The sequence below is a fragment of the Chironomus tepperi genome, unplaced genomic scaffold (genome assembly GCF_022539635.2).
Source record: "Chironomus tepperi strain 1889 unplaced genomic scaffold, CSIRO-AGI_Ctep_v1 contig_73, whole genome shotgun sequence".
Classification (NCBI taxonomy): Eukaryota; Metazoa; Arthropoda; class Insecta; order Diptera; family Chironomidae; genus Chironomus; species Chironomus tepperi.
The window spans coordinates 1,961,103-2,033,191 of NW_027226195.1; the positions used below are offsets into that span (position 1 = coordinate 1,961,103).

Below are 72,089 nucleotides of genomic sequence, written 5' to 3' on the forward strand. Positions count from 1 at the left end.
CGTGGATTTTCCAAAAATTTTAATGAATTAGGCTTTGATTAGCAATGAATATGCTGTAAATTTGGGAGTGATTTAATCAATTTTTAAAGGAAATTGCTGATCTGAATAAAAATTCAGATTAAAGAATCTCGAGTGGGATTCAAACCCAAAGCATACTCAGAGTATGCTCTTTGTCTGTTAGGGTAATGCTCAATCCGTTGATAGGACGTTAAAAAATGTCATTTCAGTAGAAACAGGGATGAAAATATGGGATTGTACAACAGATTCTATTGAAATTTGGATTTGTTTGAGCAATGCTAGAGCTCCATCACAGTATGTTTGTGCAAGAAATAGGAAATTAACTAGAATTCCTAAAATCAGAACTCAAAGTCGATATGGTTGAAGTCGACTCGACTCAAATATAGCCGACTTCAAGTCAACTCGAGTTCGAGCTCTGCCTAGAACATTGAAGCGATAAACAGACTTAACTACTCAGCTCTACCCTCAAACATCCTCCTTACTTACCCTCTTCGTCTTAAAGATCAATTGTGATCCATGACCTCCCACAGTAATCTCCTGAACTTGCCTCTATCACTGGCTTCCACTTGCAAATTTCCACTATCAAACGAACATCCTCCAACCACCCTCAATCCACCCCTAACCCTCAAAAAAAAAATGCCATCATAACTGAAACTCAATACTCTACAATGTTAATCTGAATGAGCTTTCGCGCTTGTTACTAACAACTTTTTTTTTTTCTGTGACTGCATGCGAGCTAAAAAGCCACTTGAATGCGAACTTTCGGAATCCAATGAACATTATTTTTTTGAACAATGTAATAAATCATTACTATAGGTATTAAAGCTTACCAAACGATTTGATATATGAATATACATAAATTTTCCCCTCATTTTTTTAGCTCATGAAAATCTTCAAGCACTTCCTGTACGGAAAATTTATTTTTCTTTTTTTTCTTTTTCGGGGGTTTCTTTTGTTTCTTTTGTAAAATGGAACTTACACATACAAGAATTAGTCTATTAGTTTTATTAATTGATTTCTTTTCTGATAGGAATAAGTTAGCTGGAAATAAAAGTTTGATTAAGAAGTTTCATAATTAATTTTTACATGAATTTTGATTTATATGACATTTTTTTAATGAATGGATTTTGGGTTGGTTTCATGTGAAATTGAAGTTTGTTGAGTTTACAGTTTGTCATTTTTTGGGTTTGTCAATTAAAAAGGGTAGAGGTTGGTTTCTCGATATTCACCCACACCTACCTCTGAATCTACTTTACACATATCCTACATTTACCCTTCACTTATCTCGAAACTTAACTTGCACCTACCCTATACCTGCCCCTATATCTCCTTCAACACCTACCTTTACAACTAATTATAAACCTAACTTCCTCCTACACCTACCCCTTCACCTCCCCCACACCTACAATTGGTGCAAACTCTAGCATCTAAAGTTAACCACCTAACCTTACCCGCATATCCGTATCCTTACACTTAGGTAGTTTCCACTTGGCACTAGGATTTGCACCAAGACTAAGAGTAGGGTAGGTGTATTGTATGTAATGGATGGATGTAGAGTAGGTCTAATGCAGGTGTAGGGTAAGTGTATGGTAGGTGTAGGGTAGATGTAGGGTGGGTGATGAGAAACCATTTAAACTGCAAATATCCAAAAATTAACCACAAAACATATTCAAATTAAATTCCCAAAACACAGAATATTTATCAAAAAATTCATCTACCCAAGACACAAGAAGTGAGACACATAAATATGAGCATTTCCTCAACAAAATTCCCCCAAATTAAATGTCAAAATTATAAAATTTACAAAATTACTTTTTTGATATTCTAAATTTCCTCCCTCTTTAAGCATAAAACTCTGTCATTGTAGTTTTATTAATTTCTCCTTCCAGGCGAATCCTCGCATAAAAATGTTATTTTGTAAAACATACAAATGGCTAGTGAGAAATAAATTAATTTAAAATAGTTAATTTAATTGAAGGACAGACAACTCCATACGATAATGTTAATAATTAGGAAATTTATTTGGGTTTATGTTAACATTTTGGCTGAATTGGAAGGAATTTTTGGGGTGAAAGATACATCAAGGAATGTTTGGTGAGGAATTTATATCAGTTTTGAAGTTGGTCAATTAGAAATTATGGATTTTTGAGTAGGAATAATGAATGATTCACAATAATTCTTGATACCTAGTGGAATAGGCTGCAGTTAGTCGATCGTATGGTATTTGCATGTAATGATACAAGAAATGTCAAGCTTCTAATTGTCGATTAATCGAATTTCGTTCCGTTCAAGATCAGGAATTATGCTGAAGTAAAGGAGCTCACTCAGTGAAATCCCGATCTCAAAAATGAACAATCGGTATTAAAAATGAAGCGTAGACTTTGTTATTGCTGGTACCAAATTGGCACGTGGTTCAAGAAAATCCAAAAATTTAGCCTTGCGATAGCTTCGTGTCCATTTAATTTCAAAGATACGTCAAATCCGAACAATCCCCCTGTCGGTGTCTTCAGAGCTCCATCATGTCTTGTCCAAGGTCTTGTCATTAACATGATAACAGTACGGGTTCCTAGCGACTACATAATGCTGCTAAGTGCTGACCTGAAGCCAGCTTAGTACATAATACACTCCTTTTATGAGTTCCTAGACTTTATCTAGCTCATCCTTCTCTAAATCCCACTACTTCTTACTTTTACATCTAAATAATTCCTTTATCGTTCATCAGATTGAATGAATTCATCTTAAAAGAGATAAATATAAATCATAAGAGTAATAGACGCTTGCAAATTTTCCATGAATTTGCCTTTATCCACATATACATGACAATAATAGTCGTAATATGTATGTATGTCCATAGAAAATTGCAAACGAATGATTATTTCTTCTCTTATTTTTATTATCTTTATTCCTACTAGGCTAAACTTCTTTTTTATGTATTTTTGCTCCTTTCCTTTTACATCAATAATCGCATTCGCAAATCTACTGCAATAATAATTGACTCAACATTTATTCATGTGCTTATGTATGTATGTTACTATGTCAGAATATAAAGTTGTGATTCACACCATGTTAATCGATACAATAAAAATTTTCCCACCTTAAATTGGTCGTTCTTATGCTGAATTTTGTATATGCTTATTGTTTTTTGTGAGATCATTCATATTTTCACTTGGTATTTCACTTGGTAAGTAAGTAAAGTGTTCTTTGACACTAAGTGGAGAGGGTAAGGTTCATGTTGCCGTCAGGACACTCTTGTAAGTTGGCTTATGTGTCGCGAATCCAGAAACTAAGTTGGCGTGTCTAGAACAGCGAATAAGTACTCAAATTCTACTTGGTACTTTTGAATAGGGTGTGGAATAACTGAAAACCGTTCTCTTATCGTAGCCAATGCTTTTAGCTTTAATTCAAGCGTCTGGAAAAAGCTAATCTACTTCTTACTGACGGTAGCGCAACCTAACGGATGCTACAATGCTTACTTATTTTAATTAATTTTTAAGGCTATTCCACTAACCAACAATCAATATCAAAAGCATATTAAACAACTTATGATAAAACACATACTCTTATAACCTTTAACTTTATGAATCCTTCCCATTTGATAGACTTTTAATAAAAATTCAATAATACAATTTCAAATTCAACATTTTATTTAAAACTCAGTCAATTTCACCTGTTTATTTTCATTTGATAGACTCGCTGTGACAGATATTGTGAAGGATGTTCGAAACATATGCTAAAAGATTTATCTGCTGTAAGAATTTTTTTTCAGCGTAAATTGTTGCGTTGGGAGTGAAATATTTTCCTTAAAAAATGTGTATTTCTGAACGGTGAGTTGAGGTGGATTGGTGGTGGAATCGATTTTTGTACTTTGGTACATAATTATTGTAGAATGGACAAAGCAGTAAAGGGTTTGAGACAATGCAGGAGAAATTGTGCTTTTTCAAATAATATACAATGAAAAAGTGGCCTCACATCCTAATTTTGTAGGTTTAAGGCAATAAACTGATAATTGAGTCATCAAAAGAGGGTTTATAGCCTTTTTTTATTGGCTATAGGCACTAATTTCATCAAAAAAGTGCTTCAAATCCAACTTATAAGCTTCTTTTGTAAGCTACAGGCACTAATGTCATTATAGGAGGGCTCACAGCCTCTTTTTGAAGTCTACAGGCACTAATGTCATCAAAGTATTGGTTTGATCCCAATTAAAAGCCTTTCTCAACAGTCACGTCCTTGTTATCTAATTTATCAATCCAAAAACCACTAATCATTAGCCAAAATTCCATAAATTAGCTAAACTTTATGTAAATTTAGGGTTGGGCAAATTCGTATACGTATATATACGTATACAAATATACGTATATTTTATACGTATATATACGTATATGTATACGTATACAGATTTTTCAAATTTTTTCCGTTGCATATCAAAAGTCAAATAAATTGACAATTTTTTCGATAATTTCAGCAAAAATATGAACGGTAATGAAATTAGAAGTTTCATAATGTTGTATTTCATATAAAATGTAGTTAAAAAGATTGAAATTGTCAAAAAACTGAAAATCTTTAACGGTCGAAAAAATTCAAATTTTCAACAGTTTTGTAAACAAACTAAAATTATTTTTTTGCAAAATTAATTAATTTTCACTGTAAATCATAACTGAAGGACTTTTAAATGCACAAGAATGTAATAAAACAATGTAATAATCACTTTTGACTTCTAATTTAAGCATTTCAGATCGTTTTTAGCAAAATAAACAACGTATTTTTTCCGATTTGAAAAATCTGTATACGTATACATATACGTATATATACGTATATTTTTTTGTTCTTATACGTATATATACGTATATATACGTATATTTGCCCAACCCTATGTAAATTACTTCCAAAACTAATTAAACAAAATTCAAAATCGTACCTACGAATATAAAAATTTAAATTTAAAATGGTCAAATATTTTGTTAGGCATCAGCAATCACTGCATTGCATAATTATTTGTTATGATGATGCATTTTCAGGATGTATGTTTATGTTGTATTGTGTGCCTCAATTTTTTTACGATTTTTGGCAATTATCAATAAATGCTTGGTGAAGCATATTGTGAATTGTGATGAATTAGTTATTGATAAAATAATAATAATAATTTCAACACATAAAAAAATATATAACAGCGATTTTGTGCTCCTCAAGCATAAATTACGCGAAAAATATATCTGCCTATGAATAAGTTTAAATGTATGAATAAATGAGAATGTGCATTAAAATGAAAAAGAAATCGAAATCAGGACAAATATAACATCGAGAATTGTTAGCAAATTATTCAGCTTTAGGTGGATTAAAGATACATTTTGGGACAGGCTGGGTGGCTAGCTTTCACAATTAAATAATGACAAACTGCCATTGTGTCTTCCTAGTTGATGATGATGTCCTTTTACTTCAATTTAAGTGTGAGGCTTTTCCAAAACTTTTGAATCAAACAGCATTATATGCTAAAGCCGCAAGATTATTGAGTTATATGCCTACTGAGCAAAGCTTGCATGTGGTTCGGATCCCACTATAAACCGTAGGTCTAAAGGGTGTGGTACAACAGATTTAAAATCGCAGTGCCTTTAGCTAAAACTGAGCCCTTCAGTCATTACATGCCTACTGAGCTGCTTTGTCACGTATATGTAGACGTATATGTTCACTATGTAGACAGTCCCACCAGGATTCCATGTACCCGACGCACTAAAGAAATCCTTCTTAGTAATTTAGATGATTAACTAGCTAGAATTTGGCTTAGTTTATGTAATTGAGTCTAGATTTATAGTTTGTTGCCCAATTATCTAGCTTCTTAGCCTGCTCCTAGCCCGTACGATTTCTAACTGTCTGGTTTGCCGACATACTGACTAGTAAGTCTATATGATGGTGACCATTAAGTTAGCTTAAGTTTGAGTGTCTCTATAAAGTAGTCAGAGAGATGCTTGGCTCAAATTTGGTCTTAGTTTGCGATTTTTTAGAAGTTTTAGTGCTTAATCTTTGAGATATGCTTGGGATCAATACGATGTTGAAGCTAGGAATAATAGCTAACATATTACCCAACAAATAGAATATTGACAAGACGGACATGGAAACATCATGTCATGTCAATCTAATTGATCAAGCTGATGACAGGTTTATTGACCAAATAGCTGCATCACCAGCAGATTGTTTGAATGATTAGTTGACTGATTAACTGTCTTTCAGTAGAGAATTCTGGTTTAAAGATTCATTTTCTGGATAATTTGCGGATAATTGAGAATTAGACTAGTCTGTCTACATTAATTTACTTCCATGCTCACTTCTTGTCAGCCTGACTGACTAAGTAAAATTGAGAGAATTCACAAAAAAGCGCTGTAGTTCCACAATCAACATTATTTGAACCTTTTAAGCATTCTTCTGTATATGTGATAATAAATTGTATTTTTGTGTATGAAATACCATAAAAAGCATTAAATCGTAAAGCATACAGTTCTCATTCAATACGTCGACTATTTATTTATGTGAGAGGAGTAATTGTTCGGAAAATTAAATATTACATGATTTCGCCATTTTTCCTTTAGTTTTTTTTTCTGTTCATTCTCTTCTGTCTCTTTATCTCCATTTTTCTCATCAATAAATATTTCATTAATGAAATTTTATTTCTCTCATTTTTTGTGTTGTCTGTTAAATACCCATGGGAAAAAAAATGGGGTGATATAAATTACTTTACATCATTATGAGCAAAAACACACTATGTAGGATGAATGGATATGCCATACAATATGTAAAATGATTCTTGTTGTTCCAACAAAAAATTGTGCATAATGAGGACGAAATTAATAATTTTTTTTTTGCATGCTGCAGAAATTTTTGAAATTTGATTTTAATTTTAAATTAATAAATTGTTCTTGAGTTCACGGATCAATGGGGTTTTTGAATAAATGGATAGTAATTAAATTTTTTATTTGTTTGTATATTATTCAGCTGAAATATTTGCAGACTGTATATATGCATGGAATTATCGGAATTATATTTTATAAAAAAAGGATTTTATTACAGCACGTTATGGATAATTTTTGATTGAATTTTGTGATTTTATGATCAGATTTACTCTGTTTTGTAAGGCAATAACCAGTCATAGGATTGGCTTGTGACTTATTTTGAGTCAAATTCGGTTCTTTTGTAATCCAGCATTGATCTTTAAGTCTACACAGATTATTTTACATTTTACTTACTTTACTATAGACCATGTTTCATGTGACTTACAGTCCGACTAGACCATACTAGAACTCTTTTAAAGTCCGGTCGACATCGTATTCCTTCCGGATTTCAACCAAGGATGGTGTACAAAATATGTGATTCTATCCCAGAAAAGCCATTTCTTCTGGCATTATTTTTTTTCATTTGATATTTGATATTTTATCAAAGAGCTTGAATTATTGAGTGTTAAGACCGACTAGACTTACTCACTTAATTTGCTTCTCTTACTTGTCTTACCTCTTTACTTTGCTTCTCTCATTTGGCATCTGAAGCTGATTCTTTCGCTGAATGTCTTGTAACAATTTCCAATTTCAAATTAAATACCTGAGCGACACAACTGAAAAAGACTCCACCATGAAGATTTTAAAGGCTCTGTCAAAGTTCTTTTACTAATACCAATAGAAAGCCGCCTCCGTTTGGAATTCATATGTACACCATTTAGTCTCGTCATGAAGACAGTCTCCATTTGGTATTAGTAATAGTCGTTTAACGGAGCCTTAAAAGCTCCGTTGTTTCCAACCAAGTCTTATAACAAGCTTGTGTCTCTCCCCCAGCAACAACACTATTACCAATATCCAATAATATCCTTAAAATGACTCAAACTCTCAAAAATATCAATCTCCAAAAATTAAACAACATTTTTTCAATTATTTTAAATGCTCATTCTTTATTAACAGGAACTTTCAAAACATTAAGATAAATTTCCATTGATGTAAAATTCTAGGCTTATTTTCATATTTTTTTAAAACTCTTTAAGTATTTTTAACATTTTCTTATTTCTCGTCCAAAAAAAAACAAAAACTTTTTCTCACCACAATTAACAACAAAAAAATAAAAGGCAAAAGAAGATTAAAGTCATGAGTCATGTAAAAACTAATGAATTATCTAAAGTGCTAATGTAGCTTTAAATTTTTGTGTATGTGCCTGTTTGTGTGTGGTAAGGGTTACATAAAATGGAATCTCTAACATCATATTAAATTAATTTGAATATTATTATGTACGTTCTCTTGATGACGCTTAAGGTCAACTTTCCTTTGAAAGCTCTTATCACAATGTAGGCATATAAATGGCTTGAAATCAAAATGTTTCCTTTGGTGCGTAATTCTATTTTTATAAGAAAAATCTGTTAATTTATTGTCAAAAAATTTTCCAAAAAAAAAAAAGTCAAGAAATTTTCATGCCTCATTTGCATATAAAATACTTACAAATTAGAGCTTTGCGAGAAGCATTTTAAACACTGCGTACACTGATATGGCTTCTCTCCTAAGTATTATGAGAATATAACATATATGTAAGATATTATTAGCATTCATTCAATGTAAAAAATTTAATTTTTTTTTCTTCCTTCTCCTTTTTCTTTTCTCGTTTTGTGAATTCATGATGCGGTCATTTGAGGTTGGATACTTGGGAGTCTCAAGCATTGACATTAAAACTGTGAGTATTTTGAATGATTTTGCAGTGTTGAATATTGCAATATTGAATGACATTGAGGCAAATACCACAAACTTAAGGCTGTCATAATCCAAATTTCTCATGAATTTAGAGTCAATTTGCATTAGCTGAATTTCTAGTAATCTGAAAAACAAACGGTATATAAAATAACGTTTGATACAAAATATGATTCTTTGGCCAACTTGCGTGTGTCTAAATTTTGCCAAATTCGACTCTAGACTATCGTAATGACTATTTTCCGACTAATTTTTACGCCGTGTGTGTTTCGAGCTTCTTTGATGTAAATGACAAGCTAGATCTAGCATACATAATATAGGATAGTGTAGCGTAGAAAGAAGAATTTTCAAATGCTTTGTTCTTTGCTTATTATGTTCCAAAATTTATAGTTAATGTATAAATCCTTATAGAAGCTAGGGTATCTGTTAAATTACAAATCTTGCCCCACTTTTCATTATAATCTCTACCATCATGGTCCATCATGCTTAGTGGGCTTCTATTTTAGTTGATAAATTAACTTTTTAGGGAATCATAGCCCAGAGTGGAACAGCCTTCAAATAGTCGACCTTATGACTAGTAATAAACTTGACATTTGTGGAAATTGCCATAAAATGTCAAGTTATTTAATACATATAAGGTCGACTAATCGCACTCTGTTCGAGTGGAGAGCTGCTCATACATTTTAAGCAGTTAAAAGGGTTTTAGTAGCCAGTGTTAGTAAACCGAGCCACTTTGATCGTTCCTAGCTACACATATGATATAGCTTACTAAAAAGCTAAGGTCCTAGACCATTATTTGACATCATACTAGTGTGCGTATACAGGATATCCACCAATTTCCTAGACTGATCAATTATAATCTACAAAATTTGACAATCTTCATCCAAAATCTCCCCAAAAAAACATAATCACCAACAACCCTCAAATGTCCACATCATGACTGAACATACAATATATTATAAATGTGAATATACATACCAGTATGTGTATATGTGTGCTTTTTCATATCTGACTTCTGGTGAAATCTTTTACCACAATGGTTGAAAGGACACTCGAAAGGACGAACGTTACTAAAAAATATATACATACGGACACAAACATTATTATACAAGAATGATATGATATATCTACATACATGTAAATATTTGAAGTTTGTTTGCAAAAATTCAAACAAAAGGAAAGGAAAAAAGAGAGAAATGAGGGAATGCAGTGTAAATACCTGTGAATCATCATATGTGTAGATAATGTTGATGCTCTCTTGAACTCTTTTCCACATTGGGGACACTATAAAAAAAGGGAGAAGAAAAAAAAGGATAAAAACTTATAATGATATCAGCATAAATCATCATGACATTAGCGCATTCTTTCTTTTAAAGTGTAGCTTTTTTCAGCTTACTAGACATGAACTCAAATAACTTTTTTTTGGATGCTCCGCAAACTTTTTTTTTATTTAAATATTTTAATGCTCAATTGAAGGACATGACTTCTTATATCCTCTACACGCAACAACGGAGAATTATGTAGGCTTTATTTTATTATTTAGAGGATGTTGAGCAATTCAACTGTTCATAGTTCTGATTCTGATTGGAATTATGCTTGAATATTCCGGAAGTATTTGGGACGGAAGCTTAGAAAATATATTTTTATTTTGGATTTATTTGTTTTAAATTGGCATGAAATTTGTGATTTTGTTGGTGTTGTTCTAAATTTTTGAATTCGTGAGGCTTTAAAGCAGAGCTCGAAGTCGATATGGTTGAAGTCGATTCGAGTCGACTCGACTCGACTCAAAAACACTCGAGTTCAAGTCGACTCGAGTTGATTCGGTTTTTTTTGAGGCGACTCAAGTCGGACAGAATATAATTTCGTAGTAGCTTCCCTCTACCTCTTAGCACTTGATATTGGCAATTGGCAAAGGGCAGCCAGCGATAGAGCCAGTTTTAGACACCAACTGAGAGAGGACCATGGATCTGTACTGCCAGCGATGTAAGTAAGTATATAGTTTATGGGAATTTCGACGGGATCGGGACAAGACGGAGATATAAACAGGACATGACCAAGATCAAGACTAAACTGAATAACTGACGGACAGGCAAGCATCGCTTTCATTCTTAACGCCGTTAAAGTCTATCTGCTCGTCTAGGTTGACATTCTTTAATGAAGCAAACTCTATCGTACGCAACTCGAAAATTCAGACTTCCCTGAATTCAAAATTTCTAAAAAATTGTCAATTCATGCCTCTAACTCAATTCTATCGCTGTACATCACTATTTTACCGCACATAACATCAAATTAGGCAGACAATAAGAAATAATTCAATTCATTTAAAATACATATAAGATGATTATGCAAAAAATACTTTCTCTTAACCAGCATTAGGCTCACAATGTAAATTTTACTTATAAAGAATAACTGAAGTGTCAAAACTACCTTCCAAGAAAATAAGGGTTAAGTTATTTAAGGAAATTAAATTCTGATTATCATACATGCGGAAATTCATTCATTTAAAATTTTGCTTAGACTTAGAAACTATTCAAATAATTTAAGGACATCCTATAAGAAGCATGAAAGGATATAACATTTTTGTGTGTGACACATCAAGTGAAACTGATGATTTTGGGGTGAAAATTTAGTTTAAATTAGAAATTTTTTCGAGCATGCTGTACAGACAATGTGAATTTAGGTTCTTATGAAGTTTTGCTAATTCCAGGAAGATCATGAATGAGGGAGGGGGGTAGGCAGAGAGGGGTGTTGACCCCTAATAGAGCACAGAGTCGACTTGACCTCGATATCGAGTAGAGTTAACTTTTTCATACAAAATTTAAGTCATTTTCTTGAGTCTTGTCCCATCCCTTCCTCTCCTGCCCCCTCTGAATACGTCCCAACCCGTCCTCCCTTCTCCCACGATAGAATACATCCCTGAAATGACGTGATAGGAAAAAGGAAGTGAAAAAAAATTCCTAAACACACAATTGTAAATTAATTAAATTAAAATGACATGTCATTGGTTGAAACTTCCATTTTCCTCACACCCCCGGTATGTTACTTGCGGCAATTTAATTCATTTAAGGATGATGATGATCAGAGATAAAAAAATCCATGAATCGCTATTAGCAGTCGTGTAATATGCTTTAAGAGGTTAACACAGATCGTGAATATTTAAAGAGTTCGGGATTGTCAGCCCATTGTATTGATTTTCCATAAAAGCTTTACATGTAGACATATAACAACACAGTTATTCGGTTTATATGGTAAAAGTATTATCGCATTAATTAATTAATTAATTAATTTGAGTTAGATTTAATCTGGTACGGTATCGTGCATTCCTGTTTTAATTATTAAATCACATGATTGATTTTTTTTTTCATACTTTTCTTTTTTTTCAATTAATAATATTATGTAATATGTGGTGCTGTAATTGCCATTCAATTACTGTATATGCCATTTTATTAATATCATGTGAAATTATGTTATAATTTAAGAATTAATGTCTATAAATGAAATAAATTGATTGAAATGATTAAGAAGGATATTGAGTTAAGTTGAAGTGGAAGGTAGTTTGGTGATTTTGGGTATTGGAACTTAAGATTGAGAGTTCTAGGCTTAACAGGCAAAAAGTGTAACTTCGTGGTACAGAAATACTTGTGGTCGGCACCTAAAAGCAGTATATTTGTCTGTTTGGGTAAATTTTATCAAATTTGACACGACTGTCCAAACAAAATTGAAATTTCTGCAAATTCCGAGGCAGATTCAAGCTGTGTTCTTTGATTTTGAACCAAAATTTGACTTTAAACGGACTAAAATTTACCTTCAAATTCTATTATTTACTCTAGGGTTCATCTAAAATTGCAAGTTTGCAGTCCAAGACCAACTATGAGTTACAACCGAACAATTTTAGACCAACGCATCTAAAATTCAGGAAGGTTCTTGACCGTACTCTTAGATTTTGCGATTTTTTTGGAAAATTAATGAATTATTGTCTCAAAAATTCTAGAAAATTGAAGAAATGATCATGCCTATGGAAGCTTTTAAATCCTAAAAGCCCCTCCTTTATCTACTTCCCTATTTTAAACCAGAAATGCTTGAAAACGCCTATCGATACCCTCATCTACACGTTAAAGCTGCTTTTTCAATTGCCCCCTTTTTCTAGGTTCCTATTTTGAACCTCGAACAGTCACAAATGTTCACGAATGCCGGTCGATACCCTCATCTCAACTCCAATGTTACATTGCTCAAAGAATTTCACCATCACTACAACCTAAATACGCAGTATATTCAATATCTTGCATCACAACCAAACTTAATATTAATCCAGATAATTAAATATCTGTTTTAAAAAAGAGTTTCAGATATACAAAATTGTCGATTCATTATTGATTTTGCTTCGATTTTAAAATTAAAAAAACATGTCTGAAGAAGTTTACTTCTGAATATTTTCACAGTAAGTTTCTTACTACACCCATTAAACTCTTTTATGTGTGAAAAATAAGGCAAATTTTCTTATAGTATGCGTAGCTTATGTGAGTCAGCAATGCCCCCATCTTCGCAGTAATTATAGGAAAGTTATATAAAATTAACACTTGTTAAAGCTATTAAAAATTTTTTTTATAACTTTAAAATAAATAAATTACGCACAATGAAAAGTTATAAATAGTTTATAATGAAGCAAATAATTTAATTCATAAGGAGCTCAATGTTATGAACTTAAATTGTAGGCTTTTGAGTCGTCAGTGAATGACGAAGAGTATAGCAGGAATGAGGGAATGTGAGATATTTCAGAAGATACTTTAGGCAATCTTTAACAGCACAACGTGTTCGCTGGGGCACAGGAACATCGCTATATTAATTTTAAGACACAAAATAGCCTTAATGGTTGATTTCGACGCATTTCACAACGAAAAATGCGGTTTGCCACATTCAGACGCTTAAGTATGCTATTGTAAAATCAAATAGATTTGACTTCAAATTCGGTTTCCCACTGCTATTAATTTAAGCAAATCTTATAAAACAAATTGGGCAAGTCAAGCATTGATTATAAGTGAAGTATCAATCCTTGTTTATGACAATTAACCTCAAATGGCACAAATCGGCTAATCGATCAAAAATGCGGTCTAATGTCGGTGTGACGGGCAAGATACCGGGATTAAACCGAATCTGGCACTAAATTAGAGTTGTGTCTGCTTCCCAAACAGGCAAAGACACCGCATTCAGGTAACTTAATGGTATTTCTGTATTATGAATGCATGCCCATTGTCTGTTAGCGATTATTGCCGGATTTTGGATCAATTAACAGATTCGTCCTTTTTATCAATGAATGATTTGACTTTTTCAACAATCTAGACTACTTCAACCCACCTCCAATCTTCTTTAACATTCTAGACACAACAAGCAAATGACCCCGCGTGCTGACGTAAATTACACATTGCAGATGCTAGATATATCCATATAGAAATATTTGCAGACTAAAATACTGTTTTGAGACTTGAATAAATTTTCTTAATTCCCTTCAGTAAGAAGTATCACAAACTCATATGCTAATATATCACATTAATTTTTATAGAACATTTCATTCAACCTGCACATACGACAAGTAAACAATTGACAGTGCCTGTCTTAATAGCATTTCATAATGAACAATGTACTAATGTCGAGTAAAAAAAAAATCATGGAATTTCAGACACTCATCATCATCATCTCATTTTAACATAGAGACGTGTATTGTTGAAATCTTTCTTGACATACCTTCACTTGTGTCAACAACAATTAATCAATGTTTTGTTCTCTTTTAAGTATTTATACGACGATGATGAAAAGCAAAAAAGAGAGAAAAAAAAATTGAAATCAAGAAACTGCTATTGCTACTGTATCAGTCTTTGTTATATTTTAAGTATTTTTTATGATAATTGTAACAATTGTATGCAGTTGAATGAAGTTTGCTTTTGAAAGAAAAAAAATTAAGTCACTCGAAACGGAACAATGATGATAAGTTGTGATTAAAATCTAGATCATACCTTGCGATTTCTTTTGGCAGATTTTTTGCTAGATTTTTGTTAATTTTTCTAAATTTTTTGTGAATTTTTCTTGATTTTTTAAAATTTTTCTTGAATTTTTTTTGAAAATTTTTGAAATAAATTCTGAATTAAAATCTCAATTTGGAGGTTTTATCCAGAGTTGACTGGACAATGGAAGTATGGACCTCCTTCTTGGAGTCCTGCCTACTTTGGCTTCTTAATCATCAATATTTCTGAATTAGAAAACGAAATTTAATTCAAAAAACTCAGCAAAATTTCAAAATTCTCTCAAAAATCTTCAAATTTAAAATCTGATAAAAAACAAAAATCTGATAAATCCATAAAAAATGCCACAAATCTGATCAAAAACCCAAAAAAATCTTACAAAACCCCTCAAAAATTCCACAATCTCATTTCAAAACTTACCGGAAATATTTTTGTTGGATCATTCAACTCAGCTTCCTTTTTTATTTTCTTCGCTTCTGATTGTTGCTGGAGGTTAGTGTACTTTACAATGTCATCAGCTAGTAACGCTGATTCTTGCTCGAGGCTTCTTGCCGGACTCCATATCTTTGGATCTCCACTTGAGAAGTTTATTGGGAATGTTGGGACGTTTGATGGAACTAAAAATTAAGTGGAGATATTTGAATTTTTTTTTTAATAATTCATAAAATCAAAAAAAAAAAGATTTTTCATTTTTTTTTTAAAAATTTCGATGTCCTAGTCGTTTTTCTGGACATTAAAGCTTTGTCTGTAGAAAATTTATAGTCTAATATTATATACATTTACTAGTATTTCCAATTGACAATTGACCTAGGCAGCTCTTGGTTATGGCCTTGCCAAGTACTTTAGTTATTAGTGAATTGGAGAAACCGAAGTCTGACTCTGAAGCTGACAAAATGTCAAAACCTTCTCGTAATATTCCCTGACATCACTAAATACACCACTGGCGATCGAGCTATTTGCCGGGATAAGTGCGTTAAAATATAGAATAAAAGCCTATCCGAAACACTTAATCTGAAAGCTAGGAGCCCCACAATCAGGTAAGTACTTGAATTCAATTGACATGAACGCAAATAAATTCTTAAATCATCAAGTAAGTTCATTTGTTCGTAAATTAGATTAATTTTTTTGTTTAAAAAACCTCAAATTACATAATAAAAATTCTATTATCGACAATTCCTTAATAGTTCAATATTAATAATCCCATTAAAATTCAAAATTATATTTTTAGAATTCTCATTCCATTTATAATAGTTAAAAAAGTTTTAAAAATTACTATTTTTAAATGGATCCATCAATATTTACTTAAGTCAATTCCCTTATTGAACATTTTCACTTTTTTATTGACTTATGGATATCCCTATTGAAGCAACAGATATTAATGTTATTTTTTTAAAATTTAATTAATTTAATTTTTGAATTTTTAATCAATTTAAATTCTTAAAAAAGCTCCAATTTTTCAAAAATGAATGTTTTTTTTTCACATTTTAATTAATTCAAATTTTGAATTTTTTTATAAATTGAATTTTTGAAATTTTAATCAATTAAATTCAATTCTTTAAAAAGTCCAAAATTTTCAAAAATGAATGTTATTTTTAAAATTTTTAATTTCTTTGAATTTTAAATAAAATCCATCCAAAAAGCTTCAATTCTTTAAAAATTACAATTTGCAAAATTAAATTAGAAAATTTGCAAAATTAAATTAGAAGATTTGCGATATTCTCACCTCAAAATAATAATCAAAAATTCACCACACCCAAAAAATTGCAATCAAAATCCTCACCTCCATTAATTGCTCCCACTCTCGCACCATCATCACCATTTATAGCCTGTGCTGACATGAGCGCAGACAATGTAATTAAAAATTGTGACCAAATTAGATGATTTACTTCAACCGGAGTCTGTGAATCTGCATGAAATTTAAATTTACTGATTTTAAATCTAGTTTAAGCACCAAAATTATTAACAATTTACAAAAACTTACTCATCCCACTCTCGAGAAAATTCAATAAAATCTGATAATAATGTGAAATTAAATTGTAATTCGTGTCTGATTGATTTGTTTCATCAGACGATTGATCACTTGAATTACAGATTTCAATTTCATTATCCATTGCTGCTTCTTTTGTTCCACTATTGGATAAATCAACCACAAAACTACTTGACACGAACGCAACCTGAACAGAACTGATTAAAAACTATTACGATTTTTGTTCCAAAAGATGCCACACGACGATATGGATACACAGTTTAGTGTCATTTGTGAGTGGTGAGGTAATTTTAATAATTTTTTTAATGGATATACAACTCACATATATTCGACAAAACGAATGACTTAAATCATTCAGTTATTTGTATTCCCCCAAGTGTGTTCATAGATATGAGAGCTGTTTGGATTGGTTGGATTTTTTTTTTATTTTATATTCCATTTGCTTTGTTGCTTTCCATATTACATTCTCTGTTTTTTTGTGTTCTGCGGATTCATATTTAAGTGTTGTGATGAGTGTTTTGATTAATTATCGTTGATAAAATGTTAAAAGATTGAATTATTAGTAATTATGCAAATGAAGGAGGTGGGGGAGAGTGTTTAAGATTTTTTTGAGGGATTGAGGGGAATGTGCCCCTCTTCAGAGCGTGGTGAACGTGGGTTTGTAGTTAAAAATCTGAAAATTTGGCACTCACTTTTAACTCAATTTCTAATTTACTGATGACGAACTGATCAATTGAGATACATGGTATCCCTCTGATGGCTTTTAACGCTGCTTCTATCGCTGGTTTTCATCTGAAAACTCTCGATTGAGATATTTCAGGGTTATCTTGACCTAGACCTTATCTTAAGAACCAATAAATTCAAATACTTTGACAGAAAAACACGTCTTAGTGAACGGGTCTCATTCCAAAGTTACTTACTTAAAATGGTTCCGATCAACTGTGATACATGGCCTTCCTCAGATGACACCTAAAGCTGGTTCTATCGACGGCTTTAGCCTGCCAATTGCCAATACCAAATGAAAAACTGTCTCTATTGACAGTTTCCTACAAATGAGTTAATCGATCATAAATTCGGTTCTAGGCCTACGTGACTCTAACTAGGTGCTGCATTTTATTCAAACATTTTCAATTTTTCAATTTCAACACAATCTAAGTCAATATTTGTAAACAGTCCGATTCTGACTCTATATTGGATTCTATTTAAATCCGGCATCATGTTAAAATCACCCCAGCAGTATCACAAGGGATGCTCATTGTGCCAGATTTGAATAAAATTTGGCACAAATCCAGAGACACGGCAACTTGATGCCAGATTTGTATGGAATCCAGCACCATACGAGAGTCATGACTGTCTAGTGTCATATTTGGGATCAAAAAACCGATTTGTGCTGATCGGGTTTCATTAAGGCTATGTTCATAATTAAAGGCTCAAAAAGCTAAGTAAATATTTGCAATTTGAGCTACAAAACTACAAAATTTAAATTCAAATAATCCAAGCTACACCACTAACGACTACTACCCTCCCTAACTACACCCCAGTGTAAAACCGTGTAATTTATTACAAACACTACAATTATTAATAAATGGAGAAAAAGTTTTTCGCACTCAAAAAGATTTATTATTAAATCTGATACTGATATCCAACTCAATTATACAGACACAATTGTTATTATATACACAATAATACAATTCAAAAACTCAATATTTAAAGTTTTAATTGTCTTGTAAACACAAGACATTGTAAAATAATTCCTATTCTTATATCCTATAAAACATATTTTCATTCATGAATTATTTATGAGGAAATAAGTAAAGTTGATTGCAATCTACTTGACTTGTAACTTCATTAAATAGTTAACTTTGCCTCCTATAGTTTATGCAATTGTTATAACTTGAATATGATTGGTTGAAATACAAAAAAATATAAGAGAATAAACAACTGGTGCTGGAGCAGTTGTGCAAATAGAGTTTGTTTTTAATTGAAGATTTTTGGATACAATGAATCACTTTAAATTCGGTTTAAAATTACTAATTTGAATAGTTTTTAAATGAATTAAAATTTGTATGAAAAAACCGAAAATCTGAGTACTAAATATTTATCCCGCTGATCGGGATAATAATTCGGGTATGAAAAAACCGAAAATCTGAGTACTAAATATTTATCCCGCTGGTCGGGATAATAATTCGGGTATGAAAAAACCGAAAATCTGAGTACTAAATATTTATCCCGCTGGTCGGGATAATAATTCGGGTATGAAAAAACCGAAAATCTGAGTACTAAATATTTATCCCGCTGGTCGGGATAATTATTCGGGTATGAAAAAATCGAAATTATGAGTAAATTATCAACAATTTTTCACATTTTTTAATACAAACCCATATCAATTGTCCTACATGCCGCTCATCTCTCTCAACTAACTGACGTCAATCGCCTACAACAACTCATTAAGCAAATAAAATCTGCATCTTCTCAAAATAACAAAAAACTATCATCATTAAACTGAAACTTCCATTAAAACAAGTAAAAAAAATTGAAACAAATTCTGTTAGTAGAAAAAAAAGTTACTATTTTTTTATTATTTCTTTTATATCAGTTACAGTAATCATTCATTAACTATAGATTACAAAATAATGTGAATTGTTAATGTAATTAATCAATACAGTCATTTTGAAATCAAGTCATAAAGTCATCAAGAATCAAATATTAATTTGATGAACTTTACAAAAAGTTTTCAAGGTAAAAAATTGAAATTAAAAAAATTTATTGAAAATTGATTTATTAAGTCAATAAGTAGCGATTTTGAATCGTTTAACCATCACCAAGTAGGGGAAATAAAAATACATTAAAAATGACCAGAGACGGCACATTAATATGCGCTGTGTTGAGTATTATTATTATTGTCTTACAAATTATGCTTTATTTTGTGTGTGAGGAGAAATTTCATTTATGATTATGATTTATCACAGAAAAGTTAGAAAAAAAAATACTTTAAAAGTGGATAATATTGAGAGATTTCTGTGTATTGAGACTGTCATTATTGAGGGGACTGTTCATGAATGATGTCAAATAATTAGGGTTCTACACTATACACATAATGCTTTAAGGGCTTAGTGTTATGAGCTAGAGGTACTGCCAGAGCTCGAAGTCGATACAAAACTGATCAACTCAACTCGTCTTCGAGCTCTGGGTACTGAGATTAACAATCTGTTGTACTACACCCTTTAGAACTATAGTTTATAGTGAGATCTGAATCACTTCCAAGCTCTTAACATTGCAAAAACTTTGCCCTAACGACTCACTGCGGAAAGTTTCATTTATTGCCGCCAAAATTGGACAAAAACTGCTTTCAAGAAGATGAAGACGGGTTACCATCAGGTCATCCCTACGTCTTGTCTTGTCGTCAATATGACGACGTACCCAAGTGGACAAAATACATTATAACTAGGTAATGGCAAGCTGGTAACTAGGTAATTACCTCTGCAATGTCTAGTTCTAAAGTATTTAAACACTAGGAGTATCTGTGGCTAACAAAACATCAGGAGCTTAGCCAGAAATGTTTCAAGTAGTGTGGGTTTGGATAGGAATTATAATATTGGTATCAAAATACATGGAGTACCGGTATTGAATACCGACATTTTATACAAATCAATAACCGAATTAAAAACCCTAGTTTTGAGTTATTTGAATCTATTTTGTAAAGAACGCCAAAATTTAGGGCTAGGAGAGAGTTTGGCTCTCGAAAAATCCTAGTACATTGAAGAATTTGTTCCAAAACTGGGTGAGGTTGTCGGGTTGATGCTTGGCCTCCCAAAACACCAGAGTCGATGGTCTAGAGTCGACGTGAGTCGAGTCAACATGAGTCGAGTCGCTATGAGTCGAGTCAACATGAGTTGATTCAACTTGAGTTGACTTTTCCCTACAAAATCCGATTCGACTTCGAACTCTATAAACCTTCCAAAGACAAAATTTCAAGCTCTACAACCCCTCCAAAACCCTTTGTGACATCATTAATGAACAATCCCCTTTTACTACATACTACTATTATTTCTATTATTCTCACATCGATTAGTAAGTACAATATTTATTATCATAAAATATAGTCGAATGCTTTTTTTTTTCAAAAAAATTCATAATTTTTCATTTTCATCTAAGTAAAAACTTGGCACAAAGAATTAATGTTGTTAAGCTTTAAAAATATTGTATTTATTTTATATCAAAAAAGTGTAAAAAAAAAAATTCGATGACTTGATCACTAGTTTTGCTTATACCATGAAATATTATCACCAGATTGATATTTCATTGTTCTCTGCTCGGAATATTGTGTCTCAGATGTAACAATGCGTTGAGCGCTTCCGCTTACCGTTGACGATGTCGTTTGTCGAGGTTGGAAAGTCGTCTATGATTGTGGGAAATAACATTTATGAGTTTATTGTTTACAGCGTACATTAAATGTAAATATTTGATGACGGAAACTCACCATAATTCTTTGCGAACGTTGCATTTGTGGACTGGCATCTGGTGACTCAATTGGTGCTATCCATTGCTCAATAAATTCACTTTCGGAACGTGCTAGCGATGGATGACTTACTGACCTGTGCAGTGAACGATGGTCACTGTAGCGATCATCATCGTAATATCTGAAATGGATACAGTTTGAGTATGGTGAGTATGGGATGTATGTGAATGGATGGAGATGTAAATATTTGATTGCAGGGAATGCAGATAGTGGCATTTGACTGGTTAGCATCTGTACTGTAGTCATTTGAGGTTACAGGGATGTAAAGGGATACTCTTTAGATAAAGGGCAGCTTGTGAGCCACGGTCAACTTCAGGACAGTCATTAAGACAAGCTACACACCATAATAAGCATGGACATGGACAGCAACAAGTATAGCACCCCGATTCTCAATTGATTAAGATCCAAACCCCCTAAATCCCCTGAACAAGTATAATATTTACCTAGGCTGATAAGAGCTACCCTCCGACATCTTATCAAGATACTCTGGTCGTGCAAAATCGACCGTCGTTTCAGTCATTGAACGAATATCAACAAAATCCGATCCCGATCGTGATGAGCGTGATGTACGACGAGATCTTGGCAAATATGCATGTGATGGACCAGGTTGTGGCTGTGATATGATATAATCATTTCTAATTGTACGTACAGATGAACCACCGTCTGAATCATATTCATAAAGTGTTGGTAGAGAGCTTCTACGTGATCGTGTATCCCATGGCTGTTTCGTTGTTTTTGATCCTTTTGGATGTCTCAATTTGACATCTTCCTCCAATGGCGGTGCCAAAATTCTTATAATAACATCCCATGATTGTGGCTCAAATATACGCTCATAACGTACATCACGTGATATTCTCTCAAAATCTTCTCTAACAATGGCTGTTGTCAACATTCTCCTCAATGTTGATTCAGTTGTTATAATTTCCTTCCACTTCAATTTATCTTCGTAGCTCAATTGTCGTTCCAATATATTCGTTGATGTTTCATAACGATTTGTACGTGTTACTGGCTCAATATCCGGTTCCTCTAATACTCGTATAAGTACATCCCAATTTGGTACGGCTTTGTCTTCCTCTGGCATTTCAATTGGCTTCATATTACCGACCATTTCGGGACTTCTTAAATGTTCACCTGATGGACTTATAAATGTTGTTGGTGGGACATTAATTGGTGCTCGTTCCATACGTGGACCAACACCCGATGCACTTGAGATATCGGAGAAGTCTTCCCATTGTGGACCAGTTGCGTTAAGTGGATGATTACGTATATGAACATCAAATGTTGGATCGTGTATGACTGGTCGTATTTTATATTCAGTAACCATACGCTTCTGCTTCTCAATATCCTCAATTGTTCTTTTTTCGGTAATTGTACGTAAGAAGACATCATCGACAACATGTGATGTAATTTCTGGCTTACGAACTACTTGTATTGGTGCTTCCAAACTGTCGATTTCCATTGTTGTTGTATATGTTGGATGACCTTCGTCGACAGTCTGTGTAACGGTGTGAGTTTCAATTTCTTCAATTGTTGTTATTGGTGGTCCATCAGCCAAATCGTCGGGCCAGTGAGGTTGCTATAACATTTAAGGATGAAAATTAATATAGGAACATGATATACCGTAAATGACATTTGATACTTACATATTTCTTAACATTTTTATTGAGCGTTGAATACACAGTTGGCGGTGCAATATATTTCGGTGCTGGATGCAATTCAGGCATATATGTGAACTGTGTTTGAACATTTTCATGTGGCAGTGATTCAATTGTTAAAATGCTTTCACGGTCCTCATGAGACTCCATGATTGTCGATAAATTATTTCGATCGTTTCTACTTACGGCACTTTCAGTATCAGATGATGATGAGATTGATGGTGGAGGTGGTGGAGGACGTTTGACACGAACTTGAACATCAAATTGTGGTGATGGTGCTTTAACAGCAACAGCTTGAATTTCTTGTACATAACCAAGATTTTCACTGTAGACGCTTGATGCTTCCTGTAAATAAGCATGATTTTCGTAACTACTGACGGAACTGTGTGGAAGCGAGCGTATATCAACTTCAATCTCAGAGTGTGATTCGCTGGGATAGTCAGATGGCAGTGTATCACTTGAACTTTGGGGTACAGCAACTGGCAGTATAGCACGTGGTATCTTAACGCTCTCCTCATACACAGACAAATTGCCCAAACTACTTCCGCTAAGTTTCGTAATCTCAGATCCACTTCCAGCCATGTACAATGGCAATCTTCGTACGACAGGAATTGTTCTATTCTTAAGACAATAATAGGACACTCCGAGACCCAAAAGAAGAAGAGTCAAAAACATTAAGGCACACACAATAAAGAGAATTTGGGGACCTTTAAGTGCACTTGTTATGATATCTTGCCGTGGATCAAATCTATAAAGGAACACATTTCATTGTTGAATGAAATTGTTAAAAAATGATGTTAGACATGTTAATATGGATTAGATTCATGAGATGATAAAGATTAGTAATATTTACTGTGGTGGACTTGGTGGCAGTATTGGCGGCAATGGTGCAATTGGCGGTGGATAACGGCATACAATTGTAATAATTTCATCTCCGTCCATTTCCAAATTTGGATGAAATCGTACAACAATGTTGTTTGTGAATACACGTTGAGGATCCTGTTTTGTTCCACATCCCTTCAATGGCAATTCGATGTGATAACTCATGTCACCATGACCGATGATTTGACAGGCACTGGTACGATCAAAATCTGCGTAGGCAACTCCGAAAAATTTTTCATTGAATTTTAAATCCACCTATGGTCGGTACACAAATGTAGTCGTGAATATTTCATTGTGTACGTGAGTATGGAAGAGAGATGAATAAAAAAAAGACAAGATTTCAAGCTTTAGTTATGTTTATATATTCTCAGTGCAAAAAAATAAAAAAATATAAATAAATCCGCTTAGTTGTTACACCTCCACACTACCGCTTTGTTGGTGTGTTAAAATGTAACATGACCTCGGGATTAACGAACAGCTCTAACAGATTTTTTTCTTATATTTTTTTGTCTTACTCACTTGCATAGAACCAGCGGCACAATTTAAAGCAGCTTTTGTTCGGTTGAGGAAAATTATTGGACTTATGTCGTCTAATTTCGTTACCTAAGATGTAGAAGGAAGAGAATAGTTATTGGATGTTGGATATTGGCTTTTATTGTTGCAAGGGATGGTCACTTTTTATGGGAAATATATCCTAAATGGCAAAGAGGATGGTGTCAGACTTTAACCAAAACTCGACTCCAAGTCAGAGTAATGCCTGTCTGGTGCTTGTAATTTTCGGGTCCAATAATGGTAATTGATGCAATTTTATATAAATATTCAATAAACCCTCAAAAAGTTACCATCATTTGAACTCTCCAAGGGTGAGGAACTGATGTGACAGCACAAAAATACGTTATAACTAGCTCATGGCAACTTAATACGTCTATACGATGCCTTGTTCTAAACGTATTTTTGTCCACTCGAAAATCAACCATATTCTGATAATTTCCAACAATTTCAATCAGTTCCACACCCTTGGCACTTTGCAAATAAAAAATCCAATTCCTTTAATTTCGCCACAAACAGCCCACATATGTCATATGTGAGTGTGTGTATAACATGTCGAGGAAATTGACAATTTAATATATATAAGAGAGTTCAATGTCCACAAAAACGAGAAGTCATACTTACTTTTCCATCTAGAACTGTCTCCTCGGGCAATCCCTCGCCAATGTAATTTATATTATTGGCATGTGATGCATAATTCGATTGGCCGTTTACATGATGATAGATTAATATAAGAATGGTAAGTATATGAGTGTGTAGTAACATCTTCTTGCTATCTCCTGACAATTGTCAGCAAATGTTGGTCTGTAAAATGAACAAATGAAATAAATTAGTATTTTGAAAATTAATAGAGCAATGTTGATAGTCTTTTTTGTATCAATTTCTTTCTTTTTCCAGAGCATCTAACAATAACAAATTTATTAGACTCAAGAAAATGAACAAGTAATGATGAATGAGAATGACTTCCAGTAGCGCATGTTTTTATCTATAATAAGGGATTAAGTGGCTTAATGACTCAACAGGAATTCATCGATCAATCTTAAAATTTTTGAATTAATTTTTATTGAAGTTGTTCTTATTTATTGGATTAAATTACGTGTGGATTGAGTGTTGGGGTTGTTGAATTATTGAATGTTATACTTAAGAAGCTACTAAACTTATACTTAAGAAGTCTGCAGCGATAAAATGAGAAGTATTTAGATTTGGTGATTGTCAACCATTTCTAGACATTTATGTCTATACCCTTCCGATATACAGGGTCTTTAGTAGAGTAAAGTGTCGGCTCGAAATATTTATGAAGTCGAGTAAATTGAAAAACCGTCGTAGCTTCGAGTTCTGGATTTTAATTCCTTGATTTTTCATAATTAACAGTCTTAACATTATTTAACCGATCATATAGAACCATTAAAGTATGTAAGTAGCCAGAAGAAAGGAATTAGGATTAAGACTTTTTCCCTAAGACTTGCCTAAGACGTTAAACGACCCATACATTGTCCCTTAGTTGTGGCTAGAGTTTGAAGTCAACTCGAAATTCAAAGTGAGTCGAATCGACTTCAGTCAACTTTTTTACACAAAATCTGAGTCAAATTTAAGCTCTAATTCTGGCCATTTTGACATATTATGTTGATTAGGGTGAAAAAAGTTGCAAAAATGATCCAAAAATTGACTTCAAACACTGTTCCGCTTGAAGTAATGCTCAAGTTACACTTTATTGTCATTTTTAAGTGGTATAATATTCTTTGTGATGTGGCCAGTAACAGAGTCAGATGGAAGGCCTTTGGTAATAACCTAGGCTCCAAGTCGGAGCATGGTTCCAATAAGTAAGTAAGTAAGTAAGTAATGAGAATATCTAAAGACGAAAGATATCACTGCCTTAAAATTAATAATCTCAACATCTTCCTTAATTTATTTGACATTATTGAATATTTATCCAACAAATGAAGCTGTTGGCTGCACAAACCGCATCATATGAATAACATCATCTCCTAAAAACCCAAAAAGTCACTTAATTACCACAAAAAAATATTTTTGATTCCACAATTTAATGTCTTTTTTGACATAACCACAAGAACATGTCTTAAACATCCACAAATAAGGCTTAAATTTCAGATCTTAAAAAATATTGTAAAATTTTGCATGGCTTCTACTTGTCAACACGTTATGTGCTTGTTCTAACTCTTTTTTATGCCTTAATACTCAGCTCTTCTTCTCATGCACTCAATTATACTTAAAGACAATGCAAACTTTTTGAGAACAATTTTTTTTGGGTCTCAATTACTTTTTTAAAATATTCTGGCTGTTGTGAGTTCATCAAGGTAAAGCATAAGATCGAGAATAACGGGAAATATTTTCTTCATTTCGGAATCTTGAACGTGAGTGTCAATTTACTTCACAGCTGTGGGTCGAGATGATTTTTTATTTTTTTGTATTTCTGTTGAATTTGCGAAAAAAACAAAATTTTTAATCTGGCAAAGAGAATTTCTTGAATTCTCAATATGGATAGAACATGTGAATTAAGGTCAGGGGTCTTTAATTCCATCTATTGACATTTTATGTAATTTTTTGAGAATGTGAATTTAAAGCCTATAATTGACACAAAAATTTGACGGTAATCAAAATTTGTAATTACTTGAATGATAATTCAATTTCCTCGTGACTAACTTGTTAATGGTTAACAAGAATAAGACATTTAATTTTGATATAAATGGTCACGATCATGCCTTTCAATCATGGCCATTAACTGTTTGAGTATTGAACAGTTTTGAGTTATCTGATGTCATGTTATTTTGGATATTTGGATGTGATTATCGAGGCTTTTTGTGTAGAATTTGTTTTTGTGTTGTTTTTGGGTTATTTCTGTGAATTTTAATTGGTTTTGTAGTGTTTACTAGGAAGTCTGGCTGAGAATTTTGCAGATTTTGTGGTGAATTTTAGATAATTTTGGAGAGAATTCCTGAATAGCTCACCACAGTAGCGCTGGGCATGGGATTTGTCGTAAAAATGAGTCAAAATCAGCCGTCAGGGCAACATCACGTCTTACCATTAGTATGACGACTTAACGATGCCCTACCAAGCACATTATGCTCTTCATAAAGTTTTAATCATAATTTTAGAATAAATTCCATTCAGCCACAAACTCATCGCTCCAAACTGCTCTATTTTCATTAAATATTCCCACCATATTTACAAACAAAAACAATAACTTTGTCTTATGATCTACATTGATGCTACCCAACATGACACAAAATCCCTGATTACAAGCTCCCTTGAATTCTCATTGTTATATTTATCAGAAGCGACATTTCATTACAAATATATACATTAAATGATGCTTTTGTTTTGCTTACACATGTGCTGTGGTACATTAAATACGATTTCATAATTTTTTGAGGTTACCGATGCATGACTGAAGTTTTTTGAGGTTTTCTTCTTGTGAGTATGCAAGGAAGTATTGTTTCGTAATTTGATATTAAAATTTATGGAGAACTTGAATTGTACTTGAAATTTTAAAGGTTTTTTAGATGGTCCAACTGTTTTATATGAGCTTATTGTCTGTATGGAGATTTGAATAGATTGATAAATTGAAGTCTGGCTTGTTGTGTTTCTAATTTCAGATTATTAATACCTCTAAATGCGGCATTTATCGATATTTTGACTATCCGACATTTTGGCAGTGCATTTTGACTTTTGCAAAACTTGATTTTTGGGTATCAAAGTGAAAGGAGATTCTGCCGAAATGGCTAATGATCGTAAATATTTTTATTTTACCATTTAAGGCTTAACTTTTTTCAAATTCAGACTTCAAAGAGAATCTAAAATTTCACTTCTTATCGCAATCAAAATTGATGTTTTTTCATGAAATGCAAATTTATGCAAATTCCTTAAAAATGTTTATATTCTGTCTATGGTTAAAGCTTGTTTGAGAAGAAATGATTTTTAATGCGAGATAAACTTAAAAAGCAAAACAAATTTCTTGATTGAAGAAATTTCAGGTTGTTTCAATTTTATCGGATTTATGGATGATTATGGGGTAAAGGGCATGATTTTGAAAATTGATCTAAATTTATGCAGATTTTTGCTCGATCAGCACAAATTTGAGAATCTCAAAATTGGATAAAATTTCCATTTTTTTTACTCAAAATCAGAGCTTGAAGTCGTTATGGTTGTAGTCGACTTCAAAAAATGAACTCGACTTTAGTCGACTCGAGTTCTCTGGTCGACTCGACTCGGCTGGACTTCGAGCTCTTTCTTTCGATAACTTCAGATTTAGATAAATCCGTCTTATCCCTTCCTACAGCCGCACTTACATCGACCTGGACTGGACTTCTTGACTTACTGTTCAAGTGTCTTCTGATCACCGATCGAAATCACCAATTTTCATGCATTTTTCCCTTTTTCCCGTGCTTTATTTCCTCATTCTTAATTATGTAACTAATTTGCCTTTTTTGCTTCTTTTAAATACCAAACTGCAAATCACAAATTCCCAATAATTTACCAATAATCTCCCCAGCATAAGTGTCTTTACTGTGAGAAAATATCACACTTATATTTTGAAGACTTATGCATTATCTCATTACTTGGAATTAGCTATGATTATTTACCAGCTTTATTTCATTCCAGCAACAATCCCTAACAGGCAATGAGCATGATCAGATGCGATATTTGTGATGATGAAACGGAGATTTGATCATGATAAATTTTCATCATCACTCCATACATTATTTGATGACGGTACGGTACCGACGCGATCGCGCTTTTGTGATTATGATCACTGATCATGATCATTATTGCGTCTGATTACGATCATAACTTGTATGCAAGTGCAAACTTGCATGCAATTTTTTCACTTTCATAGTCACTGATCGTAATCAGACGCAATAATGATCATGATCAGTGATCACAATCACTGAGCGTGATCAGTGATTGTGATCACTGAGCGTGATCAGTGATCATGATCACTTCGGATTAGTGATCATGAAAAAACAAAAAAATTAATTAAGTTAACCAATTTTTTTTTTGGTGTTAGTGGAATTTTTTTAAGTATTTTTTTGTATGTGTGTTAGTAGAAATCATTAATTTTTTTTTCTGAAAATTTTAAACTTAGAATTTTTTTTTCGGTCACCCATCCTTTTGCTGCGTTGCTTAACTTTCGAGATCTCACGTTTTTCCTTGAAGCCACCATCTGTAAATATATAATAAAAAAAATATGGCAAAAGACATATTTAAATTATTATATTTTTAATGATGCAAATTTAAGGAAGGAATGATGCTTTATCACTTCAGATACCATTCGGGTTTTATTAGTTAACTTAATTAACTTTTTTTCATACTCACTGATCATGATCAGTGAACATAATCATGTGATTATGAAAAAAAAATTAATAATAATAAAAAAAAAAAAAATATGTGTATAAATTTATCAATCAAAAATTACTGCTCTTTTATGGTATTAGATTTTTTAAGAGCAGAAACATCATTATATGCATTTAACTTCACTTTTAAAAATTCTGTAACTCCAAATAGATTTAATAACAGAAAAATTATTTAGCGGTATACATATTAGATTGTTATGCTAATGAAATTGTGCTATGCGATTGTGATGATCAATGATGATTGAATGTTTAAATGAATGTTTTTTTCAACTTTATTAAATAGAAAATATACTGTTTCACTCCGTGTAAATTATAGCCTTAAAAAAAAAATAATTATTCCCTTTTTACATATCCTGAAATTTTATTTTTTGTTACTTTTTAAATTACGATTCATAAAGTTATTTTCGAGTTGTCTATGCACCCTTTTCCAATTTCACTCTCTTAATTTTGTTATTAAAAAGGTTCTTGAATATTTCTCCAACTGTTTTATTCGTTTCTTTCAAGAGTGGAATTCCCAGAACTTCTTTAACTATGTCATTGAATTCATCCTGAGTCTTCAAATAAAGCGTGTGGACATTATCGTCCTGATTTTCCGAACCACTTGCATTAATTTCAGCTTTTTTTGTCATTTTTCCCCATTTGACATTGCTAAACAAGAAGTTGATTTCGAACAAGTTCAAAAGGATCGCGTAAGCTTTTGCATTATTGTCTTTTTGTTTACCAGCAGTTTTTAAATTTTTCCAGGACTTAATCTAAAGCATAAAAAGAATAGGTAATAACCTCAGAACAATCTTTAATTTTGATGTAAGCATTACCAATTCTTTTTTCTTGTCCTTGTCTTCAACAATATTACTCATGAAACTTTGAAACTCGTCAATAGTAGCAACCTTTTTTAACATTTCATTATGTTCGTGCTTGACTGTCATGCGGGTATTGACAATTTTATCTTCCCTAAAGATATCTTCCGCATGATTAATCTTGTTGTTGAAGTATTTTAATATCTTCTTTACTCCATTAATATCTACGATTTGATCTATTTCTTCATTTGTGATATTCGATTGGTTTTTGCCTTCATTTCTTTGTGTAATTTCTATTACATCGTTAACGAGTGATGGTTCTGGTGATTTTAAATGCGGATTGTCCTTTTTAATTTTAATCTCGGAATGTTTTGATTTAGATGACAATCGAGCATCCTTAATGTAAAAAATCAAATATTAAATTAATCAATAAAAAAATTAGAGAATCTATAACAATACTTCTTCTAAATCACGAAGTTCTTCTTCGGAATCATTTGTGTCAACTGATGAACTAGTTTCTTGATCTTTCTTACTATCTAAAACCTTTTTCAAATGATTTTTTGCTTCTATGATTGTATCTTTAATAAAAAATAATATTAAAATATTTAAGGAAAAAAAAATTGCATGGATTTATTACCGTGAGTACAAGCTATTTCTGCAATTGCATGTTTCCATTTTGCAATTTCATGCTTGCTTTGTGATTCATAAATTGCGTTTGGTATATTCTCCGCTGGATAATAAACATCGAAGGAGTTTTCACTGCATTTTTTTACTATCCATGTTGCATTAATGACTCTTATACCAAAGCTAAAAATAGCGCAATGATATTTATCTATTGCTTTTTTTACTTCAACGTTTTTTTTAACTCTTTTTTTGTACATTATTATTACTCTTTCAACGTTTGTAATGAAATGATCTTTCAATAGAAAGCGGGCCCTTTATATAGTGATTTGATCTGACATTCGTCAGACATCTGACATTCACCTGACATTAGACATCTGACATTCATCTGACATCAGACATCTGATATTCATCTGACATTCACCTTACATCAGACATCTGACATTCACCTGACATTAGACATCTGACATTCACCTGACATTAGACATCTGACATTCACCTGACATTAGACATCTGACATTCACCTGACATCAGACATCTGATATTCATCTGACATTCACCTTACATCAGACATCTGACATTCATCTGACATTCACCTGACATTAGACATCTGACATTCACCTGACATTAGACATCTGACATTCACCTGACATCAGACATCTGACATTCACCTGACATTAGATATCTGACATTCACCTGACATCAGACATTCAAATTGCTCACATGAGTATAAAAGCTGTAGAAGCTAAATTTTTTATCATTTCTAATTAGGATGTCACAAAGGAAAGTTGATAAAAGAATTGGGGAAAAGTATCTATCAAAACAGGGTAAAAGTTTTCGAAATAAAAGGGTACTCGCATCTGAGACAAGACAATCAGAATCGGAAGAAGCTATACGGCACCAAAGTGTAGACACAACTACTAATCAACAGGATCAAGATACGACTATCAACAAATTTACAGAAATTTCAGAGAAGCAACAAAATGATGATTATTGTACACCAGAAACAAATAATTTATTTGAAGACAGTGCTTGTAGCGATTATGAATTAGAATCTTCTGATGACGATTTAGAAACAGAAGACAATTTTTTCAAAACAAATTCGTTATCATTTAGAGATGAGATTAAGCAATGGTATCTTTCAAACTTTTCAGTGTGTAAAGCCTCTTGTGACTCTCTGTTAAAAATATTAAACAAACACATCGATCCAAGTCATAATATTCCAATGGACATAAGAACCCTTGTTGGAAGTACTAAGAATTATCATACTTCTAAACAATCTGGAGGAGAAAGTGTTTATTTTGGTATGAAAAGAATATTAGAATATTTTGACAAAAATAATATTTTATTTCCATCAACTATTGAATTTGATATTAACGTTGATGGTGCGCAAATATTTGATAATCCATATTGTAGTATGACAATCTGGCCCATATTGATGGTTTTCAAAAACATTAAAGGATTTGAAACATCTGTATATCCAATCTCTGTATTTTGTGGGAATAAAAAACCAAACTCATTGGACTTTCTCAACAATTTTATTGATGAATATGAGAACATACGTGATGGTTACACAATGAGAGGAAAAATAGTCAAATTAAGCTTAAAGCTTATTAGAATGGACATTCCAGCACATACTTTTCTGTGCAGTACAAAGTCTCATACTGGATATTATTCTTGCTTTAAATGTACTATAAAGGGTGAATATTATGCAAACAAAGTGGTGTTTCCTTACAATGAGCAAACAGTTGATATCAGAACTGACGAAACTTTTCGTAACAAAATACATATATCACACCACACTGGAAGTACTATTTTATTAAAACTTCTTAATTTTGATATGATAAAGCAAATTCCAATCGATTCAATGCATTGCGTATATTTAGGAGTCGTTAAAAGACTTTTAAAAATATGGTTTATTGGCTACCGAAATGATCCTTTAATCAGTAAAGATGTTTATGAGGAAGTATCATCATTAATACGTCAAATTAAAGGGTTATTACCTGCAGAATTTCATCGAAATATGAGGAGCTTGGAAAGTATAAATAAATATAAAGCTAAAGAACTGCGAATGTTTTTATTATACATTGGAATGTTCGTCCTGAAAAATAAATTATCCATGGAAAGATACAATCATTTTCTGAAGCTTCATTGCGGAATCAAAATACTTTCTGATGAAGAATTCTCACGAAATCCAAAAATGATAAAACTTGCCAAATACCTGATTGAAAATTATATCAAACAACTAGAAGTTTTGTACGGAAAACAACATGCGACGTTCAACCTTCATTTATTGTCTCATCTATGTGAAGAAGTAGAACTTCATGGACCACTTGATGAATTTTCAAACTTTGTTTTTGAAAACTTTCTGGGAAAATTCAAAAAACTCATAAAGTCGCCTAATTTGCCACTACAACAACTTGCAAACAGATATGATGAAATTTTTGAACATTTCTTGCTTTCTGATCAAGAACACATAATTTTCTTTAGCAATGTGAAACAAAACCTAGTGATTGATGGCGTATTATTATCTTGCAAATTTCCAAACTCTATTGTTTTAGTTCATCCAGAAATAGTTTTAGAAATAGTCAAAATAGAAGAGGCAAATAGTTCTTTTTTAATCACAGGAAAAGTAATGGAGTTGGCTGATTTTTTCAGAAAGCCAATTTTATCCAGCACAATAAATTGCTTCCTTGCCTCAAGCGGATCTAACATCAAAAAAATCAATGTTTCCTGTATTCGTCGTAAGATGGTCCCGTTCAAGATCAATAATTCTCAGTACTTAATAACACCAATGACTCATAACATAAGGTAAAATAAAAATATGATACTAATTAAATTTAGTCAAAAAACGATTAAGAACTTCGCTGCATCCTTCCAACTTTCATTTGACTTTTACAAAGCAACGGACTCTCCGTTCCTTAAATAAATACGAAATAATTAACGACTTCTTATATAAAATATAGAATAATTTTTTCTTATATTTATTTTAGAGTATCCTGTGCTCAATAATTTGCTGTTCATAGTAATTTGCTTCTACAAACATTTTTTTGTTAAAATACAAGTCAAAAATGAATAAAATACAAACAAATCTTTGGAATAATTGGTGTAACGTTAAAAAAATAAAAAAAAAAAATATGAATCTTAAACATTATAATTATTGGTAGAACTTTTTCTTGTATTTCAGCATTTTCTGTGACTTTGAGTCCATTATCTAACAAAAAAAAAATATGAAAAAAAATTTAAGGTTTCGAACCATTTTCGGCTTAGCCTACGCAATAGTATTACTTAATCTCTTAAGTTCCTCTTAAACCATCAACGCACCGATGCTAATATTTGGAATTCTGCGTTTTTATCAAATAGTGTTTCAAGATTTGTAGGCATCTAATATACTTCACAATAACTTTCAGAAATGACCAATTTAAAAACCCTAAATTTTTGTAACACTGTCTTTACCAATCAATATATATTTTATCAAAATGAACTTATCTGAAATTCGTGAACTTGCCAGCGGTGAAATCGGCCGTGGAAGCTTTGGTTCCGTTAGAATTGCGCACGGACGTTATTCTGGGTCATCATCTGGCGACTTTTTAGCCGTAAAAACTTTCGAAAATCGTGCGTGTTTTGAGAGCGAAAAATTAATCAATAAAACGATTACTGATGGTATATTAAAATATAAAATCGATAACATCGTGCAAATGTTAGGATACGATAACAAAAAAATGAAAATTTACATGGAATTAATTCATGGAACAAGTTTATTTGATTTTGTCGACTGTTTTATAAGCAAACGTAAGCGCCATTCCTTGAGTTTTTTGTGTTACATTACAAATGGAATTTTAAAAGCAGTGAATAGTTTTCATAAACTCAAGTTTATCCATTATGACATAAAAACTGACAACTTAATGATGAATTCTAACATGGATATTGTCCTAATAGACTTTAGTCTATCGCAAAAGGAGGGTAAACTGGTTCGTGGATTTTCCGAACGTCCATCATACATGGCTCCGGAAACGGGTTCCGAACATCGAGCTTCTAAAAAATTAGACATTTATTCAATAGGAATTTTGCTAGTGGACCTTATTCGATTGGATCATGCGTGCTTTACAAAATCAGACGGATCAGTTGAAGAAACTATTTTGAAATCGATTATTCAAAGAAATATTCCAGCAAAATCTCCTAATGAGTTAGAGATATTGACAAAAATGCAAGAATTTATCAGTAATTGCCTAAAAGTTAACCCTAAGGTTCGTCCTGATATAGAACATATAGATTTTAAATTTAAAAGTGCTATATCGGAATACACTCAGGCACCTTTTAGGTACATGTCAACCTTTAAGAATGTGATATTAGAAGAGCTTATTGTATTGAATAATGAAAAGGATATAATATCAAAAGAGTTGCAGAATACGAATAATGTGAAGAATCATTTCGAAGAAAAATCACAACACAATCAGTTACGGATTGAAGAACTTGAGATTGAAAACAGGAAGCTGAAAAAAATTATAACTGAATTAAGACATAAACTCCGAATGAAAAGACCAACCTCTTCAGTTGGAGTTAATACAATTGAACAATTATTCTTAGATGCGGAAACAAATACTGAAAATTCTTATGAAAATAGAGATTTAGTGATGTCAAAAATGGATGAACATGCAAATACTGAAAATAGAGATTTAATGATGTCAACAATCGATGAACATGCAAATACTGAAAATAGAGATATAGTGATGGCAACAATGGATGAACAAATAATTACGGAAAATACCAATGAATTGGTTGAAGAAGAAGAAATTGAAGTTCCTGTTCCATTGAATGAAAGGTGAGGAAAGTAATTTTTAAGTTTATTTTGTTTTAAATTGTTTTCTGTTTCCAAAATAAACTAATCAAGTTTTGAAAATGCTGTTCCATCAAAAAATGCAATACAAGTGATTGACCATCAACCCAACGACCTTCCAAATCCAATAGCTGGACATAAAGGGTAAGCATTTATTTTTTTTTTCCTTTTTTTTTTTATTTTCCTGTCTTTCAACAGTATTCTCGAGTGGGTTTTCACAAGGAAAAATGCTCTGGGCCTTAAATATAAAGAATGCATATTGTCGATGAGATATGATCATGTTTGCAAACAGACAAAGGAAACTAAAATTATATACACTTGCCGAAAAAAAAATCATTGCAAAAAAAAGGTGGTGATAATGTTGAAAAATGACATTTACAATGTAACGAGCATCACTGAAATTTGAACAGTGGATTAAAAGATTGAATAAAAACAATAATACCTACAGAATTGAAAAAAAAAAAAACGATATATTTATTTCATGCATAAAATAAATTTCAAGTGCCTAATTGAAGAAAGCGACTTCAGACGAATGTCAGATGACTGACAAGGGTTGAATGTCAGACGAATGTCAGAAGAATGTCAAATGTCTGACAAGAATTGAATGTCACACGAATGTCAGAAGAATGTCAAATGTCTGACAAGAATTGAATGTCACACGAATGTCAGAAGAATGTCAAATGTCTGACAAGAATTGAATGTCAGACGAATGTCAGAAGAATGTCAAATGTCTGACAAGAATTGAATGTCAGACGAATGTCAGAAGAATGTCAAATGTCTGACAAGAATTGAATGTCAGACGAATGTCAGAAGAATGTCAAATGTCTGACAAGACGTCTGGCTAAAATTGAATGATGATTACTTTTAGTTACGTTTTGATTATATTTCGATCACGTTTAGTGATTGTAATTTGATATTGCAATCAGTGAACATGATCAAATATCACGCTCATTGATTACGATCAGTGATTATGATAATTTGAAAATGAAAATTTCCAGTAGTGATTATGATAAGGTCGCATCTGATTGCGCTCATTGATCGCGATCAGTGAACATGATCAAATATTTTTGGAGTGATCATACTCAGATGACTTCTGATTACGCTCAGTGATTATGTTCAGTGATTATGATACGGTGATGATGAAATTTTTTCAGAGTGATCATGATCAGATACGATAATGATTGTGGTCACAAGATGTGATCATGAAAAAACACTTTGTGATTGTAATGTGATTGTAATCACAAACTAGTGATCATGATCATTGTCTGTTAGGGAATACTTACAATGACATCACTTTTATGAAAAATTGTGTCATTCAATAAATGTTTTCTTCTGGATATTGCCTACATATTGCTTTTAGTTGTTGATTTGAAGTGGGATTTTTTGAGGAATTTCAGTTTATGTTTAAAATTGATTTTTTTGTGTTTATTGACCTCAAAATTTTAAAAGCAAAATTAATTAAGCTTGAAATTTGATGAGAAGAATTGATGTTTAGTTCAGAAGAGTAAGTGAATGTTGCTGGATTCATCAAATACTCAACATTTCTGTACTACACTACTGATTACTCGGAAGGAACATGAAAAGTAAGTAGTCAAGAAATCCAGTCCAGGTCGATGTTAGTGTAGGGCTGCATATACAGCAGATTGTATTTTTACCGGAACGCTGCTGTACTTTTCAGCTTTGCTGCTGTGTCCCGACAAAGCCTCAAAATGTGTCGATTTTTCAAGAAGTCTAAAATTCCATTCAAATTTTGGAATTTTTGCCAAATTTCGAACATTGACTGTAGGAAGGTATAAGATAAAGCTGCCTACAGACGTTTTTTAAACGCGGCAATGAACCCCCGTGCGCCCCAGCCAAGGAATTTAAACGAAAGAAAACAACACCCTGAATCTGACAACTGTCCATAGCCTCATTGACCTTATGCTGGTTTTCTTTTGGTATATTTTTGGCATGTGCCTTATTGGCTATCTTTTCTTTTTGATACATTCGATAAGAATGTCACAAATTCTCATTTAGTGCCTATAAGCTCCCAATGTCTTTGCTTCGACAATTTATCGAGATTGAGAGACACATAGAGGTGTTAAATGTTTGATTTGACTAGAATTTTAGCTAATTTAAAATCGATAGGCATTAATATTGCAAAAATCAATTCTCAGAGGCATTATTGCACACTTGATATTGGAAAAAAATTAGTAAAAGCCAACGACAGCTCCATATAAGTAACATCAAGGATCACAAATGATCTGTATGGTCAGCAAACTAAGTGAAATAAGCTTATGACATAAAAATTCCAAAATACGTCCATAACATTCTCATTTTAAAGCATCAATAACATCACTTCTTTCACCAGAATTTCCTGACGTCAACTTCTGCATTAAAAACCAAGGTAAAATTCACAGCATCTTAAAATTTATCTTCTCCATTAAAACAAATACATTCAACAGTTCTTTAACTTATATCCTACGTAGTTTGGTCATTCCACTAATAAATGAGAATTATAAATTTTTTTTCAAGTCTTTCCAATTCAAATCCTGACGACTTTTTTAAGAGCTTTCAATAACCAGTATTTTTTTACTCTCTTGTCTTACTTTGTGTTGAAACAGATGATATCATCGTGCAGTATAAGAAAAAAAAGTTTTTTAATTCCACTTCATTTAATTTAATTTAATTTTTTTATTTTGCCTAGCATAATAAAACTAGTTTCAGCACATATGTGTAACCGTGAATTGTCAGTTCAAAAAATGTGCAATAATGAGAACATTATTCGATACAAATGGAAATCTTTTTTTGCAATTTAAAATAAGAAGAAGAATGAGAGGCCACAGATGATTGAGTTTAAGTTCAGTAAATTGAGAGCCATCAACAAATAGGTTGATGGAGCAATATTGATGCCAGAAAATAGAAAATTTCTTCAAAATTATCAGTAAGGGGTCGTTGATTTGTTACGTGACGCATTGTTTGAGGCTTAGTAAGATCTTGAACCCCTCTCCCTTTAAGAGCGTTAGGTATTAAGAGAATAATCTCTAAGGGAACGTTCGGAAGCTACATACCGCTTCAAATTGCATTTTAGATTCCTCCTCCCCAACCGTTATGTCTTGTAGCAAAATCATGAACCAGAAAAAAAGGTTCTCCATCACTGCCCTAAGCGCTACATAATTCTCAAACATTCCCCAAGCTATCTGCTATCCAGATGGCAAGCAAATATTATTACTGGATATTTCAACTTTGCGGTTTTTTTGGTGTAAGAAACACACCTAATTCAATAGAGAGAGTAGATCACGCAACATCAATATTCGTGCTACTTTTTTGTTTATTTTTGTCACATTTTTTTTGTCGGTTAAACACAAAATTTTTAATGTGTTTCAAAAGAATTTTAGAATATTTTTTGGTTAAACAAATAATATTTTTGTGTGCATGTACTGGGTATGGCTTTTATGGGTTTGTCGGGTAAATGTTATTAAGATTTTAATTTTTCTTTTTTTTTGGCGTCAAAAATTGCATGAAAGTGAATTAATTTATAATCTTGATCTAAAGTGCGACCGAAAATGATTAATTTGGCTGTAAACTATTTTTAATAAGGCATAACATATCAAAGCAGTTGACATTCAAAATTCCCAAAAAATTGTTTGCTGAAATTTTGCGAATTTAATCGATTTTTGTGATCAGATTCCAATTAAGGGGTTTAATATGTGGATAAGAAGGTGTTGAGTTGATGGTTAAAGTTGTTCCGAATAGCACAAGTCCATTAATTGATAGAAAAATCCAATCCCAGGCTGGTGTGGGTCTGACTTGGTCCCGGATTCGTTTAAAATTCTAATCCATGCCAGATTCACTCCAGTTAGATTTAAATGCAACTCCATACCAGAATCACATCGGCCTGGAGTCGGATTTTGATTATATTAACTGATTGATGCTATTTTGGTATCTAATTAGTCTTTTATCCAGCACAACGTCAGAGCAACGTTGGCCTGGGGTTGAATTTTGGAACGATTAACTAATTTGTGCTGGTTTAGTGCCTTATTTGCCTTAATTCTCCTGATTTTTCGGTTTTTGTGAGTATAATGTACATTATTGAGACTAGTCCTAGTCTGTGCTCAACAATTGAATATAATCTTAATTAACACATCCAACACAAGGCTACATACAAGGAATTTAACTTCATCTGCTTTTTTGACTCATTTTTCAGTCCAAATTGATGTAAATTCATATAAATTCTAATAAGATTCTTCATTAAATCAAACCAGAACTGCTTTATTAAAATGACAAATTCTTTCATCCATGACAATTTTTAACATCCCATGAAATTCCACATCCAACACCTCAACAACTCAAAATAGCATGACATCAACTGAATACTAAAAATACTCAATCTGCAGCCTTCCAGCACACAATTTCTTCTTGAAAAAAAAAAAAAATTCACATAAAATCCAGTGACTCATTTTAATGTTCTTCCGCTTAAATACATGCAAAAATAATTCATTTTAAATTTTTTTTCATATGTGACTGGAGGAAGAACATTAAAAATAAAATTTAATGAGCTTAATTAAGCTGCATCATCAAGGCTTTTTAAAAAGTCATTTTGTAGGATAAATAAGTTAACAGTCTCGATATCTTGGACATATTTCCATACCTAGACAATCTTATCTCACAGTCAAGACATGTTCATGCCTTCAGGTCGATGAGTTTTCTGTTTAAATAAAGTGAACAACAGCAACAAATTCTTGTGTATAAAGCATTTGCCATTGACTTATTGGCGATATTTGAAACGAAAGAAAAATTCACATTCGCCTTCAACAGTCCATATTTGTAGTTGTACGTCTCTCTCTCTCACGAATTGTATAATTTTTATTTCATATATCACTTATGTGTATTATTAATGGTGTGTATAGTCCCGCATTTGCTTCTTCTTTTCATTTCTTTTATAATTTTTGCGTCTTGAAATTATAAGTAAGATATTTTTAATAATAGATTGAATATGATGATAAATACAGTATGTATATGCAAAAAAATTTGAGTCTTTTATTTTGAGGAGAATGTAAACAAAAAAGAAAAGGCAATAAGTCGAATGTGAATACTAATAGAGGCCAGTAAGAGCATTAAGTTGATGGAGATGAGGTTGAGATGGTGTTTGAGGCGCTTTACATTATCATGTGAATTTTTGAGTATTTTTGAACTATTTTGGATGGATAAATTTTATAATTGATTGTTGATTTATTAAGGTATGTAAGAAATGGGACTAGATCCCACCTTCTTCGTTACAAAATTTCTATACTTTTACAAAATTACATGACATTACAATTTTGAATGAAATGCAAAAATTTATTCTGGTTTTTGATAACGAAAAACTCTAGTAAGTTGACCAAATAAGAGAATTTTGATACGACTGAATCAGATATCGAAGTCGCTTAAGTCGGTGGCTAAAAACAACTTAGCCAAGCCGATTTTCTTGGCTAAGTCCTTTTTAGCCGACTATACTTTTCAGCATAGCTAAGCCGATTTTTAGCCGCCGCCGACTAAAAAATCAACGGCTTCGATCTCTGCTGAACACCTTCATTGAAGATTTTCATTTCAAATGCAAGGGTAAGGCAAAAAAAAAGGTTTTTCAGAATTTTTACAGTTTTTGATGCACATAAGGTTAACTAATAGGCAAAGAGCATGCTCTTAAAAGTTTGATCTACACAAAATATACTTGATGAGCATGATTTTGAGCGCCTTAACCTGCTCGGCTTTTAAATACTCGTTCTTTGCCTGCTCGACTATTTAAAGGTCACTCTTTATCTGATAAAAATGCAATTTCGAAGATTTCTGGGTAACCCTAATAAAAACTCACAATTTTGACTGAAGATCAGTAAGTGTCTCTCAGGAGCAACGAGAGAATGTGTTCTGAAGCTTAACTAATATACGCCTCTCAGATAAAGTCTCAAATAAAGTCCAAGAATTACAATTCTAATAACTAAAGTGCACAAGATTCTAACCCCTATCTTTAGATGCATTTCAGAGTATATAAGTGCAAATGAGACCTCAAATCGTTCAGACATGCATTTTATTAATTTTATCTTACATAAACCGAACTTTAGATACTCAAGCTTACTCAAGTTTATTTTGCGATAATCTTTCAAGCTATAATTAACAGTTGTCCAACAGGACAGACACAAAAGCCATAATATTCATCAAATGTCATTTAATTATTCACAAACACCCACCTATTCCGTAAAACTATCCAGCCATTAAAACAAAATAAATTTACAAAAACATTTCCTTCATAAAAACTCGCTTGAATGTAAAAAGCAACTGCGAGAGAAGTGTGAAGCGAGAAGTATAAATAAGAAGTATGACTGTATTAGTGTTAAACAATTTTCAATGCACATGAAACAAAAATCAAAGATTTTCTGCCTTCATGTTAATTTTTTTCGGACATAAACCAAAATATCTTATTTCAAATATGATGAAATATTTCAGAATATTCAGTTCTTATGCAGCTCTTTTCATCTTTCGTCGCAATTCTAAATTGCCTTCAGCAACAATTGAAGAATAAAAAAGGGAGGTGAATGACGAACAGGAATGCATGGCCATAAAAGAATTACGTTGTGGTTTGAAAATTTTAATAAAAAGACTTTTTTTTGTTTAATATTTTTATCGCACATTTGCCACAAAACAACGACAGCATGTTGAAAAGTAAGGAACAAAAAAAAGTTTAAAAATGGCTGTCAAGTTTTACACTTAAAATTGCATAAAAAAACAGTCTTGCATGTAGAAAAAATATATTATGAATTTTTCATACACAAGAAATGATTCATGCATGCTGTGTGTAAACAATTTACCATATGCAGTTTTACGGTTGATGCCTTAACGCAAAAGTTCACATTTAATTAACTTTTTAGCACAGCTTGGGCAGGGTTGTTGACTAGATAATTGGTATTGAGTGGTTTTGGTGGATTTGGTGGGGTTGTAAATTGGGTAAAGGGGTGATTTGATGCATAGACTGTAAGGTTCACTTAGATTTTGTAGGATAGTGCTTGAATCGACCTATACCGGCGTGACTCTGACTTGATACTGTATTCCATTTAATTTTGACTCCATGATTGATATACGTCGACCTGGGGTCGAATTTTGGATTGATTGACCGACTTAAGCTATCTAAAATGCCTGTATCGACACAAAGCTCGATAAGGAAGCAATTTGAAGACACAAATGCATCAAAATTCAATTGAAATCCGTAAAAATTCATTACACCTGCTTTTACTATATGACACCCTACTAAATCCCAAGTCACACACAAACACCATCCCTGCCCCTCAGAGAATGATGATGAACATCCACAAAAATATTGATAAATTTAAAACATAATTCTAATATGCGATGAGAAAATTGAATAAAAGCTCATTTAATATATTTCTCATAGAGTTAACAACCTGCAATTGTATTCGCATTAAAACTATTTTTCGTGTATAACACAACAATAGAATTGAAAAATATACGTACATTCATTGAGGAAGTAAAAAATTTAAGCGTAAATTCAGATAGACGGAAAAACTTAATTTGAGGCTGCAGCTTTTGCTTTTAACAATATTTTAAATGATGCTTAATATTTTATATGAAGAAGTACTGAAGATGATTATTAAATATCGTGATTTTCTGAGGGATTTTTGAAATTCTTCTGCTAATGGATTTGATTTGCAAAACGTGCAGAATACTTTTTTGGGAGAAAATAACTTTACGGTACAAGCACTTTTCTTTTATGTCTAAATTATAACCTTTAAAACTTCTATTAAGTCCGCTAAAATCTCATTAGTGTAATCTGATTGTAGAATCTGAACTCATTCTTGAGTAGGATCTGAGATTATTCTAAACTATTTCCATTAATGGTAATATGTTGTTTCTACTCTTAAGTCTGTGCAATTGGCTATGTCTGGTCAAACTTCAAATTTGCTATACTTCCAATTTCCTACATTTAAAAGTCAATAGACATAAATCAAGGTCAGATATTGATGCAGTCACCACTTTAAAATGCAGTTAATGTCCAGTTGCTATCTAATTTTAACGTATTTTTGTCCATTTTGGATCAAATTACGATCAAAACTAATTGTAAATGATCAAATCTTATCAAAAGGTGACAATACAGGAATGCATACAGCTGCGTCAGCGGGTTCAACAATATAGTGTATGTTTGAGGTTCTATATTTTGTAGATTCCTCATTTGATTCATATAAAATAGCACAAGTCGGTTAATTGATCCAAAATTTGACACCAGACTGGTGTGACTCTGACATTGTGTCGGATTTAAGACGATTCTGGAATCAAATAAGAATCATTCCGACCTGGGACTACTTTTTTGATCAATTAACCGATTTGTGCTATTCGGGATAGTCAAACATGATCATCAACAAATTCCAAATATTTAATATATCAAGGTTCATAAATATTGCACTTTAAAACTCTTAAAACACTCATTTACCATGCTTTTCGCTTTATTTCAGACTCTAGCTCCACTGAAATTCATACTTTATCCTACAACTATGCAGTAATCCGATCAACCAACTTCACACTCTCTTAGATATAATGTTCATTCTACATGCTATGTATATTATTCAACGATCTATAAATAATATTGTGATCACAACAAGGAATTCCAGTAATTTGAATAATCAATATTTAAATAGACTTTTGTGTCATTTTTTCAGTCGATTTTGTGTTAAAAAGTTCTGATTAAGATGTAGAGTTTGTAAAAAACTTGAATGATTTGTGAATATTTTCTGAGAATTATTAAAATGACATTTGCAAATAACACATTGTTGTTTACAGTATTGATGGGTATGGTTGAGAATCTGATGAAAACTTGTGAATGACGTAAGGTGGGCAATGGTTTAGTTGCACGTTTTAAGGTTAAATTTTTAGACAAATGGCCTGTAAAACGGTCGAAAAGAGGCTAACAGAGGATCCTAAAAGGCAACGAACATCATTTCATGTTACAGAAATGCCAAAAGTGTTCCTAAAAGTGGTCTCTTTAGGAGAACAGCAAAATAGACTAACAGAAGTGACTATAAGAGTCGGGAACCTGTTAAGTCATTTTATTGCAGCTCAAACATTCACAATTGATCAAATAGAACAGATCATCATCAATAATATGCCATAAATGCAGAGAATATCTAAGAAACTCCCGGGAATTCCCAATTCCTAAGAAAATTCATATTCATAACAGAATATGCAGCCATAGTTTTTAATTCAAGGGCTTTCATTATAGAGCATGTAAAATGCTTTTAAAATACAATGAAGGCTTTAGCAGGTGAAAATTGGCAATTAATGAAGAGTTATAAAATCAAGTCTTCAACCTGTAATTTTTGAAGTAGTATTACAATCTTGTACATGAAGTGTGTATTTAAGTACTTGAACACATGGCAAGTGCTTTAAATTTTGCTTGGAAAAAATTCACACCAATCGAACACATCGTCACGCAAAAAGTTTATTTTTGTTGAAGTGATGTAGCCTTGTAGCTTGATCTATTTTGCAATAACTTTAAATGGTGTAAATTATTCAAAATTTTTTTGGTCTATAATTTATTTGTGTCCAATTTTTGTGAGTCTATTTTTACGGATGGATCATTTCATAATGTGATGATAATGTCATAAATGCATTTAGATGTTTGTCAATTTAAGTTTGTGGCATTATTTGAGGTTTTATGGATGTCATTTCTAGCATTTTCAGCAGAAATTTGACAGAAATCAGCATATCTCAATGTCAGTTAAGTGTTCATTCAACTCGAGTGTCACAACATGTTGCTAAGACACCGTCACATTCATGGGTTAACGACAAAATATGACAAAACGATGATGAGACGCCTTAGAGGCATCTACCGGCACCATTACAGGAATTTTTGTCATATTTTGATGACAAATTGTTGAATTTGTCAAAGAGTGCAACTTGAAATTTTAATGGAACTAGATATTCATGAAAAGGGCTATTCTGGACCTCTAAAGACCTAAATTCGCTCAAGAATAGTAAGTTCATGTTGAGTACAAAATTGATCATACGATGGACATACCACGCAGTCGTCCATACTTCTCGTTTAAAGATCAGGGGTTCAGAGCCTGTATGACACTCTAATGATCAACATTTAATACAATTGCAGAGATTAGAGTCAAAAACCTAATTTATACATTCTCATAATCACCAAATGACCCCCAATAAAGCCTCATATCTATATTTAGAACCACATTCACCTTTCGAAATCATAAAAATTCTCAGAATTTCCGTTAAAAAAACACTTAATGACAATCTCATAAAAATAAAATGCAAAACATCGCACACACATTTAAATAAAAATTATGTAAATTTCGTATCTGATTCTCCTCATCAATACATTAAGCTTAAATTCTTATGGCAAATATTGAAAAAAATCTCTGATTAAATATGTATAAAAAATGTCAAACAATAAAGCAGAATTTGTTTTTCGTTATGAACAGATCTAACGTAATAAAGATGGCAGACATGCCATATTTGCTGTGTTGAATCGACAGATTTAAAACAATTATTACCGAGCATTTCATAATAGATGTGGAAAATATACATGACAAATCATTTTAGAATTTTTTTAATTATTGTATGATTTATTTCTAATAAGCCCGAGTGACATAAGGCAGTTGTTTGGGCATCCCTATGGTTCATATTGTGGGGAAAACGTCAAAATGACTAAGAGGTGCTTTAAAGGTCATCTTGAAGACAGTTTGGAATCTTGAAATTCCTCTCATTGTGCCACTCGCCCGAAAAAGCAAAGAACATGTTCATAAGAGCTTGCCCACCTCAAATATATCAGATGAGCATGCTCACGAGCAAAAAAAGAGCTCCTGGAAGGAAGCTGCCGATAGAGACAGCATTGCGTTTGCTATTGACAGTTGGCAAACGGAATCCCGTGATAGAACCAGCTTTAGACGACATCTGAGGGAGACCATCGATCAAAGTTGATCTGTACGGCCATCGAAATGAGTATGCTCATGAGCTTTGCTTTCACCTTACTCTGTTCTTAAGAGTACTGCACTCTTTACCTGCTCGGGTCGGGCAGGAAGCTAGCCATCAAAATTCTCGTCATACATAGACAACCGATTATCTTATTTATTTACGTTCACGACAACTGTCAATGGAAAAACTCAGATGATAATTTTTATAAGGTATTGTTGAATGTTACATAATAATTAGCAAATCAATTCATATTTAAATATGTCTGCTTTAAAAATTGACTGTGCGGGCGACAGTATGTTAATTTCAAGATGCAAAAAAATTGGGTTTGAAGGGGGGTCATGCATGGGTGATGTCAATGGAAGTCTGATTTGAATCAAGAGTTGTGGTTTGCAGGTAAAACTGTTGGTTTTGAGTTTTTTTAGGAAAAACCAGATAAAATTGAAGAATTTTTCCGAAAATGAGAAGATGGAAAGTTGACCTCCAAACCCCCTTACCCCCTGAATATGCCCCTCATACTTCCTGTTTCGACAAAAAGTTGGGTTTGTTTTGCAAAAGTCACAAGCCTCAATCTATGCTCAATTCAAAAAGACTCGACTTTTCCCCGGTACTGATACCGAGATTCAATGTCCCCCAGATACCATCCATCCCTAAATATCGCACATTCTCCACGAACTACCCCCATTCCATTCACAGATCGCTAAATGAACAAAACAAATACTACCATTTTTATTATCTTCCTATAAATTTCAAGAGACATTTCCAATTCACAATTTATTGGAAATTATTTATGGCATATGACATTACGTTCAATGATACTTAACAGACTTTGTTCCTTAATAATCACACTTAATTAATTTGCCATAAAAATTTCCTGAAATTTAACTAAGTAAACGTACTTAATTCTCTTCTTGGAATTCTATTCATTATTCATTTTAGATTATTGGATATTTGAATGTGACTCACGTAGACGAAGAATGAAAACATGTGTGCGCGTGGAAGTTGTGAGTCATTTTTTTTGGATTTGTTGTTCATAAGAATTTTAAATAGTAAGAAATTCGGCGGAACAATGGAATCTTCTTTTTTTGGATGGCACTATTTTCGGTGAGATTTGATGAGAAATGGCTTTTATGGTTTAATGAGAAAACTAGTGTTTGTGGTGTGGTGAGTATGACTGGGTTAGTTTGTGTGAAATAAGTTTGTTTGGGTTTTGATGTAATTAACAAGTAGGGTAAAGAATATAATTTTTGTGGTAATATAATTTTTGTGGTATTGACATTTTTTTGGAAATTCTATTTTACACTGCTTTTCATATCCAGAAAGGTAAATAAATTATGAAAGAATGCTATTAAAATGATATATGTTTAGTTTTATGGAGCTTTTACCTTACTATAACTAAGTTTTATCGATCCAAAAATTTACCCTAAAAATTCAAGTTTTTACTACAATTTTCAATTAAATATTTTCTTAAGAAATTATCACTGATTCATTTAGGAAGTGAACTAATATGATAAAACAAACCATATATTTTCACAATAATTAGTAATAAACAGTTAAAGTTAATTAGTTTAACTAAAAAAACACATTTAAAATATGTAAACATTGAATATAATTTTTGTGGTAAAAAAATCTAATTTTTGTGGTATTTTTTCTAAGAGAATTTTTGGTTGATTTTTCCCTAAGGTTGATGCTCCCCTATCTCATTTAAAATTTAAAAATTCGTTAAATTTTTTTCAACTTTTTTTTAATTAATTTATCATTTTCTACATGCTTTGCAGACTTAAATTGAACTTAAATTAGTTGAATATAAGCCTGATAATAAATTTAGCCAATCTTCTTGAAGAATTAAGCTACAAATTCTCAATTTATTATTACCACAAAAATTATATTTTTTTACCACAAAAATTATATTTCATACCACAAAAATTATATTCACTAATAAAATCAGTTTTTCACGAAAGCTGTTATTTTAGGATAATGTTTGATTAGCTTTTAGTAAATTTCCTTGTTTCCTGAATATTTTGCCGAAGAAATTGTCCTAAAAGAATTAACACGTGAAAAGTTATGAACTTTTAAAATCTTGAAGATTGAAATTACCACAAAAATTATATTCTTTACCCTAAATAATAATTATTTTCAGTGAATTATGATTAAATTTGAATTAGAATTTGATAGTTTTGGGTCTAATTAGCTTGTTAACTGCAAGAGATGCAGCAAGTAAAGTGCCAGATCAGCATAAGAAGGTTGGTTGATTCAAAATTGAGAACCAGACTGGTATGACTGTTATGGTGCAGAATTTAAACCGAATCCATTGCTACGTGTTTATATGCGTTTCATGGCTATTGACAGTTTAACGAGTGAGGATTCGCCAGATCTCCCGCTCAAACCTAGACCTACGGTAGCAAAATCGAAATTTAATGCGGAGTCAGGAAGCTTCACTACATCACTAACAACTGATTGTGTTGAAATAAGGTTGAATCTTGAATATTAAGCTTATATATACGCGAATAAATTCTTCCCAGAGTGAGACTATGTATGAATGACTTAAAAAATGGGTTAGAATCTGTTAGTCTATTTTCATGAGGAAGTGGATTCATCTCCTATTGGTCGATCATAGACAAGACAAGCGCTCTTCTCAAAGATCATGACATCAAGTCCTCTCCGGTATTTACTACAGTAAATTTTAGGTTCAAATTAATATTACAGAACTATTAAGTAATTGGACTGGCATAGCTGTAAGCTGACCAACGCATAGCTGTAACGCATAATAAGAACAGAAATGAGATTTGCCATATCATACCCAAGATACCCAGAACAATACCACACACAACAACCCAGCTGCACTAATGACGAAAACTACATCATTAAAATGTAAATCATCATCGAGTTCATTAAATCACTGTAAATACCCGTAAATACGCACTTTTTTTATTGTTGTATCGGTAAATGTAATCACAGAAATAGTCGTACATCATAAACATTGAACTGTTCGGTCTGTGAAAAACTAATTAGATAAAATAGATTATTTCCATATGAAAAACAGATTGCATCCGTTACAGTATAAAGGCATTATTATCGCACCTATTTTCAAAAAGAGTAGTGCATAAATGGATTTCAAGAGATATGGACTGTAATTGATATAATTAAAATAATCTATGAAGAACCTTCATGTTAGTCATAGACATTAAAAAAAATTTAAAATTTATGATAATTTTCTCTTTCATTCAACACTATTTTATTATATTGTGCACTACAACCAAAATATATATATAAAAACTGATTTTTATGCCTCAAACTCACTCAACCGTTCATCTGTTGCATGACCAGCAATTCACAATTACTACTATGTATTTTTTTGTACCACTATAACATTATGTGAAATTATTATAATTTTTTACGTGTTTAAATGGAATTTATGAACAAAATTCTTTTCCCTAGCTTGTGTGTGCCTTAAAACCATCAAAATTCTTCTACGATAGTAAAATTCACAACTTCTAACTTCTTAATGAACTATTATATTTAATTAACACGTTCCTTATAACATCATTTTGCGTAAATTCTGTTTTACAATTTGTTGATTCATTCATTAAAACTTGACTAGGGTTGCCGTTCTAGCAGTGAAATGATTTGTAATATTTGAGTTGTTTTTAGTTAATTATATACAAATTTTTTGTGATTTGATCAGATTTGTTTGGAAAGTTTTTAAAAATAATTTGAGTAATTGGAGTGTTTTGCAAAAATTGAATTAACTGTGTTTTTGGATGGAGGTGGGAATGGGGTGTCTATGTGGTTGGATGGTGGGAGGCTGTTGATTGGAATAGTATTTCAATTCTATTTTCGATATTCTTATCTACTGTTTTTTTTTTTTAATTTCCAGTTATTTCCGTCATACTTTGTCTCTCTCTTTTAATTCCAGCCATATTCTGTCACAACCCGTCTTTTCCAACAGCCCGAGTGGACAAAAATACGTTTGAACTATTCATCAACTAGACATTAACTTGCCACCAACTAGATATAACGTATATTTGTCCACTTCATTAGGATTCGTCCAATGAACCGTAAAGCTTGCATTTCTTGCAATTTAGATGCACAGACCTGCACTCTTTAACTGAACATTAAAGTTCGTTTAAGATTATAAACCCTAGTTACCATTAATTTTCAGTCATTCCCAGTCGTTATTTATAGATTCTGATAATTTTTTGACGTTTCTGCCGTTTTCAGTCATTTTAAACCATTCTCTGCAGCAATCAATTTATGCAATTAAGATGCACAGACCTGCACTTTTCGGATGTACCTTAAAGTTCGTCTAAAACTGCAGACCTGCGTTTTTTGCCCACAGGCGTGGAGTTTTAGACGATCTCTAGTTGTAAGTCATTCGAAATTGTTCTTTGCCATTACTTGTCACTTTCGGTCATTTCCTGACATTCTCTGTTGCTCACTGTCATTCACTCAATATAGCAAGCTTCAGGAGACATTTTAGCCATTTTGCCAGATGCCATTTTAGGAACAACATGACAAAGGTGCAGACCAAAGAGCTCATGGGATTACTGTGTGAGCAACGATGCTGGGAATTTGAAACTGACAGAAGTTATCTAAAAACAGATCCAGCTTCCGAATTTTAAATGCGATAATGGGCTCCCGTCCGCCTTCGTCAAGAAAGTAAGTAAGTATGAGAATTGGGCAGGAAACTAAGGGATATAGGGCCTTGAAAGTTTTCAAAAATATCTATCAATCTTAAATTTAATACAGAAAATTCCCTCAATATCCATCAATATTCACAACAACCAATCAACACCCCCTTTGCATGTCCACCAATCTCCACCTCCTAGTAACTTCAATGCTCTTATTTCCCCTTACAAAAAAATTAATTAATAATTCATATTGCAAATAATTTTCATTCAATTAATAATCGTGAAATAAATTTACAACTTCACGGTGAATCAATCACATTATACGAATCAATGACCATTACTTATAGCTGTTGCTGACCACAAAAAATTATAAATTTTACACTTTTTACAGATTTAAAAAAATGGTTTAAATTCTGGGTCGTTAAACTTATAAAATATGTTGTGTATGGAAATTGATTGAGTATGGAAAAAGAGAAAGAAGTTTTGAAAAATGCGAATGGCTTTTTAGCAAGCATAAAGTCTATAAATTAATCAAACAGTGGTCGAGACTACTGCTTAAGGAGCATATGAACGTAGACTGCACGTGTCTATCGTTATGAAATAAGCTTATGCTGGTTTATAATTTGAAAAAATTTTATTATTTGCAGATTTATTTGCTATTTTTTATTTTTGTGTCTGAGCTGAGATGTAATATTGTAGATATTCAGGCATTTTTTTGATGTATGATTGCAAGTATGTTCGTGGAACGAATTTTCCTTGAAATAATATTTCATTTGATTCATTTTGTCGATATAAAAAGATTTTTTTTTGTTTGAGTGTAGGTAATATTGGATTTACATAATAAAATGTGTAGGGAATGTGTAAGGTTGATGATATGTATTTGGATTTTGTAGTGGAATTATTGAAGATTGCTTTAAATTTTGCATGGGAGTTTGAGAATTGATGCTTTTTTTTGCAAGGTTGGAATTTCGAGGAGTCATAAAAATTTTAGGAATTTTAAAATTAAGAAAAAATTGCTAAAATTTGAACAGAAGAATTTGAAATGGCATTTAAATAAATTGTTATAGCGCAGCAACGAATTTTTAAGCAAAAAAGAAGTTTTAATCTCTATAGACCAGTGGTGGGCAACCAAGTGAGCCGCCAGAACTTTTTAAAAATCCCCTGAACCGTGTGGCATGTGCGATTTTGATTAAGAAACGCTAAGGAATCGTTTCATTCATGATAAAGGGTTAGCATAAGATGAAGGTTTCGAAGGATAGAGCTATCTTCAGACATTCCCTACGCGCAGCAATGGGCCTTCGTGCGCCCCAGCCAAGGAAGTAAGTAAGTATAAGATGAATTTGTACAAACTAGGTGACAGAGCCAGCAACAGAGTCAGATGCCTTTTTTTGCAACCTAAGCTCCACATAGGAACATGGTTGCAGTAAGTAAGTAAGTAAGTATAAGATGAAGTAAGACCCTTTCTGACAGACTTTAATATTTACAATTGATGGTTACAAGTTAACAAAACTCAAAGCAAAATTGAACAGTTTGATAAATGAGGAACTAAAGCAAGATATTGTAGTTAATCTTATTTTTTAGTATAAATATCAATGCACCACCCTTAGGACATCATTATGGTTTCATAGATGGTTACTAGAAAATACTGGCCCGAGTGGACACAGCTAGTTAATGTCTACTATTAGACACCATTCAACTAGCTATTTATTTTGCCAAAAATATACACGACAACGTAACAAGACATTAACGAGACTTTAACTTGACACATGGAAAGTTGATTTCTAAAGAAGTTTGTGTGAAACCATATACTTCACAAGTGCAAGCAGAAATTACAAATAGAAATTTGTGTGAAACCATATACTTCACAAGTGCAATCAGAAATCACTTTTATAAGAGCAATTTTTTTTCTGAAAATTTTCTAATACATTTATATACAATGAATGGTGTGCACTTAACGACTTTTGCCAAAGTGCAATAGTTAGTTACTATGTGATTTACTAAAATGTTTTATGGCAGCTACGAATGTGTAATTCTGATTTTTCAAAAAATAATTTAATTAACAAATGTCTTCATATCACCATATAAAATTATTAAGCAAATTTTGATTTTTTCATGTACGTTAAATGGTTATGGTTAACTAGACATTAACGATACATAAGTGCTGTACATATGTCTAGTTAAATGGAACGTTCCAAAAATGTCATTAGTCTCAGATACGGTTAGTTACATAGGCTGGTTTATTGGAAAGTAACCAGCCATTGATAGGCAAGTAAATGGCAAGTCTTTAACTAGATGCCTGTCCACTCGGGTGGTGATCTGGATTACTACAAGTGGTGCATTCTTTCTCGTAAAGTCTTTCTGTTGACCTTAATAGCCAGTGTATAGAGTCCAAATCAATATTTTAATTAGATTTGATTGTTTAACCTGATCGGCAAAAATTAATAGATTGCCACAACTTGGCCACAAAAGTGCCGAGATAGAAGTATACTAGAGAATAGCGGCAGCCAATTGACAACATTTCATTATTTAGTTTGGTCCATTTTAATTAGGCTACTAAAGCCATATGCAATTGAAATTAGACAATTTTGACTCCATGATTCTCAAATTATGATATTGCAAGAGACAAGGTAGAGGTCGATAACTAGAGTAGAACATTTAATAGCATTGAAATGTGATTAAATATCAAAAAAATCTGAATTACCTCACTTTATTAGCAATACTTTCCAGAATCAATGAATCACATGCGCTAAGGTCATTCTAAATTACCCAATTCATTATTACTTGCGCTTATAGCAACAAGTCGTTTATGAAGTAAAAATATATGATACATAAAAAACAATAAATATTTTCTTACCGTCAAGTTTGAAACTGATTTTTATTTTTCTATAAAACTTGCTTCTATTCTCTCAAGATATTTGCAATTTATTCCATTAAATCTGGTTTTTATTGTTATTCCAGTTATTATTCACACTATAAAGTTTATTCTTTCTAAATTTCCTTTTGTCTAACTAACTAGAAATAAATTAAAATTGGTTAAATTATTGACAGATGCAAAAAAAACACTATTCAATAAAATTCATAAGTTATTGCCTCATAATTTAGCAACTTTTTTTCAATTTTTCTCTCTTATTTTTGAACACATGAAAGATAACTTTTATTACATAATTTTTTTTAAAGAAACTCTTTCTTTTCAATTCCACAATAACCTTTTATATATATTTTTTCATTCCTCTCTTCATTCAACAACCAAAAATAACATAAAAAAAAGTAATACAAAAATGCACGTTCGTTTGTCGTTGTGTAATAAAACCTCAATAGTAATACTAACAGGCAGATAGTGTCTATATCTTATTATTAATTCTTCGTTTTTTTTTTTCTCTCTCTCTTTTTTCCACCTATACTTAAGAACGTACTATTGACTAAAATAAGCAACGCGAAAGATGGAATCACGTCTTTACTACACAAATATCAAAACTCTACTAAATTTAACTCGCGAAGCTCAACAATGAACAGCATGAAAAAAAGCCTCTCGCGAACTTGCAGATGTAGTAGATATACAGAGAATTGGACATTTAACAGTGACGTCATTGTTGACTGTTGATTGTTGTGTTAGTGATCTTCATGCTGTTTTTCTTTTGCTTTCATACTTGCGTATGGTTTTTGTGCTGAATTAGAATCTCAGCATATATTATAGCGCGGTTATGAGAATGAGAAAAGATGGAATTGATGTTATTTTGTCGGCTTGTCTGGATGGTGGTTTATTGGTCCAAATGATGATTAAATGGTGTGTTTCACTAGCTTAATGAACAGTATGATTCAAACTAATTAAGAATCATTGATTATTTTGCTAAAATTAATATAAAACTGTACCTTGAGTCAAATTTGTCATATAAGTGACACGGAAAGCACCAGAAGCAGAAATGGCCGAAAATCTGGCCACAAGCAAACTTGACTCTGGCTAAAAGTCAGATTTCATCTTGTCTGAACTGATTTGGAGCAGGATTTTGGACATTTCAACGCTGTGTGCCTTTCAGGTGACTATCATTTCCCAGCTGAAACATGCTGTGACCTTTTACTTAGTTATAAACTTAAATTGTCTATTCAACTCGGGATTGTAAAGAATATTAGCAGAATTATGATAGCTTTAGTCTTTATTTAGTTTCCACTTAAACCCAATCATACCCACCTATTGTCAAAAATGTCAACTTTAGGCCTGTTTTAGCTATAAGAATTGTTTAAGCATCACAAGGTCGCTAATGATAGCCCGAAAAAAATGATTCGATTAATCGATCCGAAATCCAACAACAAGCTTACGTGACAATGGCATGAGACGGAATTTAATACGCATCTAGTACCAAGTCAGAGTCACGCTGGCCTGAAATCGGATTTTAATCGATAAATTGACTTCTGTTAGCTGTTCTGGTAGGTGTCTAGCAAACACTAAAAGTCACGCCGTAAGAAAGGTAGATAAAAGTGTATCAGACTGTCGGGGGGTTGAATTTGGGAAAATCCCACCTAAGCCAGAGTCAAGCAGAACTCGAACACTGTTCGATAACTTTTCTACCTTTTGTGATGTTCGATAGGTAGCATTAGTCTTTTTTAGCTCTACATTTTCAGAAAATTGCGCTTTAAAACACCAAAACTATACTCCTTACCACCCTAGTCTATTTTTCAATGTAATAACAAATTATATGTAGGCATGAATTGTAACCCAATTTCGCGAATCGTAGATTGATAATAATTTTTCCTATTCATGTAATTTTCATGAACGTGAACAATGATTTTGTTAAAAAAAAAAAAATGCATTTCAATGTGTAGCATCTAGCACATGCACATTCTTTGGCATCATCAGAATTGGAAATAATTTGCAATTTAAGCGTTCTCAACGGTTGTGTCTCAGCAGAGCAGAGCAGAAGAGAGAAGTAAAAAAAAGATCAGAATGAGCTCAAAAAATTACACACAAAACCGGTTTAAAGCGATGCAAAAATGATGTTGGATGTTTTGCAGTATTTGAAAAATTTCACTGAGAATTATATATTTTTGCTATGTAGCCATCATCATGTGCTGTTCAAGCTTCTTGAGAAAAATATAAAAAAATTATGCTTCATTTAAATGAACGGAAAAAAACGGAAATTTAATTTCAATATTAAAATTTTGAGATTGTTCATGACCATTTTTGTGGATGTTTATTCTTTCTTCGGTCGTTCAAGTCTTTTGCATGTATAATAGAACTAAAATATTAAAATATATTTGAATAAGCTTTTCAGTACAAAAAATAAATATATGTGAAAAGTTTACTTATTTTCTGGTTCAGTGAATTCGGACTGGATTTTATGGACTTAATTTTTATATTTTTTATTTCTAGGCAGAATGGGATTTGGAAATGGTTGTGAAATTTATGTCAATGGACATAAATATTTGGTATGGTATTAATATTTATTTGCAATTAAATTTTTTTAATTGAGATTTTTTTTTGTGTATTTTCAGATAAGATTTAGGATGCCGTTTGGATTGGATTAGAGTTTGTTTGAATTGAGAGGATTGAATTGAGAGGAATAATTGATGAACAATGTTAGATTTCTACAAGATTTCTATGGTATTACAGATTTATCAAAAGTTAATAAATTGAGGGAATTTTGTGAAAATTGGAGTTCTTTGTAAAATAGTTTAAACTAATTTAAATTGAAATTTTCATAGATTTTCTCGTATTTACTTGAGATAAAGACTTAAAATGACTATTGTTAGGCATCAAATTGGTATTTCGGTATCATGAAAGCATGTTCTTTGCCTGTTAGAATGTGATCTTATGTCTTTGTTGCCATCAAGACACCTTAACGTCTTATAATTGCAGAGACACATAAGAATGACACCGCAATTCCAGCAGCTCACTATATCGTCAATACAGCAGCATAGTGGTGTCCTGACCATTGAAAAGTGCTTCTTGGGAGGTGGAGCTCGTCCAAAGAACCATATTACCCTCATTATTGCCCAAATCATCATTAGTCTACAAAATTAATTTTACTCATTCCAAATTATTAAATTTTAGAGACATTCCTCTGACTTTTAACACAATTTATTCTAATTCTTATCTATATTATCCAGTAAATAATTGACATTCATTCTGGTTCAAACATCTGCGGAGGTTTCTTAAAAATTAACTTTGAAATATATATCTTTAAATATACCTCAGAGTGAATCTCCCATCAATACTTTAGCCTTGAATATTATTTTCCAAAGAGTATTGTCCCAGAGTTAAACGGCTGTCTTCGATAAAGAAAGATAGACTTTTTCTCGTGCCTCACAATTGAAGAGGATGAACGCTTAATTGCATTTAATTTGTTACGGATGTTTTCAAAGGAAAATTTTTTGTTCTATCGATTGTTGAGGATAGAATTGTAGTATTTTCTTAGGTTTTTGAGATGTCATGAATGGATGTGGATCATTTGGAATGTCAATCATGTTTTAGATCCTAACATATAATCCCGACCGGCCAAGTGGCAGCCACTTGGCGAAAACAACCGGATTTGCCAAGTGGCTGCCACTTGGTTCTAAGTATACTGCTACCTCGTCGCCGTGGTGTCATCTAAATAAGCGTGCTTTTGAGTATACTCAATATAAAGAATTGAGAATGCTTCTTAACTGTACGGAAGATGCCTTATTTAGTGTGATTGAATGCTTATATCAATTATTTCTAATAAAGCTTGAAATCGACTCGAACTTTGTATGCAAAAGTTGACTTGAGTCGACATGACTCCATATCAGAGATCGAAGTCGTTGATTTTTTAGTCGCACGCGGCTAAAAATCGGCTAAGCTAAGCAAAATAATTTAGCCGGTTAAAAAATCGGCTTAGCTAAGCTGACTTAAGCAACTTCGATCTCTGCTCCTTATAAAATTCGAGTCGACATTGAGCTCTTGGACGATAAGAGATGCTGTGCTTCGAGAGATGCTGTGTTTCGAAAGATGCTGTGGATAGAGACAGTGAAGCATTTGGTATCGATAGTCGGCAAATGCCTGCCAGCGATATATCCAGTTTTAGACTCCAACTGATAGAGGTCAAGGATCACAGATGATCTGTAGGCTAGTAAAGTAAGCAAGTAAGTATCACAAAGTAACATTCATAAATTTAGAGCTTAAACTTAAAGTAAACCACAACTTTTAATCCTCAATTCTATTACAACTTGCCATATAAGTTCAAAAACTAAAATAAATCCCTGATCTCATTTCCTCCCCCTTATTACTCCAACAATAATCATTAAATCACCTCGATCGCTATACAAATTTGGTCTTAAATTCACATTGACAATAGTTATCTGTGTGCCATTAATCAGCTATTAATGTTAACAAATATTGGATTATGAAATTTACAGAACATAATATTAAAATATGGCATGTAATAAAAACAGAGAGAGAGAGCAGATTTTATAGGTTGCTACTATTCAAACTATATTGTGTATTTATGATCAAATAAAAAAAATGTACAGTACATAGAAAAAAAAAGGCACAAGAGAATGAGGAAAAATTTTTACATACAAACATATTTCAAAACAAATGAACAGCAGCAGCAACAGCAATAAATGAGAGAAATTGTTATTGTTACATATCTGACTGTATCTTATCTCAGGCACAAAAACAAGTGTTATTAAAAAGAAATTACAATTAAAATCCAACAATGGATCTTCTGTGTATTTTTCAAGCATTATGTGCGGATTTAAATTATTTCTCATATTTTCACATCTCTTTCTCTCTTATTTCTTTCAACGATGCTTGAATCTTATGGGAATTTTATGATACTTTCAAGTTGATATCATCCATTCCGTTACTACTTTAAGTGCATGAACTATGCACAATTATGCATGTGAAATATTCCTATTTTCCTATTTTTTATACTGGATTAACGATGGATATTGTATTTTTAATAAGGAGTTGTTTGTAAGAGATGTGATAATTTAGGGTTCAAGTTCTGTCAAATCCTATAGTTTTACACTCAAAATTGTAAGTAATGTTATGCAAAAGGGTGTGGACAGGGGGAAGATTACTTGGCGTGAAAATTATACGCCATTTCCCGCCAGCAGTGTGAAATTTCACGCCGCTGGCGTGAAATGGCGTGAAATGGCGTGAATTTCACAAAATTGGCGTGAAATGGCGTGAAATTTCACGACACAGTTTATTCTGGAAATGACTTTGACCTTACTGGATCTTGATTTTAGTTCGTGGAAGTGACTTTAACCTTACTGGATCTTGATTTTAGTTCGTGGAAGTAACTTTTACCTAACTGGATCTTGATTTTACTTCGTGGAAGTGACTTTTACCTTACTGGATCTTGATTTTAGTTCGTAAAAGTGACTTTGACCTAACTGGATCTTGTTTTTAGTTCGTATAAGTGACTTTGACCTAACTGGATCTTGATTTTAGTTCGTGGAAGTGACTTTGACCTTACTGGATCTTGATTTTAGTTCGTAAAAGTGACTTTGACCTAACTGGATCTTGTTTTTAGTTTGTATAAGTGACTTTTACCTTACTGGATCTTGATTTTACTTCGTGGAAGTGACTTTTACCTTACTGGATCTTGATTTTACTTCGTGGAAGTGACTTTGACCTAACTGGATCTTGATTTTACTTCGTGGAAGTGACTTTGACCTTACTGGATCTTGATTTTACTTCGTATAAGTGACTTTGACCTAACTGGATCTTGTTTTTAGTTCGTATAATTGACTAAAAACAAGATCCAGTAAGTCTAAAGTCATTTATACAAACAAAAACCGAGATCCAGTAAGATCAAAGTCACTTCCACGAATTAAAATCAAGATCCTGTAAAGTCAAAATCACTTTTACGAACTAAATGATAAGATCCAGTGCGGTCAAAGTAGGGTTTCTGATTAACCGCGTTTTTTCATAACCGCTGTTATGCTGTTATGAAAAAACTTAAAACAGCTGTTAACGCGGTTAACAGCGGTTATTAAGAATTTTTAATAATACCACAATTTTACTATGTTAATGAGCTTTTCATTGATATATTTTCTTTTTATTTGCCTCGTATGGCTGAATTAGGTTGCGTAAAGCTACAAAAGTAAAGAAATTAATCAAAATCAAAGAAAAAGAATAACTTTTAGTGATTAAAATCCATAATTATTTTTTTCTATTAAAAATTCATAAACAAAAAGGCGTTTGGTGATATATTTGTAAGCAATACTGTTAATTATGCACAAAAATGTGCAACAGTTAAGAACACTCTCTTCGTAGCAATTTAGAACGAAAGTTTCCCTTAGAATTTAGAATTTGCCCTTAACTCCACGACAATGGCGAGATGTTGAAATAATGTCCCAAAATCTTTCAAGTTTTTGAAAGGAATTCTTGCCTACAATGTTCATCCAAAATCTCACATTTTCTTACAAAAATCCGTGATTTCAGAATAAAATTATAACTTTTTTTATTTACATTCAATATTTTCGGTAAAAATTTTCTTATTTAAAGCCTTTACTGATAAAAATGCTGTTAACCGCGGTTAATTTTCAATAACCGCTGTTTTGCGTTAACCGCATTTATAGGTAAAAAATCGCTGTTATGCTGTTAACGGTTAACCGCTGTCAGAAACCCTAGGTCAAAGATACTTTGCCAACATTAAAGCAAGATCCAGAGAAATTCAAGTCATTTTCAAGGAACTATCATAAAAAATAACAAAATCGTTGTGACAAAAAAGTTAAAAACATGCTTTAATCACTAAAGTATGCAAATATTTAGCCGCCGACATTAGTGACTTGGATCTCTGACCCCTGAGAAAACCGAATTTCAGATCGGTTCTCTTACTTAGGGTGAAAATCAACTTAAAAACCAATTTAAAGATGTAAAACCATTGGAAAAATCGATTTTAAAAATAAAAAAAATTGGTGTGAAATTTCACGACGCTGGCATGATATGGCGTGAAAGTGGCGTGAAACGGCGTGAAATGGCGTGAAATGGCGTGAAATTTCACGCCACGGATGTGAAATTTTTGGCGTATACGTTTCACGCCAAGTAATCTTCCCCCTGGGTGTGGACCTGTTTACACCTGGAAGTTCTGGGTTCGAGTTTTGTCAAATCTTGGTATTTTACACCCAAAATTTTAAGTATCGTGATAGTTGAGGGTGTGGACCTGTTTACACCTGGAAGTTTTGGGTTCGAGTTCTGTCAAATTCTAGAGTTTTACACTCAAAACCAACATTTTCTCTTTTCTTCAGGAATTGCCAAAGATGATTGGAGTTGTCTTGGACCTATAGGGTCTGTTTGACCCCTCGTCCCCATCATATGACCCCTAAACACCCTCTAAATACGCTCGTAAGTGTGATTCGCTTCATTTCTAGTCATTTTGATCATTTTGATCATTTTGATCATTTTTGACCAATCCAAACGTAATTCTAATTATTTCCACATAAAATACTCAACTCCATCCAAAATCCATCTCAACCTCAACCTCCGACTACATCACAAAACCCATTTAAAACATTCCAATTCAATTTTCATTACATAAAATTATTTCCTCGACTGTCACTGCAAGCGAATATCTTTCCAGTGCATTATCCTCTAACAAATCGACAAATTCAAAGCTATATACAATGCATGAAGACAATAAGTGCAATTTTCACATTCAAATTCGTGCATGTACATCTTCATTGCGCTGACCTTTTTCATGTGAATGTAAAGAAAAGAAAATTGTGTTCATTAATCATGTAATTGTGGGCATGTCTTGTGGTTAGCAATGTGAAGATTGAAAGGGGGTTTGGTGATGTTCAGTCTTGGTGTCTGATTGTGGAGTCGGCTTCATGTATCAGCATGGTAACAGTATTAAGGCATGGTTCGGTATTTCGTGCCTTTTAAGACGCGCAGGCCTACAGTGCTCAGCTGTACCTTATAGTTTGTCTCATGCTGCATTCCTGCAGTGCTCAGCTGTACCTTATAAATCGTTTAATCCTACAGGCCTGCAGTGTTAAGCTGTACCTTATAGTTCGTCCAATGCTGTGAGCCTACAGTGTTCGGCTGTATCTTATAGCTCGTCCAATGCTACAAGCCTGAATTGCTTGGCTGTGCCTTATAGTTTGTCCAATGCTGCAAGCCTGCAGTGCTCGACTTTACCTTATAGTTTGTCCAATTCTGCAATCCTGCAGTGGTCGGCTGTACCTTATAGTTTGTCCAATGCTGCAAGCCTGCAATGCTCAACTGTACCTTATAGTTTGTCCAAGATTTCAGTCTTGCATTTTTGGACGTACCTTCCTTTAAAGCCTCTGAATCTGCGCTTCATATTCCCTCAAGTCCACAGCATCAATACTCATTTAGGTCTTCGCTATCGTCGTTGTTATTTTCATTGTTGTTGTTGTTGTTGCTTTAGGTTCTTCAAATTATTGAGATTAATTTGCTGATCAATCGCGGCAAAATATGCAGACAGTAACTTAATTGCCCGTTTCTTCTCTTGACCTCTCTCTCTCTCTTACTCATTTCATCTTTATGCTTGTTTTTTCGTATTTACTTCTCTTCCATTCCACATGCAATCTCAGAACATCTCATCGCACAAATTCAGACAAAATCTCCATTCCTTTCTAAACACTAATGGAACTAACAGTAAAAATATCTTTACTTTTTTGAAGATTGCTTTTAAAATTCATGCCAATGGCAATTTTTTCTGGTTTTTTAATTTTTATTATGCTGGCTTTTTTTTATGTATTTTTGCTTGAAAGGCCTCAAGGAGATATGGTAAATTTGTAGATCGATGAAGAAATGTTGCATTATTTTATTTTTTGATTTATTGCATTGCATGCCGCTGTGAAGGAATGGTGATTTGAAAAATTGTTTAAAATCCTAATTTTATGAGTTATGTAGATAGGTTGTGTTGATGGAATGTTGATGTTATGCTAGATACTTGATCTAAGATATGCTAAGAGTATGCTTGCAAGGTACTTTGATGTCATTAATGTATTATGTGAGAATGTTCTTTGCCTGTTAGGGGATATTATAGTTATTTTATGAATTATTCCTATAATGAGCTTTAACAGATAATTTAATTGAGCTTAATATTGACTTTGTAAATGTTTGAAACTAAAATATTCAAAAATGTCTGATAATATCAATTTTTGAAGCTCTTTCTTGTTGCATTTGGGGTTGCATAACTTATAGGAGCAATATGATTTGATATTTGATCGATCATGTGGTTTGAGTCTTGGATAATTATTTTACTTGAATACCTGCTTGAAAGTCAACTTGTCAAAATGTTGAATTGTGACTTGATCAGTCTTATCGACTGAAATCTTCTCAAACTATTAAGCATATCATCCTTCCATCCTTCCTTCGCTGGTTCAACGTCTAAGGGTCAATTGCATCCATTATCTCCATTAGACGTTTCCTAAAACTGGAATATTATTCATTTAAAGCCAGACATCTGAGTTAATTCAGGAGCTACAAAAAAGACTGCCTAAAATGGACTGGTCATATCAACAGAAGACCAGATAATATTTCAATTTAAATTAAACAAACTAATTTAAATTAAAAACAGCTGACTTTCTGGATAGACATATCGAGGTATACCAAAGGACTCTTGGGAATACTTGTGAGCAACGATAAAAAAGCGCTGGAAATTAAAAACTGGCAGAAGTTATCTAAAGACACATCCAGATTTCGACGAACTCTAAATGTGACATTGGGCCTTCTTGAGCCTTCGCAAAGGAAGTAAGTAAAGACAGGCTTCTAATATTGTTTGGAATTTTGAGGATTTTAGGGATTGGCAGGGGTGTATTTAAATGGGCAGGGTCAGAGGTGTAGTGAGAAATTTTTTGTATAAATCGCAAAAATTTAGAGAGAATTTTGGATTTTTCCACAAAAACTCTTGCAAGAATTTTTTCGGAATGGTGAGGATTTTGATCCCTAAAATTTTCATGTTAATACGCTTCTGGGTAGGGTTGATTTGGATTGATTATCCTGCTAGAGTTTCAACGGAATTCAAATTATTCAAGTTATGACTCCTTTTTTGGTAGCTAAAATCTGAAATTCAATTAAATCCAAAAATTTTCTGAAATTTAACAATAAATCCTGAAAAAGAAAGTCAAATGAAAAAATAAAAAGAAATATTGAATTTCAATAATTGGTTTTATAAATTTTTATTTTCACTTTTTTTTCATTTTATAATTTACAAATGGTATTTCTTTAAATTATGTCATAATTCGTTATTGTTTTTAGTTTTTTTTTCTTTATCTTCACTTTTAAATAATATAAATCGATTTATCTTGTTTCATTAAAATTATTGATTTTTTCATGTTCTTTTTTTCCTTTTTTTTATTTATTTTTACTTTTTAAACAACGTCTTTTGCTGATAAAATTTTTATTATCAATTTTTTAGTTTAGTTTTATTTTTTTTAAATTACTTTCGGACTTTTTTTGTGTTTTTTTTGTGTTGTGTATATTTTCATCTCATCATTTTTGGAATAAACTGTGTGACGATATTTATTATTTTTTTTAATAATAATTATAATAATAAATTCTTATTTTTCCGGGAAAAATTTTCCTTAAGTGATTTCAATATAGTTTTTTTTAAAAACAGGAGAACAATTTTCTATTTTTTTTTTAATAATCTCGATTTTTTATCAGGAAAAAATCATTAATGATGATTGATTTTACTTAATTCGTTCATTTTTTTTAAATATATATTTTAATATCAAATCATATTGGTATCGACTCAAACTGCATATCCATCATAGCGAATTTCGAGTTATTGTTGCTTTTTTTGTTTTTTTTTGTTCTTATAAAGATATTAGTTTAATCTCTAAAAAATCTAAGACTAGTTAATTTGATTTTTTTGACTATTTTTTTAAATTTATTTTAATTATTATTTTTTTTTACTTATTTTAATTATTTTTTATACGTTAGAAAAGAAACTTTTTTTTCCTCACGTTGTTTGATGAAATAATCATGAATTTTTATTCCCTAGTTCTTTTAATGCTGTATTATATCCCGCTATATCTAATCGAGAATTCAACGAAATTTTTTATAGAATTTTTTTTTTTACTTAATTAAATTGTGAGAATGCAATATGGCTTCTTTTAATTTCCTCTTCATCCATTCTAGTTTCTTTTTCATTACAACTTTTTAACTTTGTAATGAAAAAAATTAAAGTAATTTGAATGTGGATCGCTTAATGATGCTGGATTCTTTGCCTGAATTCTTAAGACAATCCCCTTTTGTAAAAATTTTAATATTTTTTATATGAAACATCAAACTTAACTAAAATAACAAAATTTTTTAGTTAGGGATGCTTAAAGATGGGGATGTTTTTGGAGGTTATCAATGGATATACTGTATTTTTGGGTGTACTATTGTTGGAATTCCTATTTTAGGGTTGACGAGTGTCTATCTCACATTTTGAGTTGTTCTGTCCTTAACTAACAGTTTCAATGAGTTGTCAGTGCATTTTAATGAAGGATTTCATCAACATTTTGATAATACTGACTTCATTTGAATTCATAGTTCCTCCTTTTAACCTAAATAGCAAAAATCGATTAATCGATCCAAAATCCGTCACCAAGAAGACGAGACTCTGATAATTTAAACCTAATTCGGTGTCAAATTCGAGTTACGCCGACCTTGTGTCGAATTTTCAATTGATTAATGACTTATGATGATTAGTTGACTTAAAACTATTCAGGAACACTCAATTATGAAGCGTCTCTACTCATTCAGCAAACCAAGACCCTCTCATTTCCTTATTATCGCTTTCATCATCCTTTTATAATTCAACACTAGAACCATTAATACATTTTTTTAATACAGATACAATAAATGAACACGTTTATTGGTCTTTTGGTGTGAATATCTATTAGACATCTTAAGGATTACCATTGAATTTGGTTCTCATGAGAAGTTTATCATTAATACTAGTAGTATGATGATTAGCTTCTTATGATTTACTGTTATTCACAGTCTGTGAACCGTTTAAGGTTAGTAAAGCTGTTGAATTGGGTTTCTTTTCCTGGTTGCAACCAACTACAACATTTGATTTTGCTTTGTTTGCTATCCATACTCTTTTTATACTCCGAACGGACAAATTCTTACTTGGCAGGTTGCTTCTCTGGACTTAAAACAGTCGTGATACGATTTGTCATTTTTATAACGCCAGTATGGTATGACACCAAGTTCTAAGTGGAATGATCGTTAAAGTCCTTATCCTTATTAATCGACCATAGGCCTAGTTAATCATTCATGATAACATCTAATAAATCTTTTGCATGACTATTAGTCATATTTATTACATAACAAGCATCCTTTTGTTTAGCTCTCAGCATTTGAGTAGATTCTGAGGTACCAAACTTAATATAGAATAGTTTAAAGCTTCTACAGTCAAGTCATAAGTCGTGAAATCCATATTTCCTTCATTTATGAGGAGATTGGCTCGATTACCTGTAATGACTCTTTCCATAATTATTTTCATAGAATATTTTCAGTCATAATCTAAACTTGAGGTCAACTCATAGTTCATATAGTGTCAAATCGACTCTAGTCAACTACACTCTACAAAATTCAAGTCGACTTCAAGCTCTAGAGTCTAGACTAACAATGAATCACCAAATAACCCCAAAAATCCATTGATAAACTCCAAAAACCTCACCATCTAGTCAGAAAAAATTCAAACATCACTAAGCAACCCCCTTTATTCAATAGAGATACATGTGGACATTACCTAATAATATGTTGAGGAATTTTTCAATAAATTTTAATCATTTTTTAAATTTTTCCATTTTTTTTTGGTTTGGTAAATGATCAATAATCTAGAGACTATAACACTTTTCATCTAAATAGAATATACAATGTTGTATATAAATTACCGATGTAGAGACCCTCTGATGAATGGAACTAAGAGAATAAAATGAGTTAAATTTTTTTTCGTCCACTTGTCATAATGATCACTGTACATAACACAATTGAGTTAATTGTTTTTTTTTAATATAATTAAATTTTAATATTGCATATTGAAAATCACTTTGTTTTCATTTTTTTACTTATTAAATTACTGTTTGATGCAAAATATTATTTTTTTTTTCATTTCCAATATGTATATAGGATTTTCATTTATTAAATAACTAATAAAAATAACGTGAACAGCGTTTTTTTTCTCGATTGTTTATTTTAATATTATTTCGTTCATCAATCCTATCATTTCACTTTATTCATTTAATTAATGATCATCATCATTATTTTTTATAACAAGCTGATAAATTTATAATTAATAGTTTTTTTTTAAATTTTCATTTTTTTTTTTCATCTAATATAAATTTAAATTTAGGAGAACTCAATAAATTCTCGTTCTTTTTTTTGGATTTTTACAGTGTAGATTTTTTTGTATTTGATGCTAATGAATTGCCACAATTTTTTTTTGTTAAATATCATTTAAATATATTCATTTTTAAAATACTTTTTTTTTGAAGAAAAAACTCTTTTTTTCGACTAATAAAATTGAATAATTACGTGTTGAATGTAATGAGAAGCATGACGTGTGGCTCGGACTAAATATATATAAAGTGCGCATGAAATTAGTTTCTTTTTTGTCTTCATTCCTTCATGAAATTTGAACACAAAATAGTTTTATTTGAATATTGAATGGAAGATCGATGGCGTTTTGTTAAGTTTGATGGAAGATATTCTTTAATATTTTGATGGTAGAGCTGGAAGTTGGCTTGGATTTTGTATGGTAAGGTTGACTTAAGTTGACTTAAGTCAAGTCATGTCGTCTAGAATCATTTCAAGTTGTCTCATTTCAATTCAAGGCAACTCAAAATCGACTCAAGTCAATTCAACTCGAATCAAGTCAATTTAAGTCAAATAAAGTCAATTCAAGTCCACTCAAGACAATTCAAATTGATTAAAGCCAACACAAAGTCAACTCAAGTCAATTGAACCCAACTTAAGTCAGTTTAAGTCAACTCAAGTCAACTGATGTCTATTCAACTCCATACAGAACTCAAATCCACTTCAAGCTCAGAATTGATGGCAAATATATTATTTCATTGATAAATTTCATAGATTGTACTTATAAAGGATGGTCATCACATGCCTAAGATGGTTCTTAATACTTTATTGAATAAAATTTGGTGTCGTTTCAAATTTTAAACAATTTTTTTATAGATGTGAATTTTTCTAGTCAACTGAGTTTCGAACTTAGGGTATCTGAAGGATGATATTCCATGTTTTGAGTGACATATTAAATTGAGTTTAGAACTCAGGATGATCTGGGGATGAATTTGAATTTTTAGAGTCAAATTCTAACTGAGTTTTGAACTCAGGATATTTTGAAGATGATTTGAATCAATTATCACCACATGACTTCTGCACCACTGAGACATTTATGTGCTTATAACTTTGATTGCTTGAAATTGTATGTTTTTGAACCAATTCTTGATAATTTTGGATAGTTCTTGTGATTTTAAATGATTTTGTGATGTTTGACCATTAAATTATGAAAATCTCTACCTATATCATATCACTATGAAAGGATCAATTTGGCAGTTTTAAATAAATTTGAACAAAGTTTGAAAATTCTCTATGAGAGAATGCACTATGAAGTATAGTATTGGCAAGCCATGGGATTATGATATCTGCAAGCCATGGTAGATCCGTGGGTTTTGCACAGAATTCTACAATCGGATATTTCGTAAGGAACAGATTCTAATCTGTAAATTGTGATATTTCTACAATTTCACTCAATTTCAAGCGAATTAGAGTCTGATAGTTCTTACGACCCCAACGAATTAGTTGACAATTTTCATTAAACTTCCATTCACCCTTAATTTTTGTAGACTTAACATCCACAATCCATAGATAAACAATTGTGAAACTATAATTCATTTCAATTATTCAGGAATGAAGATTTCGACGAAAAATTGTAACAAAAAAAATGTAAATAACTCGACAATTCTTTCTTATTTTTTGTTGTAGCTGAGAGATAATGAAAAATATTCATGCTGAATTTAAATTGAAACATTTTTTTATTGCCTCGATTTTTTTCATAAAGTTCCAACGCTTCAGTTCATCCGACGTGTGTGTGTGTTCGTTTTTAATAAGGAAAGAATGAAAAAAAATGTAAAATTTTTCTGTTTTTTATGCCGCATACGGTCTACAATTAAATCTTCAAGTCGGCAATTTTTCTCTTTAATTTGACGTTTTACTATTTTTTTCGATTTAAGAATCCTATATGTATATAAGTATAAATTTCTTTTTTTATATACATAAAATGTTTCTTGTTGTTTTGGCTTATTAGAAAATAAAAAAAATTCAAAAAAATAAGGAACAACAAGGAACGAATGGATATAACTTAATTTTTATTAGTTGTGAAGATTTATTGCTAAGCTATGTATACAATTAAGGAATTTCTGTTCGTTTCTTGCATTTTTTCATAATAGACATTCTCATTTGTAGACGAGAACTTCCATGGATTTAATGGCTCAATGTTCTTTTACTGCTTTTTATAAGTTTTGTTACTATCGATAGTTTTTTTTTTTTTGGACTTGTTGGGGTATTGGTGGGGATTTATGGACGTTAGGCATGATAATAGTCAATTGGGGTTGTTAAGTGCCTCAATCTTGATGTTATATGCTATAAATTATGATGTATTATCGTTTTGAGGTTGCTTTTGATGTCTAATGTTTCCTTAGAGTTATGCCTGCCATAAATGATGGTCTAATGTTGATATCAACACTTCTTAGAGGAATGCAGGCTATTTATATTGCAGGCAAATGAGCATGAATGGTCTATTAAGCTTAGTTTGTTATTAATCACCTGATTTATCATGTGCTCATCAAGTCTTTTTGAAAATCGGATGTAATTTTAAGTGAGAATCTTAAGTTGAAGAGGCACACTAACTATTTTTTTTGAACTATTTTTTTTACTAGCAGCTTTTGAAGACTTGTGCTATTGTAGCTATAATCCAGAAAGCATACAGCCAGACAATTGCCTAAAATCCAGTATCAGACCTTCTGCCTTCTCTGTAATGAGGTCGGATTTCATAGAGTCTGACCTAACATCAGAGTCATGCCGTCCTGGAGTTGAAATTTTGAATATTTCTTTGTCCTATGCCTTTCTGATTGATTTTTGGAATTTTTAGACTGCTCATGATATTTCACTATCGATCAAAATATGCTGTTTACTTGCTTATACTCGAATAATCACTTTCTGTACCAGTCGGTACGTTGAATGTTTGATTTACTATTTTAGTTGCTAAGATTAGCTTTGTAGGTGTATGCAGCACATTAAAGCTCCATTATTATTCAAATTTTAAAAAGAATTTCCAAAATTTCTTCAATTTTCCAATAATTCAGACACTAAAATTGACCAATTTGACCAAAATCAAGTCTCATCACCCTCAAAACCCACCAATACCCCACCTCTGTTCAATGATTACTTATTTCACCTTCTTCTTTTTTCGTAAAGAGCTTAGGATTTATTTTCTGATTCATTTCTCATTAATTTTAAATTAATTATTTGGGAATTGTAATTAGAAATTGGTATTATTATTATTATTATTATTTTTTTGTCTAGTAATTAATATTTATTTCTAATTTAATGTAAGGCAGTATTTTACCATAATAGATGGACAATCGCTGAAAAACCTAAATTAGACTTCCATGTTCATGTCATGCATTGCAATTAATAAATTCCAGAAATATCAATGATATGCATATCACCATGTGTGTGTATTTGATTTTTTTGGGGTAGTAGGGGGGTTGGGGGGTCGTTATTGTAATTTAGCAGGAAGTAACTTAAATGGTTGGTATGGTGGAGTGAATGCATGCACGATTAAATATTTAATAGTGTGGATTTGTGTGTATTTTTTTTGGGATTTTTGATATTTACGATTAATTGCAATTCATGCTGATTTTGTTCGTTGGATGTCCTTATTCAGTCATTCATTGAGCACCATCACCAGTAATTCCTCTTACTTATTTCATTTGCTCATATGTATATTTAACAATATACATGATGAATTATTAATGTTGCATTTCTCGTCACGCAAAATGTGCGACTTTATATTTTTTTTTTTCATCTGCAAATTTTATTGTTTAATAATTTTTCTCCTTCTTAGCTTTTTAGACCGTATTTAATTTTTTTTTCTCTGCTTTCATTCGGTATCTAATAGCACTTTTGTGTTTTTTTTTTTTTGGTCGTATAATAAATTAATTTAAATATTAATCATTAACAACAACAACAATTTTTTTGGTTTTCAATTTTTTTTTTAAATATTTTTTTTTTCAATTATTTTCCTATATAGCAATTCGCAATTTGTTTCCGCCAAAACAGAATAATCATAAAAAGGACTTAAATTAAAATCAATAGAATATTCTCTCATAATTCTTTTTTTTATATTTTATTTAAATAAATGAACGATTCTGGAAGAAAATGTCATATCTACAGTGAAGCGAATATTTCTGTGAAGAAAGCGACTTGGCATGCAAATCAAACAAAATTTGGAAGCATTTTGGTTGCTTAATAAGACAAAAGTATGTTGGAAGTTCAAAACGGAACTACTTAGTTCCAATAAGCATTTGAT

At 32.0% G+C, this 72,089-nt stretch overlaps 4 protein-coding genes across 7 annotated transcripts; 1 reads left to right on the top strand and 3 right to left on the bottom strand.

The window, feature by feature from the left end:
• Window positions 1–7,939: 7,939 nt before the first annotated feature.
• Window positions 7,940–17,039, bottom strand: LOC139101014 (zinc finger protein Gfi-1b-like). Of its 2 annotated transcripts, none has more exons than XM_070653858.1 (7): window positions 16,719–17,039; window positions 16,518–16,643; window positions 15,158–15,354; window positions 9,943–10,007; window positions 9,702–9,793; window positions 8,481–8,538; window positions 7,940–8,379 (listed from the first exon to the last, which is right to left on the bottom strand). In XM_070653858.1, the coding sequence occupies exons 1-7, from the start codon at window positions 16,846–16,848 to the stop codon at window positions 8,244–8,246; spliced, it is 804 nt and encodes a 267-aa protein (XP_070509959.1). In that variant the 5' UTR covers window positions 16,849–17,039; the 3' UTR covers window positions 7,940–8,243. The 2 variants fall into 2 exon arrangements, with proteins under 2 accessions (XP_070509959.1, XP_070509960.1); XM_070653859.1 differs by having other exon boundaries at window positions 16,518–16,663; window positions 16,719–16,856.
• A 2,286-nt stretch (window positions 17,040–19,325) lies between these two features.
• Window positions 19,326–55,002, bottom strand: pot (zona pellucida domain protein papillote). Of its 3 annotated transcripts, XM_070653855.1 has the most exons (10): window positions 54,866–55,002; window positions 54,392–54,549; window positions 24,954–25,133; window positions 24,300–24,383; window positions 23,752–24,035; window positions 23,307–23,646; window positions 22,887–23,243; window positions 21,687–22,819; window positions 21,205–21,364; window positions 19,326–21,123 (listed from the first exon to the last, which is right to left on the bottom strand). In XM_070653855.1, exons 3-10 carry the CDS (start codon window positions 25,092–25,094, stop codon window positions 20,980–20,982), a joined length of 2,643 nt encoding a protein of 880 aa, XP_070509956.1. In that variant the 5' UTR covers window positions 25,095–25,133; window positions 54,392–54,549; window positions 54,866–55,002; the 3' UTR covers window positions 19,326–20,979. The 3 variants fall into 3 exon arrangements, with proteins under 3 accessions (XP_070509956.1, XP_070509954.1, XP_070509955.1); XM_070653853.1 differs by having other exon boundaries at window positions 19,327–21,123; window positions 22,887–23,646; XM_070653854.1 differs by having other exon boundaries at window positions 19,327–21,123; window positions 22,887–23,646; window positions 54,392–54,545; window positions 54,866–54,999.
• LOC139101013 (uncharacterized) lies at window positions 29,999–32,121 on the bottom strand. Its single transcript, XM_070653856.1, has 4 exons — window positions 31,136–32,121; window positions 30,958–31,076; window positions 30,517–30,894; window positions 29,999–30,453 (listed from the first exon to the last, which is right to left on the bottom strand). The coding sequence occupies exons 1-4, from the start codon at window positions 31,377–31,379 to the stop codon at window positions 30,115–30,117; spliced, it is 1,080 nt and encodes a 359-aa protein (XP_070509957.1). The 5' UTR covers window positions 31,380–32,121; the 3' UTR covers window positions 29,999–30,114.
• Window positions 34,599–36,104, top strand: LOC139101039 (uncharacterized). Its single transcript, XM_070653903.1, has 3 exons — window positions 34,599–34,911; window positions 35,059–35,941; window positions 36,011–36,104. The coding sequence occupies exons 1-3, from the start codon at window positions 34,599–34,601 to the stop codon at window positions 36,102–36,104; spliced, it is 1,290 nt and encodes a 429-aa protein (XP_070510004.1).
• Window positions 55,003–72,089: the final 17,087 nt, after the last annotated feature.

Coding starts and splice junctions, on each gene's coding strand:
- pot (XM_070653853.1), bottom strand. CDS start 25,094: ATGTTACTACACACTCATATACTTACCATTCTTATATTAATCTATCAT. Junction 22,820..22,886: donor ATAAAAATGTTAAGAAATAT/GTAAGTATCAAA, acceptor TAAATGTTATAG/CAACCTCACTGGCCCGACGA. Junction 21,124..21,204: donor AACGTTCGCAAAGAATTATG/GTGAGTTTCCGT, acceptor CCACAATCATAG/ACGACTTTCCAACCTCGACA.
- LOC139101014 (XM_070653858.1), bottom strand. CDS start 16,848: ATGGATAATGAAATTGAAATCTGTAATTCAAGTGATCAATCGTCTGAT. Junction 16,644..16,718: donor TTTTCTCGAGAGTGGGATGA/GTAAGTTTTTGT, acceptor AATTTCATGCAG/ATTCACAGACTCCGGTTGAA. Junction 9,794..9,942: donor ACACATATGATGATTCACAG/GTATTTACACTG, acceptor TATATTTTTTAG/TAACGTTCGTCCTTTCGAGT.
- LOC139101039 (XM_070653903.1), top strand. CDS start 34,599: ATGAACTTATCTGAAATTCGTGAACTTGCCAGCGGTGAAATCGGCCGT. Junction 34,912..35,058: donor CGACTGTTTTATAAGCAAAC/GTAAGCGCCATT, acceptor TTGTCCTAATAG/ACTTTAGTCTATCGCAAAAG. Junction 35,942..36,010: donor CCTGTTCCATTGAATGAAAG/GTGAGGAAAGTA, acceptor AAACTAATCAAG/TTTTGAAAATGCTGTTCCAT.
- LOC139101013 (XM_070653856.1), bottom strand. CDS start 31,379: ATGTACAAAAAAAGAGTTAAAAAAAACGTTGAAGTAAAAAAAGCAATA. Junction 31,077..31,135: donor AGAAATAGCTTGTACTCACG/GTAATAAATCCA, acceptor TTTTTATTAAAG/ATACAATCATAGAAGCAAAA. Junction 30,454..30,516: donor AGGACAAGAAAAAAGAATTG/GTAATGCTTACA, acceptor TTTATGCTTTAG/ATTAAGTCCTGGAAAAATTT.